This window comes from Cajanus cajan, chromosome 2 (genome assembly GCF_000230855.2).
Source record: "Cajanus cajan strain Asha chromosome 2, NIPB_CcT2T_4, whole genome shotgun sequence".
Lineage (NCBI taxonomy): Eukaryota > Viridiplantae > Streptophyta > Magnoliopsida > Fabales > Fabaceae > Cajanus > Cajanus cajan.
The window spans coordinates 77918082-77975371 of record NC_138518.1 but is presented as its reverse complement, the minus strand read 5'-3'; the positions used below and the strand labels follow the sequence as shown (position 1 = coordinate 77975371).

The following is a 57290-nucleotide window of genomic DNA, read 5'->3' as shown; positions in this document are numbered from 1 at the left end:
TAATATTTTCAATTGGTCAAAATATAAGAGAATAGGTGAAAAAAGAAAAAATTAATTAATAAAAAATAAAATATTATTATATTTTATTATTAATAAGATAATAATAATAATTGTCATGATAATGAATAATAAAAAAGGATAAAAAGTTGTTGAACATTAATGTATTTTTTATGAATTGGTATAGAAATTAAGGCTAATGATTTTGAAAAAAATTAATAATAGCATTAACTTTAACTCATTTTTTACACATTTCTTCTCTATTTTGGGAAACAAGTCGAATTTCGATTCTCTATCTTTGAGATATCAAAATTATGGTAAAGTAATGCATTTACACCATTAAATTTATAAAAATAAATTAGATTATAACACGTATATAATACATATTTTAACTTAAATGTACACATGTCATAATTTAATTTATTATTACAAATCTAACTATTCAAATGTATTAAATTACCGTAATTTTTCCTTCATAAAATCAGGAGATCCATTTTCCTTGATGTTATATGGGCCTAAATGAATTTTATCACACTTTCTCTCTTCTTTCCCCCTAACAAACACAAATGAAAAGCAACTCTCTAATTTTTTTTTTCTGCACTTTTATGTTTTTTTACCTTTACCAAATACACCATAAATGAAAGTATTGTTTTTAAGTTTATAATTTTAGGGTCTAATATAATAATGCCTATAAAATTTAGAAACTAATTTTTTGTATATTTTAAAAGGTAAATAAATATCTATATTTAATTGATTTATAAAGTTATTTTGAAATTAATTTAATCCTTATTTTATTTTTAGTTTGACTTCATTTGTCTTATTTTTTTTTGACTTGCTTTGTTATTACTTTTGACTTGGTCTCACGTTATTTTTTTCTTATCAAAACTATAATAGAGGTTCCGGAGATACTCTCAGTTTTTTCAGACTTTTCAATATTCTCTTTCTTTATTTCAGACTTCTCATGAAAGAATAAACTTAATAATTCTAGTACTCCAATAATTAATAAGAATAAAAAATAATATAAAATTTTAAAAAGAAAATAACAGAACCAAAATCAAGAGTTAATTTTGCAGACTAAAATTATACTTAAGCATTTTTGTATTAATGAATTCCTTGTTATATAGCCTACTTAAGCATTTCCAACTTGTTTAGGACAAGCATGCATATACATTGTATGTCTATTTTCTGTGCACATAGGTAGGTACATTCAGGGACGGATATATTTATATATCATTGTGGGGACAAATGTCCCATTAACATTTTAATATATAGTTTTTTTTATATTTATATACATATTAAAATAAAATATCTCACTTATTATGCTAAAATCCAGATGCTCTTATTCTCCGTGATTTTATTTTGTAGAAAAATATAAAGTTAATATATTAATCTTTCAAAAAAAAGTATATTATTTATAATCTGTAATTTATAATCAGTAACAATAATAAAGGTAATATTTTATTTTGAAATTCAATTTGTTTTTGAAACTATGTTATCTCTTAACTAATATAATTAATTACTCTATTATTATAGAGATAATTGTATATTTTCTTATTTTATTATTTTTTTAAATTTATTTCTTAACAAGATACAAAATGTCTCTCCTTTTTTAGTATATATGATTTTATTTATAATTAAGTAAAGTCAATAAAAAGTGATAATTGACCTAAGTTTATATTATACTGTTTTTGAAAATATAAAAGATAAAAATTTGATATGAGTGTTAAATAATTAAATAATTAATTGATTTGATATCAGTGGGACATAATTTTTATCAAATACACTCATATACACACAGCAGAAACAAGAGAAACGGAAGAGGAAATTTTTCACTCAACTTACATACACTAACAACGTACAACATATGGCCAAATGTTACAACACACAAAATAATAAAATATTATATTTAAGAAACTTAACGTATGCAAATTTGAGATGATGCAGCCTTCGTGGAATTCAATTTGAACCATGCAGCAATTATAGAATTCCAAATTTCACTTTGAAACGGTGCAGCCAATTTTGACTTTCAAGTAACGTACTATTCATCAATTTAAGAGATTGTCGGTAGCCTACAATTTTGAATTCCAAGTTACTGTAGCTTACTGTAGCTTGATTTAGTTTTCTGACATTGCCTCCCTTAAATCAAGCTTGTATCATTCCAAGCATTCTTTTTAACTTGCAGAATAACTCAACTTTTAACGGCTTCGTGAAAATATCTGCAACTTGTTCTTCAGTTGAACAATATTCAATTGTTACTTCTTTCTCAGCTACCAGTTCTCGGATTTTATGAAACCGAATATCTATGTGCTTGGATCTTCCATGAAATACTGGATTTTTGCATAATGCAATTGCTGACTTGTTATCACAAAATATCATTGTGGGAGTATTTTGCTTTTGATACATTACTTCAAGCATTCTTCTCAGCCACACAGCTTGGGTTGCACAACTTGCTGCTGCTATATATTCTGCTTCGGCAGTTGAGAGTGCCACCACTTGTTGCTTCTTTGATGACCATGATATTGTACCACTTCCAAGATTGAATGCATATCCTGACGTGCTCTTTCTTGTCTCTATATCTCCTGCCCAATCACTATCCGTATATCCAACAAGATTCACATCAATGTTTTTATCATAGAAAATTCCTTCTGTCAGAGTACCTTTGATGTATCTGAGAATTCTTTTAGCTGCCTGCCAATGAGAATCTCGAGGCTTTTCCATGAATCTACTGAGTAGTCCAACTCCATAGACAATATCTGGCCTGGTTGTAGTTAAATATCTAAGGCTTCCAATCAAACTTTTATAGAGAGTTGGATTGACTTTCTTGCCTCCAATGTCACTGGTCAGCTTCAACTTTTCTTCAACAGGTGTTGAGATTGGCTTTGAATTCTCCATCTTGAACTTCTTTAAAATATCACCTGCGAATTTCTTTTGAGAAATGAAAATTCCATCATCTCGCTGATCAACCTCGATGCCTAAAAAATAGGACATTAGGCCCAGATCCGTCATTTCAAAACATTTAGCCATAGCCTCCCTGAATTTTGCAAACATCTTTGGATTATTTCCAGTAAAAATTAGATCATCAACATAGAGGCACACAATAAGGATATTGTCAAGATCAACAGATTTGATATACAAAGTGTGTTCAAACGGGCATTTCTGAAAACCATTATTCACAAAGTAAGAATCAATCTTCTTATACCACGCCCTGGGTGCCTGTTTCAGACCATACAATGCCTTCTTCAATCTATAAACTTTATCTTCTTTTCCTTTAACTTCATATCCTGTAGGCTGCTCAACATATACTTCTTCTTCCAAAGTGCCATTCAGAAAAGCAGATTTAACATCCATTTGATGAATTTTCCAATTATTTTGAGCTGATAGAGAGATAAGCATACGAATTGTATCTAATCTCGCTACAGGAGCAAATACCTCAAAATAATCAATACCTGGCTTTTGTTTGTACCCTTTTACTACCAACCTTGCTTTAAGGCGATCAATTTCTCCACTGGACTTGTACTTAGTTTTGTACACCCACTTTACTCCAATTGGCTTTTTGTCTGCTGGTAAGTCTGTCAGCTCCCATGTTTGATTCTTCTCAATGGCATGAATTTCTTCATCCATTGCTTTTCTCCAATATTGATTATTTGAAGCTTCTTCAAAAGTTACAGGCTCACAATCTGCAAATAAGGCAAAATTGATAATTTCTTCATCAGATGGGTCATTATCATTACCCACAACATAATCCTCCAATCTGGCTGGTAATCTCCTTTGCCTTTGTGGTCTGCTTGATGTTTCTGGTTCATCAGGTGTTGGATTTACATGTCCATTCTCCTCTTCATAGTTTTCTGGATTTATTACAGGCTCCTTTTGTGCTTTGAAAGACCAATCCCACATTCCTTCTTCATCAAAGGTCACATCTCTGCTGATGATAACCTTCTTTGTCACTGGATTGTAAAGCTTATACGCCTTTGAGTTGGTGCTGTAACCAATAAAGATGCACTTCTCTCCTTTGTCATCTAGCTTCTTTCTGAGTTGATCTGGTACATGAGCATATGCTATACACCCAAAAATTTTGAGATGCCGGATTGAGGGCTTCCTTCTACTCCAAGCTTCTTCTGGTGTTTTATCACAAACACTCTTTGTTGGACACCTGTTCAAAATATACACAGCAGTAGAAACTGCTTCTGCCCAGAATTCTCTAGGCATTTGTTTTGCCTTTAGCATGCATCTCACCATATCCATGATTGTTCTGTTCTTCCTTTCTGCTACTCCATTTTGTTGAGGAGTGTATCTAGTTGTCATTTGATGCTGAATTCCATGGTGGTCAAAGAAATTTGCACAGGCAAGATATTCTTGGCCTCTATCTGTCCTTAATGCTTTAATCTTACAACCACTTTGTTTCTCCACAAATGCCTTAAATGACTTAAAGGCATCACAAGCTTCTGATTTCTGTTTCAAAAAATACACCCAAGCTTTTCTGCTAAAGTCATCAATAAAAGTAATGAAATACCTGCTACCGCCATGTGTTGGTATTTCAACCATGCATAAATCTGAATGAACTATCTCTAATAGCTTCTTTGCCCTCCAAGATACTCCGGTTGGGAATGATTCTCTATGCTTCTTTCCAATCTCACACGTCTCACAAACTCCATTAGGAATATTCACAATAGGCAAGCCAGAAACATATTCTTTTTTTGACAAATAATTTAATCCAGAGAAGTGAAAGTGTCCAAAGCGCATATGCCACAACCAATCATCATTGGGAATAATAGAACTCAAACAAGAAAACTTTTCATGACAAATCTTCAAAGGAAATAAGCGATTCGGGGTCATTTTTACTTTAGCTATAAATCTTCCACTTTTGTCTATCAACGTGCAGTATCCATGATGAATTTGCATGTTGTAACCTTTCTCTGATAGTTGTCCCATACTCAACAGGTTATGATGAAGACCAGGAGCATAGAAAACATCAGAGATGAAATTTTGAGAACCATCCTTCAATTTAATTGCAACTCGACCTTTTCCCAAAATCGGAATGTTAGAATTATTTCCGAATTTCACAGTAGATTTTACCGTTTCATCTAGTGAGAAAAATAACTCCTTTTTCCCACACATGTGGTTGCTGCAGCCAGTATCTAGGTACCAAATATCTCCATCGCCTGAAAAATTATTTGCTACTAGAAGTAAGGTTTGTGGACTATCAGAACTCTCACCAGTATGCTTATATTGATTTTCTGCTATATTTGCTTGTTGTTTGAATCTACAATCTGCAGCTCTGTGCCCGAATTTTCCACAGTGGTAGCAATTGAAATTTGTCCTCTCCTGGTTAGTGAAGCTGCCTCTTCCTCTTCCACGGTTGGAAGATCTGAAATTGTGTCCACCTCTTCCTTGATTAAGTGGCCTGAAATTGTTGTCTCTCCATTGTTGATTAAAATTACAACGACCTCTTCCTCTGAAACTACCACGGCCTCTTCCTTTGAAATTTATATTTCCTCCTTCACGATCTCTACTGTCTTCACTTCGGCTGGGTTCTGCTATGTTGGTAAAATTCACCTGGCTTTTCAATGCTTCTTCATTTATTTTCTCAGTTTTCTCCAAGATTCTGTTCACATGGCTTTCAATGCTACCTTGCAATTCTGCAACTGTCATGATTTCTATGTCGTGGGACTCAATTATTGTAGTCACCACATGATCAAACTTCATCGGCATGGTGCGTAGAATTTTCTCCACCACCTTGCTTTCAGGAATATCTTCTCCATATACTCTCATTTTGTTGACGAGATCTGTAACTCGTGAAAAATATTGTTCCACGGATTCAGAATTCGACATTTCATATTTTTCATATTCCCGTCGCAAAGATTACAACTTGGATTTTTGAGCTTTCTCTACTCCTTTGTATGATAGCTTCAAAATATCCCACGCTTCTTTGGCTGTTTTGGCATTTGCTATTTTGCCAAAAATTGAATAATCTACACCTTGGTGAATTTGTGATAGCGCCAACTGGTCCTTCCTTTTAGTTGCATCATCTGCTCCTTGTTGTAAGCCTGGTTCAATAAAGCTCCAAATATTATGAGCTTTCAAATGGGTGGACATCAATAATGCCCAATAATTGTAATCCAGTTTTCCATCTAATTTGGGACCGGACCAAACAATATTGTAGTTGGTGGCCATATCTCTTTCTCAAATAGACTCTGAAAATTTTGATAAAGTGAGAACTCTCTTGTTCCTCACACAAATATTTTTTTTTTCTCTCACACTATCACCGGACTCTCTGGCTCTGATACCAATTTGATATCAGTGGGACATAATTTTTATCAAATACACTCATATACACACAGCAGAAACAAGAGAAACGGAAGAGGAAATTTTTCACTCAACTTACATACACTAACAACGTACAACATATGGCCTTTTATAGGCAAATGTTACAACACACAAAATAATAAAATATTATATTTAAGAAACTTAACGTATGCAAATTTGAGATGATGCAGCCTTCGTGGAATTCAATTTGAACCATGCAGCAATTATAGAATTCCAAATTTCACTTTGAAACGGTGCAGCCAATTTTGACTTTCAAGTAACGTACTATTCATCAATTTAAGAGATTGTCGGTAGCCTACAATTTTGAATTCCAAGTTACTGTAGCTTACTGTAGCTTGATTTAGTTTTCTGACATGATTGTTTAACTATTTGTATAGAAAGAGATATTTTTTAAAAAATATTGAAAGTGAAAAAATTATTCAATATTTTTAAAATATAAAATATTATAGATGTATTAATGATATATATTTATATTTCAAAAACATAAAGTTATATATTTAATATTGTGAAAATAAGTTGATGCATAAATAGTGCTCTACTACTTAAAATTTCTGATAAAATTTATAGATCCACTACACTACACTAGCAAGCAAGCGAATTTAATTTGGAATCATAAAACAAAAAGTAAAAAACCATCTAATTTTATTTGTTGATATTATACTTATAGAGTTCAATTCCGACTTTGCAACTATCTATTTTTCTTTCTTCCATTGGTGGTCTTGGTATGTATACGGAGGTTTAGGTGTTCAGACCATAGAATATAAATACATGTGGACTTTTTCTTTCTAATTTCTTTACATACAAATCACATGGAAATTTGAAAACATTTATGCATCTTTGAATGAAATTGAAACAAGTACAACACTGAATGAAGTTGTGTTTGGCCAATCCGAGAAATTCATTAATAAACTAATTAGACATATGTATTAAAATAAATAACAATTAATCTTAATAATTTGATAGCATTTTTTTCCAACCAAGTTTTAACACAATCTAATGTGAACGGTCAAAGGCGAATATTTAATATAATTGTTAACTGAGTGTGGTATATTATTGTTGATAAAATAAAAATATTTATGAAAATGGAAAAATGGAGGGGTTGGTAATGAAAGGCGTAGAGTGTTTGTTTGCAGAGAAAGTCTGGAAAGTCAAAGTTCGAGGGCGGCCTCAGTCTCACTACAGTTATAATAAATAAATTAACAACTAATTATTGGACACTTCCAGCTGCTTCCACGTAACTTTCCAAATACTTTTTTTTTAAAAGTAAATTATAATTTTATCTTAGGTTTAATAATACATTATTTAATCTATGATTTTTTTTAATTAATTCCTTAAATTAAAAAATTATAATTAAATCTGTGATCTTTTATAATTTTTTTGTAATAAGGTTCATAAAGGTACTAAAACTATCACAATTTATTACCTTTGTAACCCTTTAAAACCACTATAATTTACGTATAAGGACTCGATAACAAAAATGCAAAAAGTTAGGATTGAATTGATGTATTAAATCTTTATCTTATAATATCTAATCCACGATTTTGATTTTCTTAAGATACAATTTTAGTTCTCAATCTTTTAAAATTATGCAATGTGAGGATGTAGTAAGGAGACATAATCAAAAATATATAAAAATAATAAATAATGTAATAAAATTAAATTAAATTATATAGTTTATAGATTTTATATTTTTATTATATTTTTATTTATTAATTTTAAACTAGATTTAACATAAAAAATTGTTTTTTTAATACAATTAATTAATGCAATAATTATAAGTAATATAATCTTTGTATTATAATTCAAACATAGTTTAAATAGAGAAATAAAATATAAGGGTTTTATCTCTTAGGTTGACAAAAAATTCATGATAAATAATAAATAAATATTTAAATGAGTATTTAATAATAATTTAAATAAATATATTCATACTCATTAATAAAACAGTGACGTTGATGAAAATTAAGGTATTTATTCCGTAAAAATCAGTTAAATATTTGTTATAATAAAATTACTAAATATTTTTATTATTTTAAATATATAACATGTGTTAAGTGAAAGTATGATATTATTAAAAAAAATATTTATATTTGTGAGATTGAAATATTCTAATTTTTAATTTTTATTTTGGACTTGTGAAATTAAACTACTTTAGTTTATTAAAGTATTTTAATAATTAAATTTAATTTTAAAATTAAATAATCTTATTAATAAAATTGTGTATAATATTTAAATAATTTAAGTTTTAACTTTTAAAACTATAATTTTCAAATAAATTATTAAAATAAATAAAAAATTATTACTAAAATATTTTTTATAATTTTTTTAATAATAAATATCCATTTAACGAATATCTATATGTATATGGGAATGGTACTGTGCACGAAGAACTATTATCTATACCTACTCTATTCTTACTTATGTCATCATTCTATTTCAACATAAAAATGTCATATAAAAAGTAATATATCACATCATGATTAACTAATGATTAATTAACAAAAGAATTAAAGTTATGTAATTAAAAGTAATATTAAAATAGTGGATTAATTATTTTATGAAGACTAAAAAGTACAATTTAGATTTTTTCTTCATTTCTCACTAGTATACTTTTAATGGTAAATTAGAATTATATTATTTTACCTTTTCATTTTCAGTTTTCAAGGAAAATATATAATTAATAAGTTATATAAGATATAATAAATCACTCGCTATGTATAAATAAAAATAATTATTTTATGAGAGTATTTTAAAAAAAATTAACAAAAATATTTTTATAATTTTTTAATAAATTTTTTTAGAAGTTTTTTATTATTTAAATTTTATGTACTTTTTATATTTGTTTTTCAATTATCCTACTTGACAAAAGTTCATCCGATACTTGTCTATATTTGAATAAGTATTTGTTAAGGGGGTAATCATCATTTTTAAAAATATTTGTAGACATCTATGATTACCCGTGAATTCTAGTGAATTTAAATAATAATAATAATAATAATATATTAAAAAATTGGGTAAGCATTTGACTTTAATTCTTTTGAAAGTAATTTTTTTTATTTCACATTATTTTACTGTTTCATAAAATAAATTTAATCAAATAAAAAATAATCATTAATTCATGTAAAATATACCAAAGTATAATAATTGCTTATAAGAGTAGTTAATATCATATAAGGAGTATTCGCATTTATGAATATTATTATACTCACTTCTGTCTTGTGTATAAGTGGATAGAAAAAAAAAATCATATTTATTATTTACGGATATTCATTTATATTTTTCATTTATTATTTGATTTCACGTATGCGAAATATTTTGCTATATAACCCATCTCATGTTAGGGTGAATGTGGTGATTGATTATCTAATAATTTTTGCAACTTTTATATTAATTTTCATTTTGTACATTTTTTTTTAATTCTCTCCCCTCTCGGATTCAACTATGTTTACTCACATCCATGCTGTAGGATTTTTTAGGTTAGGAAAAATGATAATAGTCTTCTCTACGTAATTTTTTGTAGTAGTTTTATGGGAAATTATGAGATATCTCCTATGCTTTTCAGCTTTGTTTCTGTTCGCTTTTAGTTAAGTTTTAAATAAAAGCTTGGTTTATTTAGAAATTTTTAGTTTAACTTTTTTACTTTTCATCTTTGGGTTGTTTGCTGGTGTTCTGTGGGAAGCAATGGAGATGTCCCAAGAGTGATTTGATGCGTTAAGGATCATTTGGTTTTAAAGTTTAGAGTCTTGTTGAGGCAAAAGAAGCATCTTGGAAGTGTCACACCTGTGCAAGTTTTCAATTTATTGAATTTTGGAGTTGCTCATCTATGCTTAATAATGCTTCGGTTTTAGTCAATTATATCATTACATTATATTTAATTTTTAATTAATTTGTACATCGATAATTAATATATATTTATTATAGTGTAAAATAAAATAGAATATAATAGAAAATACAAAAATTATTTTATTAAAATAAAAAAAGTTATTGTATTTCTTGATTTGTAGATGAAACCTTAAACGACGATTAATTAAAAAATAATGCGTAGTAATAAAAATGGAATCGAATTTTAATCAAAATAAATATCTAAAAGTGTTTGTTGAAATGTAAAAAGTACAAAGTAAGAGTGTAATTTTTTTTAGGTAAAAGAGTGTAAATAATCTTATTGAAGAGTAGTAGGAGAAAAAAAAATTCTTTGTATGAAATAAGAAAAAGAAAGATAAGAACTGAACCAAGTCATCTGCTTTAGATAACTAAAAGGACGAAAACAATAATTATAAATGTTATAGAAACTTATGTACTATTCAATAATAAGTTAATTTGAATACACCTTTATTTATTTTTATGGTAAAATTTATTATATATTTTTAAAATAGAAAGTCCTTCGTAAACTTCTTAATGTGTCCAACTTTCCTCTATGATGAATGTATATATATTATAAATTAGGTTGACCTAATAGTAAAGATCGAAATAAAGATAAGTTTGGACATAATATTATTCTAATGGGTAAAATGGATAAAAAAATATATATTATAGATTAGCAAAACTTCATAAGAATTTACTTGAACAATGCACCCAAATTCTCACATGAGTTGCTTAAACTTGGGAACCTAGTGAAGTACAGGTCAATCCAACGTCACGCCAAAGGAGGAAGGAGGGGGCAAAGGGGGCAAGTAACTTACAGGTTCAAGGTATAAAATAAACTCAAGAGAGTACACAACATGAAAGTTGATTATAGAGATGTATGACTATTCACTTTATACTCATATATATATATATATATATATATATATATATATAACTAAATCAAATTAATCTACTTTTTAAAAATAAATAAGGTAATCAAATTAATTTTACAAAATGAATTAATTTGAATTTTTTCTCGAAATGAATTAGATTATTATGTGTTAATTCAGATTGAATTGAATTTTTGCACACCTAATACTCCTAAGTGATACTAAACTCAGTCTATTTACACAAGATTCTAAATTTGAATCTTGTAAAAAGAAAAAAAAACATGTATTAAAATTTAAAAGCGACTTTCAACTTATCTAATAATGATTAGTCGGAATCATTATATATTTCATACCAATAACATCTATACCTATATACAAAGGAGTTAAATTAGTTTATATTTTCATTTTCATTTTTTAAAACAATTTTACTCTTAATCCTGTAAATAATGAAAAATAATATTACCACTCAAATAAATCAATCACCGAAATTCTCAAATTGTTATCTATTTTATTATTTAACTTTAATTTTTAATTTTTTAATTTTAATTAAATAAAATATAGAGCGAAAGATCAACGATTATAAAAAATATAATGAGTTGTTGACTTTGTTGTGCGGTGCCATACAGTTATGAGAATGAGTAATGTTCACATAATGTCTATAAAGTATAAACTATGGATCGAAAATCTTAAACCTGATCCACTAAAATCAACGTCACCGTGTACGTGGTCCCACTTCCTAGCAAAAGTCAAGGCTTTCTGGCTACATTCTACTGCTCCGGAAGGCAAATCAATGACACCAATTTTGGCTGAAAGATGATGAAAACAACATGGAATGTTCTTTAAACATTATTTAAAATTGACTCTTTGCTTGTGTTAATTTGGCTTGATCTTAATTGAGCGTGTGGTAGTTTCCTCTTCTCCTTGAACATGTCCCTTGCTTGCATGTTCTAGAGCTTCAAATTGAGTAATGGCAGCAACAGCAAGTGATTCACGTTTGGAAGCAGCCCAGAAAGCCATAAACTCAATTGGGTTGGGTTTTGACATAACACAAGATATATGTTTTGACAACTGTAAGAAGGGTCCAAGGTTGATATTTGTCAATGAAGAACAGTGCCGTAATCTTGAGATTCCTGGAGGGGTTTCAATTCCAAATGTCCCTAACTCTATCAAATGTGTCCCAGGGGAATCAATTAGAGTCAATTCAGATGTACTCAACTTGGATCGGGTATGTTACCATGATTAAATACTTAATTTAACCTTTAGAAAGATGTTATTTCTGTGACGCTATAGTATAAAGTGTTTCAGATGTTGAGGCACTTCAACCAGCAAATGCGCCTTGATGGAAATACTGCAACTGGTCATTTCTGTGCTTCATTTGGGTTATCTGGTGGAAGTATAGAAGGCTTCTCTTCTATAAAGTCTCTTGCTTATGATGGGTGGTTCATCAAGCGCTATGCCATTGAATTAGAAAAGTATCGTGGCGAACTCCTTGATCATGTCAAAGAAGCGTTGCCATCATCATGGGATTCTGAGGCCTTGACAAGGTAACTATGGTCACACACTAAAAATCCAAGTTAATCTTTCTTTCAAAAAATAACTGCCAATCCAACTGAGAAACTAAGTTTGTATACTTCAAACCTGTTATTGTTATTAGTTTCGATCTATTTACAAACTACGTTTAGGGGAGTGTATTGGTTTAGGATTTCGTAGGATTTTAAAAGACTTTTTTTGAGTAAAAAAGTCTATTAGTATTCAACCAAGATTTTATGTTACTTAAAAATAATTCAGTGGTATTCAATCTGGATTTTCAAGATTTTTTAAAAAGTCCATTAAAATTCGTTGGTATTCATTTGAGACTTTTTACAACTTAAAAATAATTCATTGGTATTAAAAAATATAAGGATTTTAAAGGATTGTTGTGTTAGAGGGATTTTGAAGGACTTTCTAGTGTTATCTATAAATACCAAATTCATAAAACAATCTCATATAAACCCATTAGATTTTGAAAGATTGTTTGAAATGACTTTTCAAGTGCTCCAAGAATTTTCAAGTGAGTTTTTCATTTTTTTTTCTATGTTCCTATCTTCTTCATTTTTTCTCTGCTAATAATATTGCACTACTGTCCATTGATCATATATAATATTGTAGTATTGTTCACATTCCATTCCCCTATTTTGTGAAACTCTAATATGTAAATGATAGTGTCATTGACTTGTTCTATTTTTCTGTTTGTTATCTTTAATTGACTTGCTCTATTTTATTCTATTTAGTTGAATTTGTTCCTTTATATAACACAAAAAATGCTTGAAATTTTAACTTTTAAGTGGTAATTTTTTATAACACACGTCAAGAAAAGGGAAAGGTGAAAGATGAAATTGATATCATGATCTCTATAATATATATATATATATATATATATATATATATATATATATATATATATAAAAGATGAATTTGAGTTAGAGTTTTTGTGAGTAGGATGAGATGAAAATGGATCTTAGTTGGGGGAGAACCCTCATAATATAAAAACTGCGATCTCTCTCCTTCCCTTGAGTTTGTTACTTTTATCCCTCATTCTTTTATGACTTAACAATTATTATTTTATTTACTATGAATTTTTTATTTTATTTTTATATTGTGAAATTAGAATTTTTTTATATTTTAAAAAAGAAAAAAAAAACATGAGATATTGCAGTATCTAATTTTTTAGGGTTTAGGGTTTATGCCTCCATTAACTTATATTTATAAATATCGTTAAAAAATTATCATATAATATATAATTAAGATATCATCTACAAGATTTTACAGGTTAGGGTAATGACCTTGAAAATGAGAAAGAATTGTTCAATCTTCGTCATGCGCCTTTAAGGAATGTGATCGAGAGAATATTTAGTATTTTTAAATCAAGGTTCATAATTTTTAAGTCAGCACCTCCATTTTTATTTAAGACACGAGTAAAACTTGTATTAGCATGTGCAACACTACATAACTTTCTACATAAAGAATGTTGTTATGATGAATTTTTAATTGAAACGGTGGACGAACCTTCATCTACAATATTACCGGTTAATGAAGATCATACTTTTGAGCTTATTATTCAAACCCAGGAGCAAGAGTGAGAAAACACTAATGCTTGGAGGACTAGTATAACTATGGATATGTGGGTGAATGTTATTTAAGAGATAAGATATTATGGAGAATTATTATTATTATTAATATTTATCTAGATATTTTTATTATTTTTTATTATTTTTGTCTTTGACTCTTTTTAAATTTGAATGTATGAAAAAATTTGAAATCTTATCATATGTCAAAAATTCACGAAAATTCTACAAAATCCCACAGGATCCATTAAAATCTTGATTTAAAAGTCTTACAAAATTCATTAAAATCATGATTTTAAGTATTGTAGAATCCTGTAAAATCTTAAAAGTCATGAAAATCCTACAAAGTCTTTTAAAATCTTCAGAATTTTTTTTAACTAAAAAAATCATTTAAAATCTTAATCCAATACACCACCCTTAGAATGTGTTTATGACATATTATTTTGGGAGATTTCAGCTATGTTTTCGAGTTAAAGAGTTGTTTACAAAATAAACTGAGTTTAAAACAATAACTGAAATTTGTAAAAAGTTTTTTTTTCTGCTAAAAAATAAGTTATTTTCATGCATCTGAAAACTGGAAGCTTGTAATTATTTTCTAACAGTTTTGCATGCTCTTTTCATCGATGCAAATTGCATCATGATGGGATGTCATTGAGTGAAACAATTGACAAATTATAAATTTAATTACACGTTGATAAAATTATTTCTATTGATTCATGCAAGGTTTATAGAACGTTTTGGAACTCATGTCATAGTTGGGGTGAGCATGGGAGGGAAGGATGTGTTATACATTAGACAAGAGGATACATCACATCTTGGTCCAAGAACTGTCCAGAAACTTCTGGAGGATACAGCTAACATGAAGTTCACGGATTCTGCAGGAAATCATAGCCTAGCTTCTGAAGATTTATGTAAGGAAAAGGTGGTGTCATTGAACATCTTTATTGACTTACTGTTGTGGCCTTTCTGCATGTTTTGTTGGAAACAGAAAATAATTATTATAAAAAAGTGAGTATGCATCATTTCTGCTAAAAAAAAAAGTACTATTACCATAAAATAATAAAATTTGAAAAATTGAATTGGTAAGAGCAATTTCTGTTTGTTGATCACTAACTTACATGTAGTTTTTTGAATTAATTTACTAGTTATAACTTTTCGGTCACAATATTAACGTCTAATGTCCAATGTAGTGAATAAACACATTCTTGTTCTGTTGTGCTCTGTTAATATATGTACTGCATTTTTGTCTGTCATGTCGTGCAATTCAACAGATGTTAGAAGCGGTTTTTTTTTTTTTTTTTTTTTCTTTTCATTTTCCTTAGTGCATCAATCATCCATAAAATTCTCTGAATTTGGTTTGCAGAATCTTTTTGTGATACATAGTAGGAGGAAGCAATCAAAAGGTGTATCATAGTGAATGGTTGAAAACTATTGACTCGGAACCTGATGCAATATCAATGTTTCTTCTCCCCCTGACATCCCTTTTAAGTGGTATCGGCAGAAGCGGATATGTGAGCAATGCCCTAAATTTCTATCTCCGTTGTAAGCCATTATTTGATTTGTTATGTCGCACAAATATTTCATAGAACAGTCAGTTATTGTTCCTTACACTACCAAATTTTCAGAAAGTGATCATTATGTCAATAAAAATGGTTCTATTATTCACTGACTAAAAATCTAAGGTCTTGTTTAGACCGGATAAACTGACTAATAATTTTCCTTTGCTGGTTTCATTTCTACTTATAAAAAAGTCATCTAATTTTCATTGGATCGATAAAATTTGATATAAAATTTGAGTTATTAATTGAAATAAGTTTTATCAAGACTTACTCTTAAAGGAAGTGAATTTCTCCTCTTTCCTTAATTGTATACAAATCTTTCAAAACAAAAAAATAGTGGAAATAGGGTAGCATTTTTTGTAATTAAAAGTAGAAAAAGTAGAAAATATTTTCAAAACCAAACAGCTCTTAACTTTCTTTGAGGGCAACTCAATTGAACATTTTTTTTTTGGTCTAGGAATTTTTTTTGATCTATTTATTCTTAACACTTCTATTGTAACATTTAAAAAAGTTAGATCGGATAAAACTCACAAGTATATAACAATAATAATAATAATAATCTCTTTCTGAAACTGAATTTATTGAACCTGCATGTAAACTGTGGCTGCTGAAACAGACAAACCTCCCATTGAAGACCTTCATCAGTTTCTGGATTTTCAGCTACCAAGACAATGGGCACCATTACCTAGTGAGATACGTGTTGGTTCTAATAGGAAGCATAAAGTGGACAGCTGGATACAATTTAGTGCCTCCGATCCCAAGCTTTACATAAATTCAATTCCGGTAAGTTATTGGTTGAAGTTTCTCATTCCCATGCTTTCAGTGTTTCTAACAAACTTTTAGCAGCAAAAGATGATAAAGTGATCTACCTTACTCTCCTTTTTTCTTCTTTTTGTTAAAAATAATAAATAATTAAATATAAAAAAGACATGAGATGTTTCTGTTTCTAATAGGGTATATGGCATATAATAGTCTTACTAGTAAACAACTCTGCATTTGACATGCATATTGATGTGGCAGAAGTACTAACATACTAGTAACATTGGTAACTTAGGAGAAGTGCAGCTTCTACACAGTATAAAATAATTAATTTGATAATCTCTATTCCTTTTTTTCTTGATGGCAGGTAGATGTAGGTAATAGACCAGTGGTTGGGCTAAGATTACAATTGGAAGGGAGGAGCAGCGACCGGTTGGCCATTCACCTGCAGCATCTGACTTCTCTACCCAAGTCCTTAATATTTTCTGACCATGCACATGTTTACTTATCTTGTGACTCATATAGTTGCAACTGGCATAAGAAAGTTAAACAGAACTCCATTTCATATATTTGTACAGCTCCTGTAGAATCGGATGATAGTGCTTCCATTGTGACAGGAGCTCAGTTACATGTTGAAAACAAGTGTCTCTTTTTAAGGCTGCGTTTCTCTAAAGTCATCGGTTACACTCTGAAGAAGGTACCTGAGTGGGATCAATCCTCCGGTCCTGATATGTTCAGCATCATGTATGAGGGCATCGAGAAAGAAATTCAGCAGAAAGGAATTGGTTGCCTTGCTTCACTAATTCAAGGTACATCTATAAATACAATGAGATTTAACTGAAGCTAGTTACATAGGAGAGATTTTAGTATCAAGATTAGATATTTTAAGAAAGTGGATTTCTACTTTAACTCAATTTTATAAAACCGTTCAAAAAGGCGAGGATTACTTCTAACTTACATATTCTATTTTAGTTATATCGCTAATTCATGTGAAATCTTCAATATACTCCCTCACGGTGTGAACTAGATATCTCAAGTATGGAGTTTGTAAAATTGAATATTTGTGAATGATCTAATAACGATTTTATAGCGAATGATTTGATAAGTCCAATAATAATTGTGTGGATAAATTTTGGTATCATGTAAATGATACTCTAAGTCACATTTATTTTTATTGAATGTTATATACAAGTGATACATAGTCAATTACACAACATTAGATGAACATTAAGCTAAATTTCTAGGAACTAGGCAAGTATTTTTCCAATATAAAGTAGGTGCCCTAAATTAAGCTAATTACGATCTTTGAAAGTAATTATAATCATAGGATATCTTTGACTGTGTAACAATACATAGCTGGATTTGAATCGTTCTATTCTATCACTGATACCTCAGATGACTTATTTCACTTGCTTAACTAACCGTAGGAATAATTTTCAAAGAGGAAAAGAGGGGTCATCCAAAGCCAGGTGATGTGACCATTGGTTCCGCTTCAAATTGTTCTTCACGCCCTGCACCAGTGCGCATACCTGAGCTTCTAAGGTTTATTGGCACAGAGGAAAATAATCGAGGACCAAAAGATACTCCCGGATATTGGGTTGTATCCGGAGCAAAACTTTTTGTTCAGCATGAAAAAATATGTCTCCGTGTTAAGTATTCACTATTTGACTTCAAAGGAAGGTGAAGTGATCATTGAGGCACTTTTATAAAACTTCAGTTAACTTTGCATAAGAACCTCACTGCCTGCCAAGTTAGCTTCTGTTGGTCATGCTCCGCGGCATTTTTTGGTTTCTATTGTTACCCTATGACTTCAGATTCTTCATGTGAATGAGTGCATGTTTATTTGTTTGAGGATAAGCTTCTATTATCACATTAATAAGCTTATATTATCATATGATACCATGTATAATTAGAGAATAGTTTCTTCATTGATTCATAAATTTGTAATGCAAGTGATAATTTATCACAATAGTTTCTTTTAACTCCCTCAAATATAACTCCACACTATATAAGAAACTCACTTTTCTATGTTCTATTCAAATTATTTTTTCTCTCTGTCTATATTTTATCACGACTATTTTATGGTTTAACTACTTTTAAAACCTTTCACTAAAACCACTGATTACTTTCTCTTTTTTAAACTCTCATGTCAAATTAACTGTATTAATCATAATAATGCCGCAAGATTTTAAAAACAGTACTTACTTGCATTGCTTCGTCTCGAGTAGTCAATCTCTTTCTCTCCTCCTATGCATTTGATATTGACTGGGTTTTCTATATTGGAATACAAACAAGTTTCATATCGATAAAATAAGAGAAGAATTAACAACTTATAAAATATATACATATTCCAATGATTGAGAAAGTTTTTGAGTGATAGTCAAAAGCAAATTACCCTTATAAAATATCTCCTCAAATAAATACCATAAAATAATTCCAACATTCAAGTAACGGATCAATTTCATAATCCTCTTCGACAGCCTCGAAAGATCATTAGCATCAAGATAAATCTCCATTCTTATTGCCCATAAGTGATAAACAATTAATTCTCCCTAATAAATTGGCAATGTTATGACTGAGTTATTGGTGGAACTCTCTCATATACCAAATTGCGTGTGTAAAATAATGTATTGTATTGTTGAATAGTTTGAATTTAAATACACAAAAATAATGGAATGAAACTCACACTTCATAATTTTAGGAGGGAATAAAAAAATAAAAACAAAATGAACCACTAACAAAAAACAACTGGACTAATTCAAACTAAAATTGCTTTGACAGCATTTAAGACACATGTTCTCAACATTCCTCCTTTTTTTGGAGGTTGCAAACTTCATCTTCTTCCATAAAAATTCAACTTGTTGATTTATAATGTCTTGGAGAAGATATCAACAACTTAATCTTCTGTTCTAGATAAGAATTTTACTACTAAAATTCTATTGTTTCCTTCTTATGAGATTGAGCCTTGGCATCTTCAACTTTCACGCTCTCACTCAAGATTTTTAAGCATTTCTCATCATGCTTAATTTTTACAATTTTTCTCCTTTATTTATTTTTCTCTCAAAGCATCTTCCACCAATTGTATGTACCTTTTTGTGTGCTCTTGAATAGTAGCTACTTTCTCTATAAAAAAATTTGTAATGATATGATACGTGTAATACCCATTTTTATTATTATTATTAATTATCAATGGCATTTTCGTAAATTTTATAAAGGTATAGGGGTATTCTTGTAATTTTATTACTGATGGCATTTTCGCAATTTTAAAAAAATTTAAGGGGTGTTTTGGTAACTTGGAACGGGCCGTTCCAAAAGCAAAACGGGCCGTTCCAAGCTTAAAAATTATACTAAATTTTTTTAGTGAGAACGGGCCCAGAACGGGCCGTTCCAACTAGGAGAACGGGCCGTTCTGACTTTGGAACGGGCCATTCTGGAGGGAGAACGGGTCGTTCCGGAAGGAGAACGGGCCGTTCTGGATGAGTCTCGGAACGGGCCGTTCTGATTTTAGAACGGGCCGTTCTGCTTTTTGGGAACGGCCGTTCCGATTTTGGAACGGGCCGTTCCAGTTTAAAAATTTGCGTACATTTGAAAGATTCGGAACGGGCCGTTCCGAATTCAATACGGGCCGTTCCGGGTGACTCTGGTTGCCTATAAATAGGGGCTAGGGGGGGTGAAAAAAAAATATACTGAGAAAAGAGAATCCTAGAGAGAGAAAGAGGAGAGAGAGAGAAAGAAAAAGAGGGGAGGAGAAAAGAAAAGAGGAGAGAGAAAGAGGAATCCAGTAGAGGAGGTTCTGCTAGGGGAGAGAAAAGAGGAGAGAAGAGGAGATTCTGCCCGAGTTTCGGCCCTTGCTTAAGGAGAGAGGTGGAGGTTCTGCCCGAGTTTCGGTTCTTGTTTAAGGAGAGAGGAGGAGATTCTGCCCGAGTTTCAGTTCAGGTTTATCCAAGTAAGGGTAGTGCTTATAAAATTAATCTAGTATATATGAGCATGATAGGAATAGTATAATTTTAATATGCTATTTTATGTGGAGATTTTCATTTCATATAGTATAATTTGGATCAATTGATGGTTGTTTTGGATATTTATATTATTATTATATTGACAAATTGGCATGGTTATGGTTATGTTTAATTATGGAATATGCTATGTATGTGGTTTGGAAAAGTAAATAGGACTTAAAGGAGTAAGGTTATGGTATGGATTAGATCTCTTGGTGAGATCAGGATATAATCTTTGGAAAAATATGAAATTTGGGAATCCCATGGTGAGGATTCCAATGTGGAACTTTTCCAAAGGTTATATGATAAACCACTTCAGATGTTAGGTGGATTCTGAAGTACTCCTCTAAGTATTCTATTTGCTACCGGTATGGGGGCAAGGCCGAGTCATACCGATGGATGAAGTGGCCATGATCACCAGGGTTACGTGACGACGTAATCCAACTGTATATTTTCCATGAGAGGTTAGGTGTGGGACATGGGTTGCTGACATGTTTCACCGTATCAACACTTGGTTTGGATGGTGTTGAGGCCAACATTTGGTTTGGATGTGTTGGTTACATCATGGATTATACAGTGGTGTGACTTTGTTTTGGATATGGAATCTGTATACATATGGTATGGATTGTATACATTGGTTATGGATTATTTTATTATCATAAAATATGTATATATTGGCATGGACGTGTATACATTATATTTTGGGTTGGTCTATATTTAGAATGGAAAATGACTTGTTGGTCTGGATAAATACTGTGGATAAATATTTGTTTAATGATATTTTATTATGATATACTATGGTTGGTTTTATATGTGCTAACCCTTGTGTTTCCATGTGGTTTGGACTGTGATGATCTCACTATGTGGGGGAGCAGATCAGGTGTGAGGCCTTGGGATAGCAAGGAGTCTTTTGGGGTAGCTGCTTTGAGAAGTGGCTAGACGTAGAGCTTGACCAGCACCTAGGGTGTCTAACTTATATTTCATGATGTTACTATTGGATTACTGTATAATTTTACCAAGAATGACTCTGATATAATTATGTTTGATATTATGAAATAATTTTTTCACTCTATCGTAGCTGGCTTTTGCTCTATTTTCTTTATTTTATATTATTTTATTTTGGCTGGTTATTAATGTGACGACCTAGGGTGGGTCGTTACAATACGGAGTTAGTTATACCAGTTAGGGGTTGGATATGTTAGTTAAGTGTATAAAAGGGAATAAGACCCATACATGAAAGGACACATTCAGTCTATTGTAAAAACACAAATCTTCACTCTGCTCACTCTGATTAATAAAACTTTCTTCGGAATCTCTTCTATTCACGATTCCCTAGCTTTCATTTGGTTCTTCGGTTACCTAAATCCCTAGAACTACTTCTTTCCTTATCAATTGGTATCAGCCTGTTCCTTCCTTTTGCAATCCTTCTCCATGGCCGAAAACACCAGGACTCAGGCAGCAATGAAGGAGATGGAGGATCGTCTCGCAGCCCGATTAGAAACACGTTTGATTGAACTTACGGGAAACATCAAGAAGGCGCTGGATGAATCTTTAAAGAACAGCATTCAAGAAGTCTTCCGGAGTTCACACGAAGGCAATGACAGTCATCATTCTTCTGGGAGTGCGACTCAGCACAAGGGGTCTCATCCACATTCTTCTTACGGAACAAGACTGGCCAGAATCGATTTTCCAAAATTTGGGGGCGATAACGTGCATCAATGGATCTACCAAGCTGAGAATTATTTCTCTATTGATAATACTCCCAATGATGTGAAAGTCAAGATAGCGATCATCCACCTTGAAGGAAAAGCCTTGCAATGGCATACGGCATTTGTTCGTTCTGCAGGTAATTTTCCTATTCATAATTGGGCGGCGTACACTAACCTATTGATTGACAGGTTCGGTGCAGTCTGTGATGATCCAATGGCGGAATTAATGAAGCTGAGACAAACCACTAGTGTTGAGAAATACCATGAGGATTTTGATGCTATCGTGGCTCGGTTACAACTCTCGGAAGAGCATACGTTGAGCTGTTTCTTGGGAGGACTAAAGCAGGGCATTCAAATGTTGGTCAGGATGTTTCAACCAGATTCTGTGAGAAGGGCATTTACTCTGGCAAAGATGTATGAAGCTGCCAGTTCTCAATCCTCGGTAGCAACTACCCTTGCGAAACAGACTCGAAATCTTTCTAACCAAAAGTCAATACTAGGAGAAAAACCGGTTGCTCTACCAACTGCAGGGGTAGACAACTCCAAGACAGCACCCAAGATTCACAAGAATCTTACCCCAGCGTATATGGCCGAAAGGAGAGCTAAAGGCCTTTGTTACTTCTGCGATGAACCCTTTACTCAATTTCACAGTTTGACTCACAAGAAATTGCAGATACACGTTTTAGAAGTCAATGAAGGTGATGACGAAAGCTCGACACTTGATAGTGCTACAGAAAATGAAGAAGTTGGAATGAAGGAGCCTCAAATTTCAGTGAATGCCTTAACAGGAATTGCCAATTTTAGAACCATGCGAATTACTGGTTATCATAACAAGAAACCTCTCCATGTGCTGATCGATAGTGGCAGTACCCACAACTTCTTGGATATTAATATAGCCAAGAAGTTGGGTTGTCAGATTGTGGAAATGGAACCTTTGAATGTTGTTGTTGCAGATGGAACTAAACTGCAAATTTCCTCGGTGGTACAGAAATTCTCTTGGACGATCCAGCAAACTACTTTCACTTCGGCCATGTTGCTTCTTCCTTTAGGTTGCTGTGATTTGGTGCTTGGCATCGAATGGTTGGTGACATTAGGTAATATTACTTGGAACTTTGACAAATTGACAATGGAGTTTATCGTCCAAGGCCGCAGACATGTCCTTCGAGGTACCTCTTCCAGTGGACTCCATACCATTAAAAGACAACAGGTACAAAAGACTCTACAAGACGGGGTACACCTTACAATGATCAGCCTATGCGAAGATGATACTTCCTTACTTCAATCTATGACTACACATGCGGCTCAACCAGCTATTCCACAAATCATTTTGCAACTTTTGGATGACTTCAAAGACATTTTCCAGGAGCCCACCCAACTTCCTCCTTCTAGACCCAACTATGATCATACAATTCCGTTAATACAGGGCGCTAGCCCTGTGAATAAACGACCCTACAGGTATGCAAGACATCAGAAGGATATTATAGAAGGCTTGATTCAGCAATATTTGAAGACTGGAGTTATACAACACAGCACCAGCCCCTATGCAAGCCCGGTGGTATTGGTTGGAAAGAAAGACGGTTCTTGGCGCTTATGCGTGGATTATAGAGATCTGAATCAAGCTACAATCAAAAACAAGTTTCCCATTCCATTGGTGGATGACTTATTAGATGAGTTGCATGGCTCTACGGTATTTTCGAAAATAGATCTGCGAGCAGGTTATAATCAAGTCCGAATGGCCAAATCTGATGTGGGAAAGACAGCCTTTAGGACACATGGAGGACACTACGAGTATTTGGTCATGCCATTTGGGCTTACAAACGCCCCAGCCACCTTCCAAGGCCTTATGAATGACATTTTCAAACACGCTTTGAGGAAGTTCCTATTGGTTTTTTTTGATGATATACTCATCTATAGTAAGTCCTTCGATGATCATGTGAGACATTTACAGCAGGTCTTGTTAACCATGAGAAAGAATTCGTTATTTGCCAAAAGGTCCAAATGCTACTTTGCGGTTGGAAAGGTAGAATACTTGGGTCATTTCATAAGTGGTGAGGGTGTTTCAACTGATCCAGCAAAAATAGAAGCTATGGTTCATTGGCCATTACCGCAGTCCATAAAACAACTTAGAGGCTTCCTTGGGCTAGCTGGATATTACAGGCGGTTTGTTCACAGGTATGGAATTGTGGCTAAACCTCTCACTGATATGCTAAAAAAGGATAATTTTTCTTGGACACAGGAAGCCAAATTAGCCTTCCAGCATCTCAAACACTTGTTGTCTTCTACCCCCGTCTTGGCATTACCCGATTTTAGCAAAACATTTTTAATTGAAGTGGATGCTTCTGGCTCAGGCATTGGAGCAGTTTTGATGCAAGCTAACCATCCCATTGCCTATATCAGCAGACCCCTCAATAAACAACAACAAGCTCTCTCCACGTATGAAAAAGAGCTAATTGCAGTAGTGTTTGCTGTCCAAAAATGGCGACATTACTTGTTAAATAGGCACTTCATTATTCGAACTGATCATCGCAGCCTGAAATATATCCTAGACTAGAGACTATCCACTGTTTTTCAGCAAAAATGGTTAGTCAAACTCATGGAATTTGATTTTTCTATTGAGTATAAACAAGGGAAAGAGAATGTTGTCGCTGATGCACTCTCTAGAGTGGACTTTCCGGAATGCCATGCTCTAGTTACTTGCCAATTCCAATCTGATTTAGTGGCCAGAATCCAACAACTATGGTCATCTGACCTTACTCTGCAGAAAGTAATTTCTGAGATTGAGAAGGATCCATCATCACACAAGTATCACACTTGGGTTAATGGTGAACTGCGAAGGAAAGGGAGATTGGTTATTGGAGGTGATCAGACCTTGCGAAAAGATATTTTTCAGTGGTTACACGCCTCTGCAGTTGGAGGACATTCGGGCAGGCAGGCTACTCTACAAAGACTCAAGGCGGTAGTGTATTGGAAAGGGATGCACAAGGATGTTCAGCTGTTTGTTCAACAATGCGTTACGTGCCAGCAATGTAAGTATGATACGACAGCTTCTCCTGGATTGTTACAACCTCTCCCGATTCCGGGTCATGTATGGCAGCACATCGCAATGGACTTTATTGAGGGATTACCAATTTCTTATGGCAAAAAGGTTATTTTTGTGGTTGTAGACAGATTAAGTAAAGCTGCACATTTCATGTCTTTATCCCATCCCTATACAGCTGCGGAAGTAGCCCAGTCCTTCATGGATAATGTCTTCAAACTCCACGGGTTCCCAGATTCTATCACTAGTGACAGAGATGCGGTCTTCACCAGCCAATTTTGGAAGGAGTTCATGAGTCTCCAAGGGGTCCAGATTCAGTTGTCCACTTCCTATCACCCTCAGACTGATGGACAGTCTGAAGTGGTCAATCGCTGCCTTGAAACATACTTACGGTGCATGTGTTCTGACTGTCCTCAATAGTGGTCCAAATGGCTTCCTTTGGCTGAATGGTGGTACAACACTACCTTTCATTCTTCTATACAAGCCACTCCTTATGAGATTGTTTATGGACAACCTCCTCCAGCTTATTTGCCTTATCTACCGGGGGAATCCAAGTTGGGATTGGTTGATAGAAGCCTGGTAAAAAGAGAAGAAATGCTAAAGGTTCTCAAGTTTCATTTACGAAGGGCTCAAGACAGGATGAAACAAATTGCAGACAAGCACCGGACTGATAGACAATTTGTAATTGGAGACTTCGTTTATGTCAAGCTACACTCCTATCGACAAGTTTTTGTTGCTCACAGAAATTGTGCTAAATTAAGTCCTAAGTTTTTCGGTCCTTTCAAGGTGTTAGACCGTATTGGAGCTGTTGCATACAAGCTGGATCTTCCTACCTCGTCTAGAATACATCTGATAAGTGTCTAATTAGTTTGATTTAATACTCGCTTGGGACACTTATCTAGCACATTTTGTGTACATATTGATATTATTTTGATCTATATATGCTTAGAATCAAAGAGGTGCTTTTGATTAATGTTAGTACAGGGAATAGGAAGCCTTTGATCCAATTTGGTGCTTATTTTGTAGGTTTTGAAACCTGGAGAAGAATGGCTCAGCCATTCTAAAGCGCTCAGCGGAATCAGGTCAGAGAACTTCCCAAACTCAAGGCGCTCAGCCACTTCAAAGCGCCCAGCAGATTGGCCTTGGAGGAGAAGGAGTGCTCTCTGCCTTCAATCCGCTCAGCCATTCCCATCCGCTCAGCGGATTTCATCCAGGAACAAGGGGTGCTCTCTGCCTCTAAAGCGCTCAGCGGATCTCAGGCGCTCAGCCCTTGAGGTTTCTTCATGGTGAAGAACTCCCAATCCGCTCAGCCGTTTCAAGGCGCTGCGGATTCTTCTCTTCCTGCCTACTCTGTTTTAATTCTAGCAATTATAAAAGGGCAGGGGAGAGAGAAAAGGAAAAGGGGGGGACGAAAACAAAGAGAAAAACAAGAGCTGGGAGCACAGGAGGAAGAAAGAACAGAGTGGGAACGAAGATTTGGAGGCTGGATCACTTGGGAACGAGGATCAACTCCTTTTCTTCATCTCTTGTAATTTCTTCTTCCACTCCTTTGATCTTGTAAATGGCCATGAGGGGCTAAATCTTTGAGGATTGGTCTAGATGTAACTACTAACTCTTCTTCTTCTTAAATATATATATGCATTTCATTTTCATTACTTGTGTTTGATTCTTCTCTTAATGCTTATATCGGCTTGATCACCCGTTGTATGATTTTTGGTTTTTGAATCCGGTTGGAAAACGTTTTTGAAAACCCGAACTGAATCTTGCACCTAAACATCTCTTGCTCTAGGAATAGACTTGATTTGTTTAGTCACCTTGTTCAAGTCATTGCTCTTAATGCAAAGTGTTAATCATAAAACATAGAGGAATCATGTTTTAGATTAATTACTTTAGGATTCTAAAACATAGAGCACTTTAGAATGGCTGATATGAACGGCTGAGCGCCTTGAAACGGCTGAGCCGTTTACCCCCTGTGAGGAAAATTTATCTACAAAGTAGACACTGCAGCCAAACGGCTGAGCCGTTTTTAATGGCTGAGCCGTTTTGTCAGTTTTGTAAACTTACCTGGAAGAAGCACATTTTGTTCTCCTTTCACACTCCCACTTCCAGTTACCTTCAATAAACTATAAAAAACATAACACAAGAGAAGAGAATGTTGAAGGAACAAAACATTTGATAGAATGCATCATCAAAACATCAAATCACAAACTCAACTCTTCAAAAGCATAACTACATATGTAAAGTATTAAACTAAAATGAAAATGAGAATTCAAACCAAAATAGTTGGGTTGCCTCCCAGTAAGCGCTTCTTTATTGTCATTAGCTTGACACTTCCTGTATGACCATGGCTCCTTCAGATAAGTAATGGTGGTGAGTCTTTCACCTCGCCACCCAAATATTGTTTGAGCCTTTGACCATTTACTACCCAAATCCTTCCAGTGGCAGGATTTTCAAGTTCAATAGCCCCATATGATTTGACTTGTAAATATATAGGTGAGTCCACAAAACACAACAAAACAAATATATCTATATATTATAAATATTCACAAACTAAATTATTTACAAAATTACAAAATCACAAGAACAAGAATTACTAAATAACACCAAATCCCCGGCAACGGCGCCAGAAACTTGATGAAGATTTTCGCAATCTCTCCACTTGGCAAGCGGACCAAGTTTCGATGTAGTATTTAAGTATCGTCCTCAGGGATTTGAGAATTTAGTAATTCTTACTCTAATGATTAATATAGAGATGTTGATATGATTGGAAGTGAGCTAATGTGAGGCAAAATTAAAACGGTAATGTAAAAGTTATAAGAACAATTATATGAAACAAGGATTGGACCCTAGAGCACTTGCTAACTCCTAAATTTCCTTAAAATAAATATGATTTCATCTTCATGACTTCCACGTTCATTTAGTAATTCAACAAGATCCCTCAAAATTGAATCCTAAAGTAATTAATCTAAAACATGATTCCTCTATGTTTTATGATTAACACTTTGCATTAAGAGCAATGACTTGAACAAGGTGACTAAACAAATCAAGTCTATTCCTAGAGCAAGAGATGTTTAGGTGCAAGATTCAGTTCGGGTTTTCAAAAACGTTTTCCAACCGGATTCAAAAACCAAAAATCATACAACGGGTGATCAAGCCGATATAAGCATTAAGAGAAGAATCAAACACAAGTAATGAAAATGAAATGCATATATATATTTAAGAAGAAGAAGAGTTAGTAGTTACATCTAGACCAATCCTCAAAGATTTAGCCCCTCATGGCCATTTACAAGATCAAAGGAGTGGAAGAAGAAATTACAAAGGAAGAGATGAAGAAAAAGGAGTTGATCCTCGTTCCCAAGTGATCCAGCCTCCAAATCTTCGTTCCCACTCTGTTCTTTCTTCCTCCTGTGCTCCCCGCTCTTGTTTTTCTCTTTGTTTTCGTCTCCCCTCTTTCCTTTTCTCTCTCCCCTGCCCTTTTATAATTGCTAGAATTAAAACAGAGTAGGCAGGAAAGAGAAGAATCCGCTCAGCGCCTTGAAACGGCTGAGCGGATTGGGAGTTCTTCACCATGAAGAAACCTCAAGGGCTGAGCGCCTTAGATCCGCTGAGCGCTTTAGAGGCAGAGAGCACCCCTTGTTCCTGGATGAAATCCGCTGAGCGGATGGGAATGGCTGAGCGGATTGGAGGCAGAGAGCATTCCTTCTCCTCCAGGGGCCAATCCGCTGGGCGCTTCAGAATGGCTGAGCGCCTTCAGTTTGGGAAGTTCTCTGACTTGAATCCGCTGAGCGCTTCAGAATGGCTGAGCCATTCTTCTCCAGGTTTCAAAACCTACAAAATAAGCACCAATTTGGATCAAAGGCTTCCTATTCTCTATACTAACATTAATCAAAAGCACCTCTTTGATTCTAAGCATATATAGATCAAAATAATATCAATATGTACACAAAATGTGCTAGATAAGTGTCCCAAGCGAGTATTAAATCAAACTAATTAGACACTTATCAAAGACATAGAGCACCCCTTGTTCCTGGATGAAATCCGCTGAGCGGATGGGAATGGCTGAGCGGATTGGAGGCAGAGAGCATTCCTTCTCCTCCAGGGGCCAAATCCGCTCAGCGCCTTATAGTGGCTGAGCGCCTCTCTTTTGCTGCATTTGTTGAGCTCTCTGGCTTGAAGGCGCTCAGCCGTTTCAAGGCGCTCAGCCGTTTGCCTCCAGATTTCAAAACCTACAAAATAACACAAAATTTGATCAAAAGATTCATCGCTTCATGTACTAACATAAATCAAAAGTCCCTATTTGATTCTAAGTATTTATAAACCAAAATTATATCAATATGTACAAAATTTGTGCTAGATAAGTGTCTCAAATTCATATTTAATCAGATTAGTTAGACACTTATCAACATCCTGTTTTTCATGTCTCACAGCTCAAAAGGCATATTGGTGATCTGGTTTCAAGCCCTACACTTCCTCTGCATGCTGCTGATGCCATTTCTGACAAAGAACCTGAAGCAATTTTGGATCGAGCTACTGTCAAAAGGGGAAACAAAGCTGTCACGAAAGTCTTGGTTAAGTGGAAGCACCAACTTCCTGAAGATGCTAGTTGGGAGTTTTACTATGATCTGAAACAGAAGTTTCCTTCTTTTCATCCTTGAGGACAAGGATTTTTTTTTCAAGCAGGGGGGATTGATACGGAGTTAGTTATACCAGTTAGGGGTTGGATATGTTAGTTAAGTGTATAAAAGGGAATAAGACCCATACATGAAAGGACACATTCAGTCTATTGTAAAAACACAAATCTTCACTCTGCTCACTCTTATTAATAAAACTTTCTTCGGAATCTCTTCTATTCACGATTCCCTAGCTTTCATTTGGTTCTTCGGTTACCTAAATCCCTAGAACTACTTCTTTCCTTATCATGATACCATACTTTTGCTTCTACTTTTCTACCTTATCTTGATTATACTGAACTTTTTCCTTTGTTGTTGTCAAAATTGCTTTAATAGCACCATTTTGGGACTTTGGGGCTTTTATCTAAAAATCATCTTATTCTTCTTCAACTTCTCACCTTTTATGTGACAAATCAGTGATATTCTCTTTTGTAGAAAAAAACAATTTGCTCCATTTAGAACAAGGTTTTTTCCTCTCATTTTTATTATAAGAATATCTTGGTCATATGTGTCTTTAACCAAACAATGTTTCTTTTCAAAGAACATTTTATAACCTTTCTCAACTAGTTGTCAAACACTCAATAAATTCTCATCAATTTCAGGAACATACAACACATCATAAAGGAATTTTGTACCTGAATAGGTTGAGATTACTACAGTTTTATTTCCATTTACAACAATGTATTTGTCATTTCCAACTCAAACTTTTAACGTGCTTGCATTACTTAGTTCCTTGAATAGATCCTTGTTGTTTGTCATGTGGTTCATACAACCACTATTGATAAGCTAATTTTGACTTTATTTAATGCTAGAGAAGCATATAACAACAAATAGATACTCCCCCTCCTCTTAATCAACAACCTTTGCCACTTCCTCTTTATCAATAGCCTTTGTTGCCTCACCATGTGGCGGATAAGATTTCTTCTAATTTCCTTTTGCATTGGCTAATGTTGAAGTTGCTCCTGTTCCATCAAAATCCTTGTTTTTCTTGTACTTGGTCACATTTTGCTATTTGGCCAGTAAGGCTCCTTCGATTGTTGATTCCTACCTCATGAGCCTCTATTGCTCTTGAGCTTGCAAAACATGTATAATTCAGCCAAAGATATCTAAGATAAACGCTTTGTATTTTCTCAAATGGTTATTGATACATCATATCTCTCAGAAACTATAACTAGAAATTTTTTAACAATTCTAGAATTTCCAAATTTACCACCCAGCAATCTAACCTTGTTAACAATGCTAAACAATCTGTTCCAATAACCCTTAATCATCTCATACTTTTTTTATCTTTTGCGGTTTGAATTTCCCTATCAAATTCAGTACTTCCATGCCTCGAATCCGCTCATCCCCTACATACTCTTCCTTTAAATAATCTCAAGTTGACTTTGGTGTTTTGTTGGTCATGATCCTAGTAAATATGGTTTGAGAAACACTAGCAAATAGGCATGACTTTGCCTTTGCCTTCTTGGTTTGTTTTCTTTGTGGTACTTTATTTGGATCATGGTGAGATTTCCGGGCAATGAAAGCACATCATATTCCTCTTCCACAGTTTCCCACAAATCCAAAGTTTCTAGGTATAATTCTATTTTCACCGTCCAAAGGTCATAATTCTCTCCATCATAGATAGGGGGAACAACATGTGAGAAACTTAATTCAACTTTCATTTCACAAGTCCCTCAAGAAGAGAGTTCGAATACCAAATTAATGCTAAGTATTTTAAATTTGGAATAATTAAGGAAGAATAACAAATAGAGAAGACAATGTGGGTGAAAAAAAGTACTGTGTTGTAGAAGCATATTAATTTTATTGAATAACTTGAATTTAAATACACAAAAATTACATAATGAAACTCACACGGCATAATTTTAGGAGCTGTTACAATACTCGAATAATAAAAAATAAAAACAAACTAATCTCCACTAACAACACTATAATATTCTTATCTTAACTAATTTATTCAAACAAAAAACTACTAATTTGACTAATTCAAACTAAAATTAAAACTGCTCTCACAGTATCTAAGAGGCACATGTTCTCAACAAAAATAAATAAAAAATTCAAAGACAAGAAGAAAGGAAGATGAAACTTATAGATTTCTGATCAGACTTACGATCTTTGAATACAAGAGAAGCATAACATGAAAATAATGACAAATAAAGCTACCCATAAATTTTGTAACGACCCATAACATAATAACTTAACAGACATGTCAGTACCATAAACTCAAATAAAATCTAATAATAGACACTGATTCATGTTCTCAACATTTACAGGTGTAATCATATAATTGGCCGCAAGTTGTTGACTTTGTATTTGTACACGAACCAGTGATGTGTACATTATGTCTAAAGTATGAAAACCTTAACCCTGATCCACCAAAGTCAACGCCACCGTGTACATGGTCCCGCTGTCTTGCAAAAGTCAACGCTTTCTGGCTACATACTACTGGAAAATCAATGACACACACCAACTTTGGCTCCCAAATTATGAAACAACATGGAATGTTCTTTAAACATTATTTAAAATTGACTCTTTGCTTGTGTTAATTTGGCTTGATCTTAATTGAGCGTGTGGTAGTTTCCTCTTCTCCTTGAACATGTCCCTTGCTTGCATGTTCTAGAGCTTCAAATTGAGTAATGGCAGCAACAGCAAGTGATTCACGTTTGGAAGCAGCCCAGAAAGCCATAAACTCAATTGGGTTGGGTTTTGACATAACACAAGATATATGTTTTGACAACTGTAAGAAGGGTCCAAGGTTGATATTTGTCAATGAAGAACAGTGCCGTAATCTTCATATTCCTGGAGGGGTTTCAATTGCAAATGTCCCTAACTCTATCAAATGTGTCCCAGGGGAATCAATTAGAGTCCATTCAGAAGTTCTCAACTTGGAACAGGCATCTTAATTATATATAAATGTTACTGTTATATTAAATATACTCATTTAACCGTTAGAAAGATGTTAATTTTGTGACCCTATAATGTCTTTCAGATGTTGATGCACTTCAACCAGCCAATGCGCCTTGCAGGACAGATTGCCACTGGTCATTTCTGTGCTTCATTTGGGTTATCTGGTCGACCTATAAAAGATTTTTATTCTATAAAGTCTCTTGCTTATGATGGGTGGTTCAATAAACGCTATGCCATTGAATTAGAGAAGTATCATGGTGAACTCCTTGATCATGTCAAAAAAGCAGTGCCACCATTGTGGGACCCTAAGGCCTTGGAAAGGTAAGACCCCAGAACTACACACGCTAACAACTGATATAATCATTAATCGCATGGTATTTGGGGAGAGGGGTGATGGACTCCTTCCACCATGGGAGTCCATCCAACGTGAAGCTCCAAGGGTGGCCCTCCATCAAGGGGGTTCAATTATAGTTAGGACTAAGAGGTAACATGTAACTTCAAGTATCAAAAGGAAGAGTTCTGACATTCAAATTGTGAGCTTCACTTGCACACTTACCATTTCAACAGACTTATACGATCATGATAGTTAGGTATTGTTAGTTCTAATAGTCCAATCTAATCATTCCTTCTGTCAAACAATAACAGTCCATCCAACAGATAAACTAAGTTTATATACATATTCAAGTCCAAACCCTTTTTTTGTTTTAGTTCATTTCAATCTATTTATAGACTACAATTAATGCTTTTTTTGTCCTTCTTTCTTTTCGCCAGATATAATTGATGATTTTTTTTCATTAATTACACCATAAATTTCAATCTGTATATTCCAAATATCTCCTCATGTGCTGCTCTTGTTAACTACTTGCTTGATTATCATGCTCTTTTCATTGTTGCAAATTTCATTATGATGGATATTATTGATTGAAACAATTGACATCTTATATTTGTAATTTCACAATAATAAAATTAATTGTACTGATTGCAAGGTTTATACAATGTTTTGGAACTCATGTCATAGTTGGGGTGAGCATGGGAGGAAAGGATGTTTTATACGTCAGACAAGAGAAACCATCAGATCTTGATCCAACTTCTATTCAGAAACTTTTGAAAGATACAGCTAGCATGAAGTTCGAGGATTCCGCAGAAAATCATTGCCTGGCTTCTGAAGATTTAAGTAACCAAAAGGTGATGTTATTGCATGTCTTTGTTAACTTACTTTGGCATTTCTGTATGTTTTCTAGGAAACAAAAAATAATTATAATAAAAAGTTTTAAATTAAAGAGTTTTGACGAAAATTTATACATTGGTTTGATTCTAAGGCAGGACTTGTTGATGTTTATAAAATGCTTGTTCGGTTATGCTCTGTTAATACATGTACTGCACTGCATTTGTGTCTATGTTCCTGTCGTGCAATTCAATAGATGTTACAAACAATAAAGCTTTTTAAATTTCCCAAGTGTATTGATCATCCATAAATTCTCTGAATTTGGTTTGCAGAATCTTTTTGTGATACATTGTAGGAGGGGTGGAAGCATTCAAAAGGTGTATCATAGTGAATGGTTGGAAACTATTGACTCGGAACCTGATGTAATATCAATGGTTCTTCTTCCCCTGACATCCCTTTTGAGTAGGATCCGCGGAAGTGGATTTGTGAGCTATGCCATAAGTCTCTATCTCCGTTGTAAGTCATTATTTGATTTGTTTTGTTGCATAAATATTGTTGGAATACAAACAAGTCTCACATCGATAAAATAAGAGAAAAAATAACAACTTATAAAACACACTCATACTCTAATGTTAGAGAGGTCTTTTGGGTTTTGACCAAAAGCAAAACCATGAGGGCTTAAACCCAAAACAGACAATATTTCATCATTGTGAAATTGTGTAATAATTTTATAAAAATAACCCTCATAACATATCTCCTTAGACGCAACGTTGGATGCGATGAAATTCCGCTCCATGAAAGGTGTCTTTTGGGTAATAACGAAAAGTAAAACCATGAGAGCTTAGATTCAAAGCGGACAACATCTCATAACCTCTTATAATGTGATATATAAAGACAGATTTTGCTGCATGAAAGGTTAACTCTCTTGTTTGAGGGGTCTTTTGAGTAGTGACCAAAAGTAAAACCGTGAGGACTTAAGCCCAAAACGGATAATATCTCATCATTGTAGAATATGTTTGTGTAATAACCTTATAAAATAACCCTCATAAAATATCTCATCAAACACATACCATAAAATAACTTTTTGGTACTTTAATCTCAACCTGAATTTCATAAAATGATCATTATGTGAAAAAAAAAATTACTAGACATATTTGCTTTAACCAAGCCCCAAGTCCCGGGGTTTTTCAAGTTAAAATTCTTGGTGTTAGTTTTTTGTCCTCACTTATTTCACTTTTCATTTGGTATCTATTTTGTGTTCACAAACGAGGGAATTTGGTTTATTAATTTTTGACACTTTTGTTGTAACACTTAAAAGGGTTAGAATGAAAACTCTCAAGTATTTTTATTAATCTATTTCTGAAACTGAATTAGATGAACCTGCATTTAAACTGTGGCTGGTGAACAGACAAACCTCCAATCGAAGACCTTCATCAGTTTTTGGAGTTTCAGCTACGGAGACTATGGGCACCAGTGCCTAGTGAGACGGATCTTGGTTTTCATCGAAAACATCAAGCGGAAACCTGGATACGATTTAGTATTTTCGGTCCCAAGCTTTACATAAATAAAACTCCAGTAAGCTCCCCATTTTGTACTTTTAATACACATCTTAAGAATTGAAGTTTCCCTTACTTTTAGTATTTCTGATGACAGTTAAGATTTTTCCAACTGTCAAAATAATATATTTTAAATTCAATACAGTTTTTTGTTTTATTTATAAATTTGGTTAAAAATTACTTATATGTAAAAAAAATGATTTGTGCAAACAAATGATACTTGTTTGCTAGCTTAGTTTTAATTTAATCTTAGATTTACTCAATCAGGAGTTAGTTAACCACTTGCTGTAACAATTTTAAATTTTAATGTATAGAAATTAAATTCATAACTCAAATATGATAATTTTTGCTCCCTGTTGTATGTGTGAAGTTGCAGATTGATTTTCTCGTTTCACCCAAATGCACCTCTGTTTTATGTACTAATTCTAACAGTTTCTAGTAAACTGATGATAGCATTGTCTAGTATAATAGTCTTACTACTAAACACCAACTCTGCATTTTACATGCGTAGCAATAGGAAAAATACTAACATTCCAGTAACTTTGGTAACACATGAGAAGTGCAGTATCTATACTGAATTTTATAATTTTGGTTCCTTTTTCCTTGATGGCAGGTAGATGTAGGTAGTAGACCAGTAGTTGGGCTTAGATTACGATTGGAAGGGTGGAGCAGTAACTGGTTGGCCATTCACCTGCAGCATCTGGAGTCCCTACCCATGTCTTTATCACTTTCTGACAACACAAATACTTACTTGTCTTGTTGTGACTCATCTAGCTGCAACTTGCATGAGAAAGTGAAATGGAACTCCCTTTCATATGTTTGTACCGCTCCTGTAGAATCGGATGATAGTGTTTCCATTGTGACAGGAGCTCAGTTACATGTTGAAAACAAGTGTCTCATTTTAATGCTGCGTTTCTCTGAAGTCATTGGTGCCACTCTGCTGAAGGAACCTGAGTGGAGTCGATCCTCTGGTTTCGACCAGTTCCTCATGTCTGGGGTCACCAAGGAAGAAATTCAGCAGCAAGGAATTGGTTGCCTTTCTTCACTGATTCAAGGTACATCTATAAATACAATGAGTTAACTTATGCAAGTTACATAGGAGAGATTTTAGTATCAAGATAGAGATACACATGATAAGGTACAAAGTTTCTTCAACAGATAAAATAAAGTGTGTGATACTGCTAACTGGATTTTAATCGTTCTGTTTTTGACATATATGATGACTTATCTCTCTTCTTTAACTAACCGTAGGAATTATTTCCAAAGAGGAACAAAGGGGTCGTCCAAAGCCAGGTGATAAGACTATTGGTTCTAGTCCATATTCTGCTGGATTCCCTTCACCAGTGCACACACCTAAGCTTCAAAGGTTTGTTGACACAAAAGAGATTCAGAGAGGACCAGAAGATACTCCCGGATATTGGGTTGTATCTGGAGCAAAGCTTTCTGCTCAGCATGGCAAAATATGTCTCCTTGTTAAGTATTCACTGTTTTCAATTAATATGCAAGGTGAAGCAGGGGCTTCATAGATCACTTCACCTTCCTTTAAACTTTGAAGTCAAGGGTGCCTCGCTGTTGCATAGTTAGCTGCTATTGGTCATGCTACGCGACATATTTGTTGTTTTTCATTTTATTGATACCTTTTCACGTTAAATTCTTCGTGTGTGTGTGCGCGGGAGGTTTTTATTCATACCCTTTGACATTAGACTCTTCCTGTGTTGTGTGCAACTATCAATTATGTGCAACTATCTTACTGCCCACAAAAGGACTTGAATGAGATACAACGCATCACTTTAGCACATAATTATTTCAGAAAAAAAAAAAAAAAAAAAAAAAAAAAAGTTCAAAACTGCTTTTGGTACAATTTCAATAGGGGTCTAGGTGTAAATAAATTTGAAAAGTGAGCCTGCCGAATGCAACTTCAGCATGGCAGTTCAATCATATTTCGAGTGATTTATGATTTTGGGGCCAAGCAAGAATTAGAAAATGTTTACATGTTAAAAGAGCATACCTAATATAAAGTTGCTAGTTACTTATGGACGAAAAAGATTTTCAGTTGAGAGGAACATACCCCTAAACTCAGGAAATTGCTGGTGTGTAAATAAAAAGTCCTACATTAGAAATAAAGAATCTAACATGACCTGAATAGAGGAAGAGCGTGAACCTTTCAGATGAGTAGCTGGCAGCACAATGTGGCAATTTCCGGAGAGGTTCAACATAGCACCTGTATTCTACAAAGGTAAAATATGGCCACGCGGGATTTGAAGTTAGGTCATTAAGAAAAAAAAATTGCCACTTAGCATTAACTTTTTCTAAAAGCTCATTATTATTCTTACAGAAAATCTTATTATTTTTAATATCTTTTATATAAAATATATTTAGTTCAATTTTCTTTTTTAACCACTATAATTGATCTAGGGACAGAGGAATTGAAATAATAATATAAAATTTTAATTCAAATTTTATTATTATTGTTATTCTTATAAATAAAAAAAATCAACTTATTTTTAAAGTACATAAAGAAAACCTAAATCAAGTACTATCTTTCTTTTCACTGATATGGAATATTATAAAGACAAGAACAAAATTTTATAGAATCATGTACATGTCACTTCAACTTCTACCATTAAATTAATTTTAATGATTTAAATAAAATACTATCTAAATTCAAGTATTAAATAAGTTTATTTTAATTTATTAAACAAACTAGTATTTTAACATTGCAATACACAAATTAAATATTTATTTTATATGAGTAAACTTATAATAAATATTTAAAATATAAATTATATTATATTTAAGATTTGTAATACATAAATATTTGTAATAATATTAAAAATTAATTTAGAAATAACATATTTTTAAATAAATACTATTTAATTCTAAAAATACTTTGATCAAACTAAACTTCTTAAAATCACTATAATTAAATAAAATTTTCTTAAAATACTTTTGTTAAAGATAACTGTTCAAGATGTATTTTGCAAAACCAACCTATAATAAACTACTTAAAATAACTTATAAACTATTATTGGATTAGTTTGCGAAACCAGCCATGGAAAGAATTGTATCTTTGTATCCTATGATAAGTTTTGAAGTTAAACTGAAACGAATATTATGCATGTATACGTACACATAATGTCTAGACTCTAGAGTATTAAAACATGATCCAGTCAAGTCAACACCTCCGTGTACGTGGTCCTGCTTCCTTGCTACTTCCTACAACTTTATTTAACATCGACTCTTAGTCTTTGCTTGGGTTCTTGACTTGGCTTCATCTTAATTGAGTGTCATACTTTCTTCTTCTCCTTCATCATTTGCCTTCCTTGCATGTTCCATACCTTCTAATTGAGTAATGGCACCAAGAGTTTCCCGTTTGGAAGCAGCCCACAAAGCCATAAACTCAATCGGGTTGGGTTTTGACATAACACAAGACATAGGTTTTGACAACTGCAAGAAGGGTTCAAGGTTGATACATGTCAATGAGGAACAGTGCCGTAATATTGAGATTCCTGGAGGGGTTTCAATTCCAAATGTCCCTAACTCCATCAAATGTGTCAGAGGGGAATCAATTAGAGTCCATTCAGGAGTTCTCACCTTGCAACAGGCATGTAAATGATGAATAATATAATATTATGTTACCATGATTATATACTCGTATTAACCTTTGAACTTAGACAGATGTTAATTTTGTGACCCTCTGATGTGTTTCAGATGTTGGAGCACTTCAACCAGGAAATGTGCCTTGCAGGACAAACTGCATCAGGTCATTTCTGTGCTTCATTTGGGTTACCTAGTCGAAGTATAAAAGATTTGGCTTCTACCAAGTCTCTTGCTTATGATGGGTGGTTCATCAAACGCTATGCCATTGAATTAGAAAGGTATCATGGTGAACTCCTTGATCATGTCAAAGAAGCAGTGCCATCAGCATGGGACCCGGAGGCCTTGGCAAGGTAAGACCCTTTGGCCTTGTAAGAAATAACAAGTTACTACTCCATGTATCAAAAAAGAAGTGTTCTGGTTAGTGCAAGTTCAAACCTTCTTTTTTTGTTAATTTCAATCTTGCACAGAGACTAAATTTAATGCTTTTTTTTTTCCCACCAGATATAATGTATGAAAACAATTTCATTAATCACACCATAAATTTCAATCTGTATATTCCAAAAATCACCTCATGCGCTGCTCTCTGTTAATTATTTGATTTGATTATCAAGCTCTTTTCTTCTATGCAAATCGCATTATGATGGGATGTCACTGAGTGAAACAATTGACATTGTATAACTGTAATGATAAAATTATTTCTACTATTCATGCAAGGTTTATAGAACGTTTTGGAACTCATGTAATAGTTGGTGTGATCATGGGAGGGAAGGATGTTTTGTATGTTAGGCAGGAGGATACATCATATCTTGGTCCAACTACTATTCAGAAACTTTTGGAGGATACAGCTAACATGAAGTTCCAGGATTCTGCAGACAATCATTACCCGGCTTCTAAAGACTTATGGAAGGAAAAAAAGGTATCAGTGCCCTTCTTTATTCAGTTTATTGACTTACTGTGGCCTTTCCGCAAGTTTTGATGGAAATAGAAAATAATTATTATTAAGATCATTTTGAATGAAAATTCAAAATAATTCATCTTTTGAAGATTTAAATTCTGTATAGAATGCAATTGTGTCAATGTCCCCCTCCATGAAGAGCTACTGTAATGTAATATGTAACTATTAAGGTCACAATATTAGCATTTAATGTCCAATATAATGAAAAAATGCTTGCTCTATTAGTCTATTTTGCTCTGTTAATACATGTACGCATTTGTGCCTATGTCCGTGTGGCGCAATGCAATAGATGCTACAAACAAAAAAAAAGCTTTTTAAATTTCCTAACAGCATTGGTCATTCATATATTCTCTGAATTGGGTTTGCAGAATATTTTTCTGATACATAGTAGGAGGGGTGGAAGCAGTCAAAATATGTATTATAGAGAATGGTTGGCTACTATTGACTCGGAACCTGACGTAATAGCATTGTTCCTTCTCCCATTGACATCCCTTTTGAGAAGTATCCGCGGAAGTGGATTTGTGAGCCATGCCATAAATCTCTATCTCCGTTGTAAGTCATTATCTGACATGTTTTGTTGCACAAATATTTCACAGAAACATTTGCCCTTTAGATTCCACCTAAATTTCAGAAAATTATCATTATATCATGAAATTGTTTTATCCACAGACTAAAATGTCTAAGGACTTGTTTACTCTATGAAAATGTTTTTCATTTGTTGTTTTCATTTTTAATTAGAAGAGTGTCGCCTTATTTTTATTTTCTAGAAAACATTTCCTCAAACTATACAGTTCCTAACTTCTGGGAACTCAATTGACCACTTTCCTTTGTTTTGTCTAGCACAATGGCAGAAATTAGTAAATTGTGTTTTTCTTTGAATAAACATCCAATTTGGTCCCAGAAAGATGGTAGAGGTGGCCAATAGGTCCTCAAAGATTTTTTGTGATATCTAAGTTTCTAAATTTTAATTTTGTTATGCAACAACCCTCTATTATACTCAATCACTAATTCTATTAGTCTCATGATCAGTCAACACTCAATTGTCATGTATTCTCTCTCCCAGTTAGCATGTATCAGTAACATTGAACCTTGTTTTCACAGTAACATAAAGGTTCATTACCACTAAGCTCTTCCACACTTCTACTAAAGGAGTTTGTGATTCATTAAACATAGCTGAAACACCCATACTCAATTGATGCATCTTTGCTTGAGATCTTTCATAACTATTCATTTTGCTAACCCCAAATTCAATAATTTAGGATTTACAATCCTAAAGCTATAGTCAAAATAGATGAAAAAATTAAGGATGACTGAGACAGAAAAATCTAACTACAGAAAACTCTATAAAACCCAATAATAACCTTCCATTTTAACTAGAGCACCCATGATTAGAATATTTAAACATGACAAAGTGTCCGTTGCTGATCGAAAAATACTATAACCTTGCATTATGGTCTATATTAGGTGATTTGGGAGAGGAATAAATGTCAACTTGGCCCTTAACTATTGACCGTTCAAGAAACTAACAGAGTTAGTATCTGAGTATAATGGAATAATTAACTTGCATAACAAAGTTAAAATTTATAAATTCAAATGTCACAAAAATCTTTCAGGACCTATCAATCACCTCTACCATTTTCCAAGGATCAAATTCAATGTTTACTCGTCTTTCTTTCGTAAACTTGTTAAAAGGGTTAGAATGGATAAACTCTCATAAGTATATAATAATATCTCTCTGAAACTGAATTAGCTGAGCCTGCATGTAAACTGTGACTGATGAAACAGACAAACCCCCAATTGAAGACCTTCATCAGTTTTGCGAATTTCAGCTACCAAGACAATGGGCACCTGTACTTAGTGAGGTACGTCTTGGTTCTCGTTGGAAGCATCAAGTGAACACCTGGCTACGATTCAGTATCTTGGGTCCAAAGCTTTACATAAATACAATTCCAGTAAGTTTTCCATCTTGCACTTTTAATGTGCATTTTATGAGTTGAAGTTTCCCATGTTTCCAGTCTCTCTAATAAACTGTGAGCAGAAAAACTGGTAAAAGATGGTAAAGTGATGCACCTTGCTCTCCTTTTTTCTTTAGTTATAATTTATAAACATAAAGAAGGCATGAGTAGTTTCTCTACATTCTTGTAGAATATGCATCATGTAGTCTGTTGCTTTCCCATCACTCCGATAGAGTTAATGTTAAATATCATGATTCATGATTTAGTTATCAATGTTGTGACCTTCTGTTGCTAATAGGGTATATGGCCCTGATGGTAGTAACACCAACTCTGCATTTTACATCCATATTGATATAGAGTCTGCTTGGATACAAATTTAAAAGAGTTTTTGAGAGTTTTTCTATTGGAAAAAACTCTTTATTTTCTTCCAACTCTGTATTCAAACAAACTCATAGTAGAAGTAATAACATACTAGTAACCTGGTAACATAGCAGAAGTGCAGCTTCTAAGCATTATAAAATAATGAACTTCATAATCTTGGTTCCTTATACCTTTATGGCAGGTAGATGTAGGTAACAGACCAGTGGTTGGGCTAAGATTACAATTGGAAGGGAGAAGAAGCAACCGGTTGGCCATTCACCTGCAGCATCTGGCTTCTCTACCCAAGTCCTTACCACTTTCTGACAACGCAAATGCTTACTTGTCTTGTGACTCATACAGCTGCAACTTGCATAAGAAAGTGAAATGGAACTCCTTTTCATACGTCTGTACTGCTCCTGTTGAGTCGGATGATAGTGTTTCCATTGTGACAGGAGCTCAGTTGCAAGTTGAAAAGAAGTGTCTCCTTTTAAGGCTGCGTTTCTCCCAAGTCATTGGTGCCACTCTGCAGAAGGAGCCTGAGTGGGATCAATCCTCCAGTCTTGGGCAGTTCAGCATGAAGTCTTGGGGCATTTTAGCATTTATTTCGAAAGAGGGACAAAGGGGTCATCCAAAGCCAGGTGATAAGACCATTGGTTCCAACACATATTCTGCTGCACTTCCTGCGCCAGTGCACACACCTAAGCTACAAAGGTTTGTTGACACAACGGAAATGATCAGAGGACCAGAAGATAGTCCTGGATATTGGGTTGTGTCCGGGGCAAGGCTTTCTGTAGAGCATGGCAAAATATATCTCCTTGTTAAGTATTCACTATTGTCCTTTGTTACTCAAAGTGAAACTGAAGCTTCATAGAAGTGCTTTTTTAATGATCACTCCACCTTTCTTTGAAGTCAAAGATGCTCACACTGCATGCATTGTTAGCGGGTTTTGGTGAGCATGACTAAAAATTCACCTTTGATTTCTCCCAATTCTACGAAGCTTCAGTTTCACTTTGTATAACACAGCAAAATAGTGAATACTTAACAAGGAGATATGTTTTGCCATGCTCAACAGAAAGCCTTGCTCGGGACACAACCCATGCAAATAAAAATCTAATTATTTTTTCATCCCATTATTTTTATGTTGAGGGATAATATATTATTTAAAATATGAGTAATGTCAATTACAAGACAATATGTAATTTATGTGAATTTTTATATGCACGATCAAAAAGAAAATATTAAAATTTTAAAATATGGTGTAATTTTTGTATTCTAGTCTTTCTAGAAAAAGATGTTAAGTGGTCTAAGTATAAAAATTTGATAGTTGGTATCAATTTTGCATTTTTAAAGACAAAAGTAAATTTAAATTATGCAACAATACATGAACAGTTAGGATTAAAAGTTCTTTTCATATTTCACGTGTTCTTATAGGATGGTGAAAAATTAACAAGGTTTTTAGGTTTGAATTTTTTTTAGCGTCTTTATAACTTTTTTCCTTAAAAATAAAAAATAAAAAAACACAAACACTCATATCTCTTCAAATACGAACTCAAGATTTGGGCACTATGCAACGAAAATTTCTTTTTTCATTAAATATCCAACATGTTTTTATTTTAGCACAAGCAAACATTAATTTTCAAACAAATTAAATATTTAAATATGTTAGGGATATTGGATGTTGTATTTGTTTAAAAGGAATATATTTGTTTCTATTTATTAAAATATTATTCTCATTAGATAGAAACTTTCATAATTTTATTTTTATTCGGCATCTAATACTTATAACTAATAAAATATGTGAATACTTTATTATAAACTCTTATTTAATAAAAAAATATGTGAGTATTTTATAAGTTATTATTTATCATCTTATTTTAAGAATGTGAAATATTGTTTGTATCTCAACAATTCCTCCGTCAAATAAAGGACATAAATCTCATAATTTTATTTTTGATCATCATCAAAAAAGTCTATAACTAATAAAATATGTGTGTCTTATAAATTATTATTTATTTTCTTATTTTAACAATATAAGACCTTATTTATATTTCAATAAAATATTCAAATCTCAATGAAATTCAATATACAAGATTTTTATTAAATTAAATGAAATTTACAAATGTTTGTTTATTAGTCGTCTTAGTCGATTAACTAATGTTACCTGCCACGATTTTTATAATTAATTATTATCAAGTATAAATGTTCATGTTAACATTAATTATAATTATTTTCAAAAAGTTATCTTAACTAATGATCTAGATTATTTGTTTTATTTTACTCAGATTCGTCTCATAACAAGTGTTATATAAAAAAATATATTAAAACAAGTGTTATTTTAAATTTTCGATGTAGTATTATTTGTCTATTTTTATTTATATCTTTAATAATATATTGTTTAAAAAAGTTGTTTTATATCGTTTGAAAAATATATTAATAACCATGTATACATGTCTAGAACTACCTTCTCGAGTCGGGTTCTTTATTGATAAGTGAATGTGACTATATTGTTGAATATAAACTGATCAGGAGATTCACCGCTAGAGGAATATAACTGTCTTTCAACCTCTTGACTAGGAAACAACCTTCGAGGATTTCATCAAACTTAACGGGAGTGTGTCACTCCCTTGCAATGGAGAAAAACTAGCACGGTTCTCTTATTTTCTTTTTACCCAATTTTTCTCTTCCATTTTATGGTGGTAGGAAACAGAGCATATCTGTATATTTTTTTTTCAATTTGTATATACTTCAGCTAACTGCAATGTGAAAAGGAGAACCGTAACCAGCGAGGTTCAAAGGTTGAAACTAATACCTTTTCTCAACCATTATCATTGTTTGAACATAAGAGACCCAAATCCTAATCACTTTAAATTGATCCTTTCAGCTGGATAAACTCCTTTTGTTGTACTTCTTTTTACTTTCTGAGTAGATTTTTTCTGAATCTTCTCTTTGCCTTTATCACTAGATGCTATACTTGGTTGTGCAGCTTTTTCCTCGCCATTCCTCCTATCAACCAAAAAGATCAAAAAGTCAAATAAATCAATGGACTAACAGAAGCAGAAAAAACCGACAGCCTTCAAAAATGTGTCAAACACAAACCTTAAGTGCAAAATCATAAACAACAAACCAACAGCAGCTGCACCACCCAAGACTGATTTTAGCAGTAGCTTCTTTTGAGGTTTTGCTTTTGGTATTATTTGTATACCTCCCTCTTCTGTTCCAACTAAATTTTCTAAGTGCACGTGCTCATCTTCTTGTTTTATTTCTTCCTATATAACACAATTGCAAGGCAGACTTGATTTAGAAACGGAAATGATTAACACAAGCATGGCTGAAAAAGGGTCAAAGACAATAGTCACAAAGCAACTTACTTTATTATGCACCTCACGAGTATGTTCTGAATGGTAAACAGGATCCTTTTCATATTGAAATGCTTGATGATCACAGTTAGCAGGGATGACAACATCATTGGTTATGATATCTAGTACTCTCTGACCTCGCTGTCCAATGTCTTGAGTTGTGTCACCTTTGCAGAAATCATTAGAATCTTCACCAAGAGTGGAACATTTTTCACAGTCATCTGCAGCTAGAGCATTTGAGGCCAGAGCCAGAGAATCGATGTTTAGCTCTTTACCATCAGTGGACAAGACTTCAGAAGCTTTTTGTATACAAGGTGTAATTTCCACATGTGAGACATCCTCCAAAAAACATGAACTTTTGATATCTTTATATGATGTTGCAGCACATTTTCCTTTCTGATCCCATTTACAAGACTCAGGCAAATAATAAGACTGACAGGACAGTGACTCCTCAGATTGGTTGCAACCAGCATTATCCAAGCACTTCAAATCAACTTGAGACTCTCTCTCTTCATATGCTAGAAACTTTTTCAGTAAAATTGAGCTAGTGGCATTGCTATGAGGAACAACTTTATCAGAAGAATTAGTATTGCAGAAGTAACAATCAGGAGAATACAATGAAGGCTCGGTTTCCTCAATTTTTATTACAGAATAAGAATATCCTGCACTAGAAATGATTTGATATGGCATTTCTCTGCATTTCACCGTGCCTTGAGATTCATGTTCTTCTTTTATCTTGTCCCATTGATCATTCTTGTCCTTATGCACTTTAAAAGAATCGTTATTCTTAAAATTGTTCTCTGCATCAACTTGATCTCCCAAGTTCATCGCTTCCCTCGAATAACAGTTCATGCAAGCTACTAGCAGAACTTCCTTATCGTCACCGATTTCAAAACATCTACCATTTTCAGCACTTTGTGGGGTTGGATTTGAACCATGAGAACTAGCACTTAGATATACAGTTGGCGAAACATTTTCATCATGAAACAGATCATGGTCCTCTCTATCTTTCATAAGTGAGCTAGCATCCCTTTTACCTGTTTTTCTGACATTATTAGGAGTCACAATGACAGAGGAGTTGCTGCTTATCGACACATGCTCAAAGTAATCAAAGTCCATAATACTTCTACTTTCTTGGACTTGTTCCGTTTTAGTATCTAAATGAGATGTCATATCAATAAGGTCAGTATGTAAATCCCCTTGGGGGGATGATGGCAAAGTCAGCTCACAAGCATGCTCTATATCCTCAGAGCAAGGATATTCCAATGATTCCATTGAACATAACAATTCAAAGTCATCATTAAAATTTTCTTGGTTTTGAATGTTCAATTGATCTAAATCTTCAGGCATATAAACGTGTTCAACCATTGGAGATGCTATGTAGTTTCTCTCTGATGTATAATCATACAAGTCATCAGTATGTAAGTCATCATATTGAAATACTAAATGTTTGTTTTCTGGGTCCACAGATTGGCCAGAATGTGTCTCGTTGTCTCCGGTGGAACCTATGATGGAATAACCCTACAGAAGCATCATGCTTTAGAGATACAAGTAGCAAAATGATTTAGTAGAAGCACATAAATGCATACACTGGCAATTTTTTCGCTAAATTGGATGGGAAAACAATTGTATACAAGAGAATACATTGATGCGGAATTTAACCTCAGACATTATTATCACCACCCAAATCTTATAAGAATTAGGCTGGTGACAATTGAGTCACAGGCTCCTTGACTTGCAATTTAATGTTTTGTTTTAATTGATTAGTAAATTCAGGGACAAACCTGTCTAGATTTTCTTCTTGCAAGTTTTTGTAAGTAATAGCTACAAGAGGAATCAGCTAGGATGCTATGAGATAGCTCTATGCTTCTACGCCTACATCCAACCAAATCCTTGGGCATGGCTACCATACGTGTCACAATGTCAAAATCTGGAACCTGACACCATGTTTTTACATAGCAAAAACAATTATTTAGAGAATAAAATGCAAGGGAAAGCAAATTAAGATTGTGAGGAATATTATGAGACTTTCTTACATTTATATTCATAGATCTTGATTTTTTGGAGAATGAGCGTATACACATACAAACTTTTCGAGTATTTCTTCTCTCAACTACATCTGATGGAGAGAAGAGATCAACCCCAGTCAATCCCAAAATTTTGCAAATCTGCAAATTAAAAGATGCTGAGATTGCTTATAGATATCTAGTTATTTTTATCTGTTTACATCATTCAAAAGTTGGAAATATAAATAAAATGAGGTTATAGAGTTTGTCTTTCTTGTATTCCTATGCTTATATCAAGAGATATTCCTACTATTTCAAACAAGTCAATATCAGCTAACATACAGTGAGAAATTTCAAACAGAAATTGTTTTGATGTAACAGTGAATTTGCATCTTCATGTCATGAATATTATTAAAAATCATCAAGGTGGTGCAATTCAATTACACGCTAATAAAGAACACTACAACAATACAGAGAAGGTCACAAGTCATTACATAATTCAGATACTCCAAACACATTAGAAAGGGGAAGGAAGAACTAAAGAGTGGTTGAGCAGAACTTCAAAAGTATAAACATCTATGGAACAGCACTTCAATTCGGGTTCAGAGTACAAAAGCCAGTACCATTCTCCTCACAACCGCTACATGCCTCTAAATTCAAATGAAATATCAAGGAAAATTGCTGGTTTCAGAACAACAATGAAAATGTAATTTTTATTCCACTGTTGGTTTGTCAGTATTATCAGTTTTCTGGTGATAGGTATCGGTGTGTCACTGAATTTGTGCGATCGCCTCAAAAAGTATTCCAACTATATTCTTATAAAAGTAAAGAAAATAGAACAATTGTTCCCTTAGTTTGTCAAGAGGAAAAGATGTGATAAATGATAATCAAACGATTTACCTTCAGAAATGAATCAACATTAGAATAAGGCCTATATCTCGCAATGTTCTTAGAAGCAAATGGCTGGATTTTGTATGCTTTCGTATGCCTTAGCTCCATATGCTTTGACAACAGCAATTTCCACACCACTTTTGACACTTGAAACCTGAAAAACAATTAAACTGTTTTCAGATACGGAGCAATGTAAAGTGCACAATACAAGAGCTTCTTGTGTGATGCCTCTTAGAGTTCAATTCTTCTCAGGAATGTCCTACCATTTAATTTCATATAAAAGAGACAGTAAATTTCGCTCTTCAATTTATATTCTGGTGAAATAAAATTCTTTTATAAGGAGTTGATTTGAACGTAGAAGTAGATTTGCCCGGAACACAACATAAGAACATTTAGGATTTACCAATATCTTTAGAAATTCTACATAGAATAATAGAATTTTAGCACAAAGATTTTTACTCACAAATGAATGTTAGTAGTTGATAAAGCCTGATTCGTTTATATTTGAAAAAAATAATTTTGTTGCGTAAATTCTTATTAGTTTTTTTTTTTTCAAGAAACTATCATTTTCAATTTATCGACCAAGTATTTAAATAATTTTTCAAGTTATTTTTTTTTAAATACATAATTATTATAATTTTTCAAACACTAACTTTATTTTTTAAAAAAAAAAACCTTAAAAAAATAAAAACATATAGATCCACAAAAACAATTCTCCAATTCCAACTACTTTTCTTTCCAGGTGATCACATGTGTTGTCGTTCATTAATGTTTTGTTTTTCTCTCTTAAATTTTGTCCTCAATTTTTAAATTAATTATTTAAATTATTTGTAGTTTTGGTTATGTACTTCCAAAATTAACATAACGAAAAGAACACCTAATCTGCCTTTTATTAAGATTAAGATTATTAGTATGATTAGTGTAGCTTTTAATTTTTAATAGAGTATGATTAAAAATGTTACACAAGAGTGTTTTGCTAACTAAATTATCTCAAGAGGTGTCAAAAAAAAGAAACTAAATTATCTCAAGTATGATTTACATTTAAAAAATTGTTAACAACAATAATAATTATAAAAGGGTCTTGTTAACTAGTAATCCATTGGTTAAAGAATGTAAAAAGTTACACAAGAATGTGTTGTTATACTATTTTTCAATAATAAAAAATATTTGTGATTTCTTAACCGGTACTTAGGACATTGGTTATTATTTTTTATTGAAAAATATTATAAATTTAAAACAATATTGTCCATCAAACATATTATCAATATACGTACAGCAATTCTCCATCCGCAAGTAGTTCTGATATAATGAGTTGCTCATCTAGTCTTATCTGCAATACTTCTCCTAGCCAAATTCTCGTTTGGTTCTGTAAATTGGAAAACAAATTAGTCTAAGCTATAACGAACAGACCATATCATTTAAAGATTAGTGATAAGGAAAAGGGTGGAAAAATCTACAATAATAAAAGGTGTAAGGATACCATGTTCGTACAAGACAGACAATGAACTAGAGAACCATTGAACATGTCTCACAGCCGGAGGATGAAAAGCAGTTTCAATTATCTAGTGATTAATTAATATTTGATGATGTGTTTCTCTGGTAACTTAACTTCTATAACTTCGTGAATTTATTCGTTGGACGTATAATGAAGAAGTTCATTCATTCAACCTTTAACTTTACATTGTTTAAAAGCTGAAGTTTGCAGTCTGGCGCCAGTTGCCAACAGAACCCGCTACCATTTACCATCCCAAATTCCACATTGAAGAATAGAAAGCTCCTCCATAAATAAGCAAGAGATGTTTCTCGACTTTAATTTTGATACTATAAATATTTTCACACTACAAACAATGATAAATTATCGTAAGTTTGATTCTTTAAAGTAGTCATAATAAATTTCATACAAATAATTTCAGAAATAAAGGGTTATCTTTTCCCTCAAATTCTATACCAGTATCAAGTGGCTATAACTACGGATATTTCTCAAGCATTATCAACCATAGAAGCTATTTATGCACATTCTCTCACGAGCCAAATTCTATCCACCTATTTTTATAAACCTACCTAACCAACCAGTTCAAAACGAATTCCATTCAATGTCGACAAAATTTATGAGAACACAAAACAACATCTCCTTGGACACAATAGCAACCTAAACATCGTAGAGCCAACAAAATCAATATGCACAACGAAAATAGATACGCAATTACGCATATCCATGGACTCCAAAACCTTCAACTAAAAGAAAACGTCACAAAGCAAAACGCTCAATCAATCAACACAATCCGATTCTAAAACCGGAAACAATAGAATAAAAGAATCGCAATAAGAAGCATCCGGCAAAAGAGTGAAAGAGTGAGTGATGAATGATAAACCTGGAGGAATGCATCATCGAGTTCACGAAAGTTGGATTCGGCGGAAGAGGAAGACGAAGCGATTTTGAAGAGCTCCGAGGATGGAGCTGTTTGCGATGACGATTCCTCGCAAACCATTACTCTATTGTGTTTTCCCCCCCAAATCCGAATGCGTAAGTAATACCCGACACGACACGGTTTTATATGTGTGCGGATGTGTACTACGTAAAACGCTGCTACCTAGTACGTTTTAGTATGCGTTTCACTGTGGTGTGTCACTGCTCACGGGGATTCTGGCTTGTGCCTTTTTAGTTTAGAATACAACACAATATTTGAAAGGTGAAATGAAACACACACAGCGTCCATTGTTTCATGAGGTTGGTTGTTAAGGTTTAGCCACACTTTCCGTTTACAACCACACTTTCGATCCTTTGTTTCGTTTCGGAATATGGGTCAACGTCCCTTACTTCCCCCTCCTACGTTTTATTTTAAAAGGAAAATAAATTATTCTTTTTATTATTATTTCTCTCTAAAATAAATGTCTTCATGCGTAAAGCATGTGTTAGTACTTTTTAATTTTAATTAAAAAAAATTAATGCCATGTTTTGTGGAGTTGGTAGTGTGAGAATTACATTATTATTAAATAAAGTTTTAATGAAGGAAGCGTGTTGGGTTTTTATTGTTTATGAAGAAAACGTTATAGGGTTCATTAACATGTTAGATGGCACCATGCCCATAGCATTTAAGGTGGTTACGTGGAAAATGAGCATTGGACATGCAACCCATCACATCATGCGAGGATTGCGTTACGTGTCCTCTCCAGACGCACAACCTCAAATCTTGTCTCTGCGTGGTGGCCTTTTGTCTTGCACAAGTCAAAAAATAATTCAATGGAATGAAATATGAAATCATGGATAGGATACAGTTGTAGCTCAGAAGTTTCCCTCCAATCCTGCTAACACAGACAGATCAGGGAACGTAGAAAATAAAATATGTGCAAAAATTGGTCTTCTATGATGAACGCATCAATCTGAAGATCCAACACTGAATCAATACTTATTATTTGTGAAAAAGACAACAACAGAGGTTTAATCGATGAATCAGTGGCTGGCTGGATCAAGTTTTTGTTATTTCTCACAAAAAAAATAATTTATTCGAGTTCTATTCTCATGATTCAACCACAAGGCTGTAAGTTATATATTATAAAGCATGGTGTAACAATATTAAATAATACATTTTATCATTATTGTTTTTTTACCACTATTATGTACCATCATTCTTTACTTTAGTCTTTACTTGTATCAATGCAAATTCTTCGTTCTATTACTTTTCAAATTAAAAGTCTAAAAAAAATTCATTTTTTTCATTAATATATTTATTTATGATTTGTACTATAATTAGTATTATTTTTATCATAAAATTCGTTTATTTTATAGTTTTATCCAACTTATTTTATTACTAAATACATAGTATAGTATTAAAATTTGTAATTTAATTAATATTGATTTGATGAGAGACAAAATATCGAACTATCAACAAACATTTTTAAAATTTAATTAAAAAATATTAATAATATAAGTATTTTACAAATTATAGCGTATATTAAGATCGTTGATTTTCATAATATGATATGCATTGTTTTGCATAAACTCAATGAACCTGAATCAAATAACTCAATTAATGAATCTTATAACTTGATCATTGAATTTGTTGAGTTTTCTTTTGTTCGGAGTCAAACTCGAACCAACCCAAACAAACCTAGCTACACTCTTGCCTATTTAATACTCATCACATCCAGCAATTTGTGTTTCAGCTAAGATAATTTTGGAGTTTGAATTTGTAAATGTTTTTCATAATAAGCAATTATTACTATATATTATAAATATTTCTATAATTCTCTAGTTGTATACCTCTCTCTATAAGACAATTATAAGATCACTACATGTGTATTGTTTGTACAAAATTCATGAATTTAACAGTTAAATGTGTTTCAATTTAATGTATTGTTTCAATTATATGATTGGGGTGTATAAAAGATCTACCTGCCGAAAGATTATTTTTTATTTAAAATTTTTTACATTAAAGTCGTAATTACATTCAAGATTTCAAATTTTAAGTCAATAAATGTTATGTAATTTATTTCGACTTCGAAATAACCACGATCAATATAATAAAAAGGAATTAAGGTAAATCTAATAAAAAGAAATTAAGGTAATAAATACAAAAAAAATTAATTAGTCACCATTTTCCAGCAAAAAATATATATAAAAAAAATTTAAATCACAAACACGATTTTAATTAAAATAATATTTTATCATTCTTAAAAAATGTTTCTACCTTCGTGTTTACGGCGGTACCAACACTTCGGTCAAAAAGAAAATGTTTACTAGGATTAGTCCATTGTAGTATCTAACTTTTTTAATTATATTTTACTATTGACCATTATATATTAACTAAGAACGATTATTATATGTAAGAGTGTTTTTAAAAATATTTATTTGACAAAAGTATTTTTTTTTATAAAAAAATTAACTTCTTATTTGGTTAAATTTTTATTTGTAATAATTATTTATAAATTAAATTTTAATACTTTTAAAATAAAATTATTAATGAATAAAATAATATTGTATTACAATATAAATTATTTATTATAAATTTAAAATATAATTTATATGTTTAAAAATATCTATTAATTTATAAATTTTAATTATAATTCATATACTCAAACATAATATTTATATGTATATATAATTTATTATAAATTTTAGTCCTATAATATATATATATATATATATATATATATATATATATATATAATTCACTATAAATTTTAGTAATATGAAATCATTATTTAATTTATGTATTACACATATTAAAATATTATTTTTTATTAAAAATAGAATAAAATTACCCTTCCAATGTCGAAAGATCAACCTTTACAAGGAATAGGAAAATGATGTTAAAAAATTCGTTTGATTGACATCAAATAAAAGAGAGAAAAAATGTGATGGAAAAAATTGTACAAGAAAAGTTGAGGTGAAAACAATTTTTTCACCAACCACTGGAACTTTTTATCTTTCTTTTTGACAATACAACCATTAAATCAAACACACAACTTTATTTTTGGAATAAGGGTCTAATCAAATGAAGCGTGGCTAATAACAGTGCTACAATAGTTATTTTGCGTATGGCCCACAAAAGAGATAGGCTGGTTACTGGACTATGGGTCTGAGCTTATGACAGATGTGAGTCCAATTTCATCTCTCTCATGTCTTATTGGGTGGGCCTCTTCATTGGAGTAAAACAATGAATTTGGACTTCTTTTAGCAAAATACTTTTATCACACCTTTTTTTTTTCCAATTTGATATAAAATACTTTTATATAAATTTAAAAAAAAAATCCAATTATCCTGATATCTTTTATACTACCTTTCTTCCCATTTATAAAATCCATCAACTAATAATTATTTGTTCATTTGTATAATATTTAATCTATATTATTTTGTATATTAATTATTTTTAAATTAAAAAATCAATGAAAGGTTATAATAATTCATAAAGATAAATAATATAAGAATGATTTTGAAAAAATATAAAATAAGATAAATGTTTGTTATCAATTAGATTAATTTTTTTTAATCTTGACAAATGAGATAACTAGATGTTATATAGAAACAAATATATTATACTTATCTCTCAAAACAACACAAATAAACTCACTAAAAATTATTTATTTACTTCGACCAAATTACCCTACTCAGTGTGTGTTTTTTTTATTATTAAAATTTTGTAAACTTTTGTTTAACGGAAAAGATAGAAAAAGTTACTTTATATTTTGGTGCTTTAAAAAGCATATTTTACATATTCATTAAAAAAATAAATTTTCAAACACGCTCTTACAAGAATCTAGTTAAATATCATTATCTCCTATACAAAGTGCCTTTGGATATGTTTTTTATATAATTGATTTTAGATCATAATAATTTTGTATAATCAATTATGAGTAAATTTAATTTAAAATAATGTGACTAAATGTCATTTTTTGTTTTGTAAAAAAAAATTGAAAATTAATTTATACACAATATTATTTAAAAATTTATTATCTAAATTAATTTTGAGTTGGTTACTTATAACTAAGTATAAAATTTTATTCTATTATAATTTCCAACCTATAAAAGTACAATACCAATTAACATAAAACTAGAGTTAGTAGGATAAAACCTAAAAGGACAAAAGAATACTACAATAAAGTACCATAAATTCACAACATAGAAAAATGAAAAAGTAGCATCAGAAATATTTTGTCTCAATTATGTTGAAAATAGTTGACAAGGACAAGTGATCTAGTGCATATTAGGTCTAAATCAGGTCTAACTATTTTATAAAATAAATTAAGTTAATAACTTTTATTAAAGTATATTTAATTTAATAAAAAAATAATTTAGTTATTTAAAAAAAACTTTAAAACTTAATAGGATGAACTATTTATGTCAATATAAAGTATATATTAATAACATCATAATTTACTTAAATTCTCTAATGCAATATTTATTTCAAACGATTTTGTGAATAGAAAGAAATGTGAGAGAAAGTAAAGTTTGTCACTTGTTGAAAGGGAAGAGAAGAGATGACAAAATAGTGGAGTCCATGATCAAAAACTGTAAGCCTCCTTAAAAAGTCTATAATGTGGACGTTGTCCAAAATGTTATTTAACACCTAGTGAAAAATAAATAAAAGAAAAAGACAAAATACTAAAAATATATGATATGATAGAAAATAATTAATACATATCAGTCAGATGTAAAAAAAAAATAAAGAAAGAAAGAAAAAAAGGGTTCAAAAATCACAATTGTAATACTAAATTTCTCTTTTACTCTATTTCTTTTTATAACACTTATTTTTTTCTCAAAATTTTTCAATATCAAAACAAACAAACTGCAAAAGCTCTATACTCTGGTAAAAAAAGTGGCCAGATGGGCCAATGAGAATGATGTTTTTAACCCTCTTTTTACTTCCATTTAGTATCCTATCTTCTCAAAAGCTAGTGCTATAATAGCACCAACTTTCCAATGGCATGACACTACCATCACTAGGTAGGCAGAATGTATTTTTCTGACGGTGCAGCTACCCATCACTAAAAGCTCTATTGTTTAGGCTATTCCAGCATTATGGTGTTCCATCTTTAATGCTATGATGCTACTACTCTACTACACTTGTAGATTCCTTTGCTCTTCCCTTTGACCTTTTAATTCTCTTCTTCCTTATCTTCGCTTTGCTAAAATAAAAACACACCTAATTTTAATTAGTACACAACACCAGTATCATACCTAAAAACTCATAATGTTCAAGAGACCAAACCCCATAAACACAAAAATTAGATCAAAAGATCATGGCATCATGTCAATCACCCTCGCTAAGCCCTTTTTCATTCTTTATTAATAATTCATTTAATTTTCGTTTTATTTCTACAAATCTTCATTACTCTCCTGTTTTAAAAAAAACGATAAAACTCGTAGTATAAAAAAGAATTAGTATCATGCTAAAAAACACTTATTTTTTACGCTTATTTTAAAGAAAGAAAGAACTTTAAAAAAATTTCTTATATAAATGATGTCTATTAATAAATATCGTTTTTAGAAAAGTATTATCTATATACATGGAGATTAAAAAAAAAAAAAATCTTTTGAAATGTGTTATTTATATCCAAGTATTTACATGATGATTTTTCAAAAGTGTTTTCTATCTTTAAATATATAGACATCACTTTAGGATAAAAACATTGTCTTTGTTTTAACTTAAAGAAAATGTTTTCTATATTCTGATCAATAGATAACACTTCCTTTAATAAACGTTATCTTTATCTTTAATTTTCTTAACAATTTTTTTACATCAATCACACTTGTTAATCATGCTATGCATGCAAAAATAATCCAAGATATACAACTATTTCAATTAATCAAGAATGTAGCCAAATGTGATTCAAAAATGGTATAATGTATACATTAAGCAAGTGGTAGTAAAATCAAAAGGTTATAGTGTATAAAAATCTAACATTTTACATGTTTGTTGTAATTATAGTTACATATCTAAACACAATTTCTCCAATACCATGTAGCTTTTAGTCTTAAACTTAAATATAAAAAATGTATATAGACCTAACTTATTGCATTTAGTTTGTTGTCATTAACTCAATAGTTACATATAACTAATGTTTGTCCAATGTCATTTTTTTGTCTTAGAATATTCCATGATCTATTGTTGCTACAAAGAAAAGAAAATTTATTAGTCATCAACTAGA

General features: G+C 32.4%; 5 protein-coding genes and 1 long non-coding RNA gene across 14 annotated transcripts; 4 read left to right on the top strand and 2 right to left on the bottom strand.

Annotated features, from left to right (window-relative positions):
• The first annotated feature begins 11321 nt into the window (after positions 1-11321).
• LOC109809801 (MACPF domain-containing protein At4g24290) lies at positions 11322-18515 on the top strand. Of its 4 annotated transcripts, none has more exons than XM_083069178.1 (5): positions 11442-12279; positions 12360-12598; positions 14882-15080; positions 15522-15669; positions 16334-16476. In XM_083069178.1, the coding sequence occupies exons 1-4, from the start codon at positions 12022-12024 to the stop codon at positions 15570-15572; spliced, it is 747 nt and encodes a 248-aa protein (XP_082925304.1). In that variant the 5' UTR covers positions 11442-12021; the 3' UTR covers positions 15573-15669; positions 16334-16476. The 4 variants fall into 4 exon arrangements, with proteins under 4 accessions (XP_082925302.1, XP_082925304.1, XP_082925303.1 ...); XM_083069177.1 differs by having other exon boundaries at positions 15522-15700; positions 16334-16473; XM_083069175.1 differs by lacking the exons at positions 11442-12279; positions 12360-12598 and adding exons at positions 16844-17285; positions 17904-18515 and having other exon boundaries at positions 14944-15080; positions 15522-15700; positions 16334-16500.
• Positions 14850-16421, bottom strand: LOC145954585 (uncharacterized). Its single transcript, XR_014431827.1, has 2 exons — positions 16305-16421; positions 14850-15124 (listed from the first exon to the last, which is right to left on the bottom strand). It is a non-coding gene; the product is annotated as an uncharacterized LOC145954585 (long non-coding RNA).
• Positions 18516-21905: 3390 nt separating the features above from the next.
• Positions 21906-24734, top strand: LOC145955206 (uncharacterized). Its single transcript, XM_083069916.1, has one exon. The coding sequence runs from the start codon at positions 21906-21908 to the stop codon at positions 24732-24734; it is 2829 nt and encodes a 942-aa protein (XP_082926042.1).
• A 7642-nt stretch (positions 24735-32376) lies between these two features.
• LOC109809574 (MACPF domain-containing protein At4g24290) lies at positions 32377-37263 on the top strand. Its single transcript, XM_020372914.3, has 7 exons — positions 32377-32784; positions 32880-33118; positions 33784-33982; positions 34295-34478; positions 35371-35537; positions 36132-36573; positions 36770-37263. The coding sequence occupies exons 1-7, from the start codon at positions 32527-32529 to the stop codon at positions 37042-37044; spliced, it is 1764 nt and encodes a 587-aa protein (XP_020228503.1). The 5' UTR covers positions 32377-32526; the 3' UTR covers positions 37045-37263.
• A 1607-nt stretch (positions 37264-38870) lies between these two features.
• LOC109809703 (MACPF domain-containing protein At4g24290) lies at positions 38871-43640 on the top strand. The gene is made up of 6 exons (XM_020373084.3): positions 38871-39122; positions 39230-39468; positions 39833-40034; positions 40442-40625; positions 41859-42025; positions 42591-43640. Exons 1-6 carry the CDS (start codon positions 38871-38873, stop codon positions 43257-43259), a joined length of 1713 nt encoding a protein of 570 aa, XP_020228673.1. The 3' UTR covers positions 43260-43640.
• Positions 39352-51442, bottom strand: LOC109808814 (uncharacterized). 6 transcript variants are annotated; one of them, XM_083069173.1, is made up of 9 exons: positions 51014-51442; positions 49916-50007; positions 48651-48795; positions 47781-47912; positions 47529-47681; positions 45757-47265; positions 45485-45654; positions 45198-45391; positions 39352-43091 (listed from the first exon to the last, which is right to left on the bottom strand). In XM_083069173.1, exons 1-8 carry the CDS (start codon positions 51128-51130, stop codon positions 45247-45249), a joined length of 2463 nt encoding a protein of 820 aa, XP_082925299.1. In that variant the 5' UTR covers positions 51131-51442; the 3' UTR covers positions 39352-43091; positions 45198-45246. The 6 variants fall into 6 exon arrangements, with proteins under 6 accessions (XP_082925299.1, XP_020227550.1, XP_020227551.1 ...); XM_020371961.3 differs by lacking the exon at positions 39352-43091 and adding an exon at positions 50310-50479 and having other exon boundaries at positions 45177-45391; XM_020371962.3 differs by lacking the exon at positions 39352-43091 and adding an exon at positions 50322-50479 and having other exon boundaries at positions 45177-45391.
• Between the last annotated feature and the right edge of the window lie 5848 nt (positions 51443-57290).

Coding starts and splice junctions, on each gene's coding strand:
- LOC145955206 (XM_083069916.1), top strand. CDS start 21,906: ATGGCCGAAAACACCAGGACTCAGGCAGCAATGAAGGAGATGGAGGAT.
- LOC109809574 (XM_020372914.3), top strand. CDS start 32,527: ATGGCAGCAACAGCAAGTGATTCACGTTTGGAAGCAGCCCAGAAAGCC. Junction 35,538..36,131: donor TTTACATAAATAAAACTCCA/GTAAGCTCCCCA, acceptor CCTTGATGGCAG/GTAGATGTAGGTAGTAGACC. Junction 36,574..36,769: donor CCTTTCTTCACTGATTCAAG/GTACATCTATAA, acceptor AACTAACCGTAG/GAATTATTTCCAAAGAGGAA.
- LOC109809703 (XM_020373084.3), top strand. CDS start 38,871: ATGGCACCAAGAGTTTCCCGTTTGGAAGCAGCCCACAAAGCCATAAAC. Junction 39,123..39,229: donor GAGTTCTCACCTTGCAACAG/GCATGTAAATGA, acceptor GATGTGTTTCAG/ATGTTGGAGCACTTCAACCA. Junction 42,026..42,590: donor TTTACATAAATACAATTCCA/GTAAGTTTTCCA, acceptor CCTTTATGGCAG/GTAGATGTAGGTAACAGACC.
- LOC109808814 (XM_083069173.1), bottom strand. CDS start 51,130: ATGGTTTGCGAGGAATCGTCATCGCAAACAGCTCCATCCTCGGAGCTC. Junction 47,913..48,650: donor ATGTTGATTCATTTCTGAAG/GTAAATCGTTTG, acceptor TTTAATTTGCAG/ATTTGCAAAATTTTGGGATT. Junction 45,655..45,756: donor CTCGTGAGGTGCATAATAAA/GTAAGTTGCTTT, acceptor TGTGTTATATAG/GAAGAAATAAAACAAGAAGA.
- LOC109809801 (XM_083069175.1), top strand. CDS start 15,616: ATGTTTCTTCTCCCCCTGACATCCCTTTTAAGTGGTATCGGCAGAAGC. Junction 15,701..16,333: donor CCTAAATTTCTATCTCCGTT/GTAAGCCATTAT, acceptor CTGCTGAAACAG/ACAAACCTCCCATTGAAGAC. Junction 16,501..16,843: donor TTTACATAAATTCAATTCCG/GTAAGTTATTGG, acceptor TCTTGATGGCAG/GTAGATGTAGGTAATAGACC.